The sequence below is a fragment of the Lottia gigantea genome, assembly GCF_000327385.1.
Source record: "Lottia gigantea unplaced genomic scaffold LOTGIsca_8, whole genome shotgun sequence".
In the NCBI taxonomy this organism is placed as follows: domain Eukaryota; kingdom Metazoa; phylum Mollusca; class Gastropoda; family Lottiidae; genus Lottia; species Lottia gigantea.
The window spans coordinates 4,141,149-4,213,237 of record NW_008710662.1 but is presented as its reverse complement, the minus strand read 5'-3'; the positions used below and the strand labels follow the sequence as shown (position 1 = coordinate 4,213,237).

At 31.1% G+C, this 72,089-nt stretch overlaps 4 protein-coding genes across 4 annotated transcripts; 1 reads left to right on the top strand and 3 right to left on the bottom strand.

Annotated features, from left to right (window-relative positions):
* Positions 1 to 28,151: 28,151 nt before the first annotated feature.
* LOTGIDRAFT_229680 (hypothetical protein) lies at positions 28,152 to 37,299 on the bottom strand (the record flags this gene model as incomplete). Its single annotated transcript, XM_009067095.1, has 8 exons — positions 28,152 to 29,527; positions 30,751 to 30,802; positions 31,254 to 31,303; positions 31,928 to 32,021; positions 32,239 to 35,703; positions 36,085 to 36,287; positions 36,677 to 36,779; positions 37,207 to 37,299. 7 exons carry the CDS (start codon positions 37,297 to 37,299, stop codon positions 30,758 to 30,760), a joined length of 4,053 nt encoding a protein of 1,350 aa, XP_009065343.1. The 3' UTR covers positions 28,152 to 29,527; positions 30,751 to 30,757.
* Positions 37,300 to 38,099: 800 nt separating this feature from the next.
* LOTGIDRAFT_184295 (hypothetical protein) lies at positions 38,100 to 45,183 on the bottom strand (the record flags this gene model as incomplete). Its single annotated transcript, XM_009067094.1, has 14 exons — positions 38,100 to 38,470; positions 39,872 to 39,925; positions 40,075 to 40,133; positions 40,433 to 40,521; positions 40,788 to 40,864; positions 41,173 to 41,270; positions 41,410 to 41,500; positions 41,599 to 41,671; positions 41,918 to 42,008; positions 42,172 to 42,232; positions 43,301 to 43,390; positions 43,679 to 43,746; positions 43,921 to 44,013; positions 45,120 to 45,183. The coding sequence occupies 14 exons, from the start codon at positions 45,181 to 45,183 to the stop codon at positions 38,384 to 38,386; spliced, it is 1,095 nt and encodes a 364-aa protein (XP_009065342.1). The 3' UTR covers positions 38,100 to 38,383.
* Positions 45,184 to 46,267: 1,084 nt separating this feature from the next.
* Positions 46,268 to 48,588, top strand: LOTGIDRAFT_155552 (hypothetical protein; the record flags this gene model as incomplete). The annotated part of the gene is made up of 5 exons (XM_009067093.1): positions 46,268 to 46,408; positions 46,788 to 46,943; positions 47,497 to 47,622; positions 48,215 to 48,256; positions 48,424 to 48,588. 5 exons carry the CDS (start codon positions 46,268 to 46,270, stop codon positions 48,586 to 48,588), a joined length of 630 nt encoding a protein of 209 aa, XP_009065341.1.
* Positions 48,589 to 50,787: 2,199 nt separating this feature from the next.
* On the bottom strand, positions 50,788 to 69,085 carry LOTGIDRAFT_108036 (hypothetical protein; the record flags this gene model as incomplete). Its single annotated transcript, XM_009067092.1, has 4 exons — positions 50,788 to 50,993; positions 51,514 to 51,812; positions 59,535 to 59,694; positions 68,239 to 69,085. 4 exons carry the CDS (start codon positions 69,083 to 69,085, stop codon positions 50,788 to 50,790), a joined length of 1,512 nt encoding a protein of 503 aa, XP_009065340.1.
* Between the last annotated feature and the right edge of the window lie 3,004 nt (positions 69,086 to 72,089).

Genomic DNA, 72,089 nt, shown 5'->3' with positions numbered 1-72,089 from the left:
AAGAAAATTGAAATTTAAAATCTTACCTCAAAGATCGCAGTTGACCACATCGAGATGCAATATGTATTGGTGTATTACCCTGCTTATCAACTTGTGGAGCTTTACCGGTTTTATACACCGCTTTCAATAACCCAATCTGACCCGTGGCTATTGCATTATAACTTGCTAGGGTTAAAAAATCTCGACTTAAACCACGATTGATATCATTTGGATTTAAAGGTACATCTTGTTTCATATCTTTCCTCGGTATTCTTGGTGATAGGAAATCTGTATAGTTCTGGTGACCAACTGTATTAACTCGAATTTCTTTCGGTTTTTCATTCTGCCCATTATTCTTCTTCTCCATTATGTTTTTTTCTTGAGAAATAGTTTCCATGCTGCCACGATATGATTGTAGCAGGTGTATGATAAAAATAAGTAATCTTTGTATCAAACATGGAGATGATCTGATATCATATCTAATATTATTATAAATATGGTAATACACCCGTACATCAGGAACACAACCTTCACTCGTCTAATCCAACGGATTATGAAGGATTAATTCAGTGTTAGCTTTCCACGTGTCCTATTATTCTCTATATCGAGGCACGTATTTACAATTCTCCCCAAATCAATGTGTCTTGTTTAAATTTCGTGTAAACAAACGGAGAAATGAAACATGTCAACGTTTCCTTTTATCCACCATTGATTTCTTCTTCTTTTTAATCCGTTTTTCCGTTCGTTTTTATACCACAAATTGAATTTTACAAATTGGAATAATTATAACTTAATTTCATAATACTGCATATCCACTAATCACCGTTTGATAATTTATTCTCAAAATGAAAATATTCTCTCACAATCTTTCAAGAGAAAAATTAAGTCCAAAAATGTATCGTTCTTGCGATTGAATTTGTCTTGAAATGGTGTTATGTATAACATCAATCTGGTAGTATTCAAGTTGATCTCTTTAAGAATAAACGACTGATTTAGATCTCAACCTTTGTACTCAAGTGAGCAGGGTGCAGAAAAAGTTGTCTGTACAGCTGCACACAGTTAAAAGTTACTCGAGAACTATCTTCAGGGTGGTTGAGCTTCCGTTATTCAGACAAGAACAAAAGTCTTAGGGGGAAACCGGATCTAAATAAAGAAAGTCACTGTCAGTAATAGGACTTCCGTTATTCTGACCAGAACATACTTTCAGATGGATTTCATTAACAAATATCAGGATGAAAGAATTTCGTTATGAAGACCAGACTTGCATCGTCAAAATGATAAGAGCTTTCGTTATTCACACCAGATCTAATGATCAGACTTTCATTTTCCCCATCAGAACAATCGCCCGGATGACTTTCGCTATTATGCTCAATACAAGCGTCAGAATCAACGGGACTCTCTTGTACTGCTGTTGTCGGAAATTACATCACTTGGTCAAGAACAACCATAATCTGTATGTTTATAGGATACCTTTACAACCCCATCTGTTAGTCCCAATACCCACAGCGACCACTTTTTGCCATGATACAAATTATGAAGAACAATGGTCATTGCAAACTATTTTTATGTCTATTATTGACAAAATGAAGATCCAAATATATCCTGTATGATTTTATTAAGCAAAGAGAATTGACAAAAACAGTTGTATGATGTAGTGAAAAAAACTGACTGATAAAGCCAAAACTAGTCTAGAAACTGTAGAAGCTATCAAACCATTGAACAGGAGTGATTTTAAATAAAGCCAGCAGGCACAAAAATAGCATTTGATAATCTAGAAATGAAAAAGTTTTTTTTATTAAATATACAAAAATAATTTCCTATTATCTAGCGTCTGGAACTCTTTCTATTTACATCTTTCTTTTATAATATCACAATTCTTATAGCAAATTATGTCAAATATAGAAAATAACCATTATAGAACTGACAATTGGGAAGCTCAAACCTCTATACCAAATGATAGAAACAATTTTTTGAAAAAACAATATTTTATACATTGTGAAATAGGTGTTTTTTACATTTTGCACCGTGACCAACATTTTCTTTAAGAAATAAAAACTGTTAAAAAAGTGAAGAAGAATTGTGATTTTTTAACAAAGTGTAACTACTAAGCAATGCAGTGAAATATCTTACTATCTAGCTAATATCTCAATAATTAACCAAAACATCTACCACCAATAACCATGTGAAACTGGCAAGAAATTATTTATTACTTCTACCATCTCACTATGTTATATCTTTACTTTTAATCTCACTAAATAGATTTTATTCTTTTCTAAATCAAATTGAACAATATGCAACTATTCTATATGATGTATATATATTCAAATAATCTTTAGTTATACTGTTGAAAAATGCCAATAAATTGAAACTTACTTTCAAATGTTCATTGATTGAAGAAATGGAATAATATTGTGTATGTCAATAAAATTTTTAGTAAATAAAGCCTGGTATTATTACATTTTAAGTTTATATAAAATAAACAAATACCCTAAAACTACAATGCCAAATAAATGCAAGTTGATGGTATACATGTATATTTCAATGTCACCTTTGTATATCAATGAGAATGTATGAGTTTAGTTTGAACCACAATTAAATGATATATTGATTATAATATTACTGGTTGAACACCACCAAAATCAGTTTAGTTTTTAAGATATACAGTAAGATAAATGAAAGGAAATTAAACTCTTCTACAAAGATATGTATAATTAAAGCCATAGTAAAACTAAGCATAATAATAATTTTAATACCATCACATAAAGTGATTTACTTGTCATGAATAATGAAAGAAATAATAATAATAATAATAGCACATAGGTAAATATAACGATATATAATGCAATATAAAATATAAACAACTATATAAGAATGTTATAGTAGAGATATATTCTAGATAATTGCTCTCTAATTGGTTATAATTAACATAAAGAAATTAATAACTAGGTTTCAGCGGTGTCATTTTTATCATCTTCATCACCATCAATACTATCATCTAATATTTTAGATGTTATTGTTGTTCTAGTAGTAGTTCTAGTTGTACCACCTGGTCCCCTATATCAACAATAGTATAGATTAAATAACAAATCTTTACAGTTTATCACAAGAACAAAACATAATTGTTATGAGAGCTCATGGAGATATAGTCAAGCAAAGCTATTCATACACATAGGAGATGATTGAAAATATACACAATATTGGGTAATTTATAAGTAGTATTGAACATAATTTATGACTTAGAGCACTCTTGTTCATGTTTTGAATGTATGTGTGCACAAAAATATCTTTCCTCAATTACAGTACAGTAAAAGGAAAATCTAAACCATGTAATGTTTTGTAAAAATAGTTAAAGTCCTTAAATACTTTTTACCTACCTAAGTTTTCTTAAAGAAGTAATCTCTCTTGAATGTGTTTCATTTTGTTCAACTTGGTCATCTAATTCTCTCTGTAACTTTCTCTTATTAGCAGTTAATCTGGCAATTTCTTCTTCAGCCTCATCTATATTACGTTTTAATGCCTTCACTCTATTATTAGCTTTCTCAACCTGTAATATTTCAAGTAGCAATTTAACCTAACCAGGTATTTGGACTAAATGCATTGGTGAGAAATTCTAAATAATAAACTATAGACCAATGTAACTTTTTTTTTTTTTTTTTTTTTATCAATATATGGTATCAATTGCCCTAAAAATAATGTATACTCTTCTAATATATGTTCTGATGGTAACTAAATGCTATAAATGACTTCCCATTAATAAATCTAAAAAAAAAAAATTACACATGATCCTTTATTCTTAAACTGCAATTATCATGTTAATAATGAAGTACCTGTTCTTTATATTGATCAGCATGTCTTCTCTCATCTTCACCTTGTAATATCAACTCTTTAATGCGTTTCTCTAGTTTACGATTATTACGAGATAATGTAGCTCGATCCCTGAAAAATATTAGAGTTAAGCCTATAGATCATTCAAAAGATTATCATGTTTGTTGAATAGTAAAAAATATGGATAAAGTATAGCAGTAAAATAACTGAAATTTCTGAAAATTAAATGAAAATTAAGAAAAAACTCATAAATCATTAAGTTGATTTATACAAAATATAAAAGATAAAACTATACCCTTACAGACAAAATAAACATACTATTATAAACTTTACTAATCTAACAACTTACTTGGCTTCCAAATCTAATTGTTCTTCTAGATTGAGTACTTTACTTTCTAGAGCAGCTATTGTTGCCTTAATTCTAGCTCTATTCTGTCCTTCCAATTCCTGTAGTTTCTCTCTCATTTCTTTATTCTGTCTCTCTAACTGCATTCTTTGATTTTCTAATTTTTGAGACACTGATCTTTCTGATGTTAGATCAGTCATAATTTGATCAACCTACAAACAACAATAAATAATTTCTAATTGGATTATAAACTAAATTTTCTAAGTAATAATATACTCTTGATTCAGTAAAAGAGTGCCCAATGTTTTGTTTTTTAAATGATCAATACAAGCCAAACCATTAGTCATCAAGACATAAACCAGATATTCTACAATGTCTCCCATATGATACCACAATACAGATGCATACAGACTTTATAAAAAAACAGTCGGACTTTATCCTTGACAAAATATCACATTTATATATCACATATTTCAGCCTTCTTTACAATTCTGACATCTCCTCACCTGTAACTGAGCTTTCCTGGCCTTTTCAGCCATTAATTCACAATTATTTCTTTCATCATCAACGTCATCTTCCAATTCACTTATTCTAGCCTCTAGTCTTCTCTTTTCATCTAACAGAGAATTCCTGTAGAGAAAAAAAAAGATACTGTTAATGTTATACACTCTTCAGTTAGCTCCCTTAATTTCTAATTCTTAAAATAACTATTTATCACCATGAACAACTTATTCAACATTAAAATTATGTGCTTGTTGGGTTCTGAATCTAAAAACCTCCTGCTAGATTTTACCAAACGTCAAATGATTTAAAACGATTTAAAAAACTAATGGTAATTGTTTCATATTTTTAATTAGATACAAGAAAGTGAAACCCTTACTTAGATGTTGCTGATCCACCAATTTCTTCTTGTAGTTCATCTCTCTCAGACTCAGCATTTCTTCTAGCTCTCTCACTAGCAGCTAAATCTTCACTTAATCTTAATACTTCAGCTTCTAATGTCTTCACTCTCTTTTCATTATCTTTCTGAGCTTGAGACATCTCATCTCTAGATATTCTAATCTCATCTACTTCTCGTGTTACCTCTTTCATCTGAGTTACCATTCTCTTATACTGTTTAACAGCATCATCTTTCACTTTATTAGCCATCTGTACTTGTTGTTCATAATCATTCAAATCACCTTGTAGTTTATTTCTAGCATTTACAGCAGCTCCTCTCTGTTTTCTTTCTTCTTCTAGTTCAGCTTCCATTTCTCTCAACTAAAAATGACAAGTAATATCCTGGTTCAGTCAGAGGTCTTCTACTTAATCATTCTTTTATTGCATGATACAAGTGATTGAAAATAATGATATACTAAATATATAAATATAAATAAAAAGTTGGTGTGATAACATTACTGTATATAGTACAATGGAAGCTTATGTCCAGTTCCCAGATCAGTATTTTTGGTTAATGGTTATATTTCTGTAAATGTATGTTCTTTACCCAGTATAATTTGTGGTCTGATTCTCCTACAGTTAATATCAAGATTAGAGACAAAATATATCTTATTTACAACCAAAACTCAGATTTACAAAAGTGCAACCAATTATGTCTCTGAAAATAAAATAGAACTTCTACATTGTTCACTTACCTGTCTCAATAATGATTTCTTTCCTTCTTCAACTTGATCTTCTTTACCTTGAATATCTCTTTCATATTGGGCTTTTAATGCTTGCATGTTAACTTCAAGTCTTAATTTAGCATCTTCAGCTAACTGTAATTCATCCTCTAATTCCTCTATTTGTTGTCTTTGTTCTTCAACTTGTTGTTGGAATGTTCTCTTAGCTTTCTCCAGTTCATGTACCTAAATCGGAAAATACCAATTTTAGAACTTTCCTTGGAATTCTAATCTTATTTATTTAATGTAATAGAAAGGAAGTAACATATGTAGCAAATTATTTTGGAATGAAATAAACAGAATTCTGTAAGACAGGCCGTTAAATATACCTATAGCTATAACTACCACTACTTTTATTTTTTTTCAATGGCACTGCAAATCTGGACTGTTTCTTATCATTCTTTTAATGACACTTTTATACTAAACAAGTGACCTGACATAAACAGAACTAAATTAATACCTACATTTTTACCAACATCATCCTTTGAAGAGACTAAATCATCAAGTTCTCTTTGTTGTTGTTGTTTAATACGTTCTAACCCATCATATCTCTCTTGTAAATCATCTAATTCTCTAGTAAGATTTAATATCTTAGTTTCTTTCTCACGACTTTCTCTCTCTACATTATCACGTTCAATAGCCAATCTACAAAATATCAATATTATAATGAATAGCCAATCTACAAAATATCAATATTATAATCAATAGCCAATCTACAAAATGTCAATGTTATAATCAATAGCCAATCTACAAAATGTCAATGTTATAATCAATAGCATATCTACAAAATATCAATATTATAATCAATAGCCAATCTACAAAATATCAATATTATAATCAATAGCCTATCTACAAAATATCAATATTATAATCAATAGACAATCTACAAAATAACATGTTATAATCAATAGACAATCTACAAAATGTCAATGTTATAATCAATAGCCTATCTACAAAATATCAATATTATAATCAATAGACAATCTACAAAATATCAATATCATAATCAATAGACAATCTACAAAATATCAATATTATAATCAATAGCCTATCTACAAAATATCAATATTATAATCAATAGCCTATCTACAAAATATCAATATTATAATCAATAGACAATCTACAAAATATCAATATCATAATCAATAGACAATCTACAAAATGTCAATGTTATAATCAATAGCATATCTACAAAATATCAATATCATAATCAATAGCCTATCTACAAAATATCAATATTATAATCAATAGCCTATCTACAAAATATCAATATTATAATCAATAGCCTAGCCAATCTACAAAATATCAATATTATAATCAATAGACAATCTACAAAATATCAATATTATAATCAATAGACAATCTACAAAATATCAATATTATAATCAATAGACAATCTACAAAATATAATATTAGTCTGCTGTTCTAGTCAACACATGTTGTTTCATGCGAATAGTTATATTCTGTAACAGTTTAATTTTCTATATTAAAGAGAAAAACTTTACCTTTCAGCATTAGCCTTTTCTTCAGCAAGTAGGGCATCAAATTTACGCGATTTCTTCTCAAAGGCAGTGGAAGCCGATCTCTGATTTTCTAATTCCATGGTTAAATCTTCAACTTCAGCTTGTAATTTACGTCTTGATTTGTCTAGTCTATCAGCCTGCATCTTACTTTCTTCAACTTCTCTCTGATAATTATCAGCATCTCTAGCTGCTTTCTTCTTAAATTCTTCCAATGCTTCATTATTCACAGCATCTTCTTCTGCTTTCTTCTTGACTTCAACAATCTAGAGAGTACAGTACAGTAATAACAAGAAATTCTTACTGTATAAAACAATGATAAGTCACTTTCTATTTAAAATTTTGTCCTCTCATTCATAGACCAAATGTCAGACAGCATTTTGGACATGAATATTCACAATAGATTCCAAGTTTTATGTAACAAGTCTCGGGGCATTCCAAATAATTGTAAAAGAGTATCATCTTTATGATCATATTCAATTTATGTTCCACCAAAAATACTATACATATAACAAACTTTATTTCAAGATATATTGAACTATGGGGGCCCAGAAGACTGAAATGTTAGATCTAATTAGAAGATCATAATCATACACAGTGTCCTACCTTCTGTTGTAGATCATTACATTGTTTCTGTAATTGTTTTTTGACCTCTTCCTCCTCCTCTAATCTTTCTAGTAAACTCTCTTTCTCATCTAAAGCTTGTCGTAGTTTAGACTGAGCTGCTAGTTTCTGTCTAGTTTCCTCTTGACACATATCCTGTAACGATTTCATTTAATCAACTATAACATTCATTACAGAGTTTTGACAAAGTAATGGACATGATAAAAGTATATAAAATACTGACCTAAATATTTGTCTAAGTAAAAATATAATACAAAATTATTCCTAATTGTATCTATCTATCTTATTATTTACTATTTACAGCAGTGAGTAAGGCTCTCTTTTTATCATCCATCATTTCAAAAATTTTGTAGTCTTTTTACTTTTTTTTTTTTTACCCACAGCACTGGAAATAGCAACACTGTTTATAAGAATTCAAAGGCCCATTCTAGTTCAGAAAGAATCTTACTAAATTAACCAGCTGATCCTTGTGTATGAAAAGTAACAAGTCATATTTTACCTGAGAATCAGCTAATTGAGCCTCTAAAGCACTAGCTTTTTGAGTCATCTGTAGAAATTTAGTATCAGATTGTTCTAGTTGAGATGAAACAGATTCTAATTCACTCTGTAATCAAACACATAATATTAATACATATATCCACATTACATTGTTATTTGTTCCTATGATGACAATGGAAATAGTTGAAATGTTGTGTACAATAAAAGATATACCATAAATTTTATTTAATATAGTTCTTTGTTTCAGAAATTCAACAATGCCACTTTTCATCTGAAAAATTTTCCCCACTTTTTTTTTATCAGAATTAAATTTTTTTTTACCTGTAATTTGGTTGACTTTTCAGACACTTCACCCTTGTTTCTCTCTAACTCTTGTAATTTTATCACAGCCTCCTGCAGCTGACTGTCAAGTTGTTTACGTTTACGTTCTGATTCTTGTTTAGCTTGTTGTACTTGTTTTAAATCATTAGCTAAGTCTTGGTTCTCAGCTTCTAATGTCTGTTTTACTTTCTCTACACTACCCTTAGTCTGGAAAAAAATCATCAGAACATTCATTTTAATTTCAAATTTCAGATTCTAGAAGCATTATGAGCTAGGTCCATTCTCCACCATTCCACATGTTGGTCAAAGCCTTACATAACAATGTGTCTACATGGTCTTAACTGAATTGATCAGAAAAATTAAATTGAAATAAAATCTATTATAAACCAACCTTTCTAGTATTTTCAATTTCTTCACTCAGAGCTTCAATTTGAGCAGAATATTTATTACGCATATCTTGAATTTGGTTTTCATGTTGTTTCTGTGTAGCTTCAACTACTTTTTTCATTTCAGACACTTCATGTTCTCGTTTTTGTCGAACATCTTGAACAGCAGCTGTGGTATCTAGAGAGTCTTCAAGTTCAGTTTTCAGAGCTTCTAATTCCTGGAAGAGAAAACGTGTTTTCATGAGATTATTTTGCTTCATACAAATATTATCACTGAGAAACACAGGTGCCCAAAATTTGAAATCTTACAGAAACAAGCAAAACCAAAAAGAATATAAGGCAACCAAAATTTGTGAAGTAATGATGTCACAGTTGTAATGTCATTGTAACTAATTTTATCTATACCAACCTCATTTAAGTCACGCTTTTGTTTCTCAGCTTTATTCCTTGATTCTTTCTCAGTTTCTAAATCTTCCTGTAGTTCTTGTATCTGATTTTGTAATTCTCTCATTTGTTTCTGTAGAATAGATCTTTGACCTGCCTCCTCATCAGTCCTAGAATGGATACAAATATAGTAAGATAGTATTCAGTCTCACCTATGAAGTTCTAAATGAAGGAAAACATTACGGTGTTGGATGCTGAAAATGTAGTTAAAATATATTGACTTACTTTTGAAGAGACATTTGAACTTCTTCTTCGCGTCTCAATAACTGTTGTTGTAATTCTTCAACTTGATCACGTTTTTCATTCAATTGATCACGTAAATCATTTAATTCAGTTTCTAGTCTTCTACGAATCTTTTCCAATTCTTGGCGAGCCTAAAATAACATGATTTTACATTATCAGCTATAATAACACTGTTTATGACACGCAATCGGTTGCATGAATCTTATTATTAAGATTAAAATATCCACATTTCATAAAATTTACTTATAAACATTCTTGTCATCACCTGACCATTGATTGCAAACAATTTTTACCTGCTGTTCCTTTCTCAATCTCTCCTCCAAATCAGCAATAATAGCTTCATATTTATTCTTTAATTTGCCTAGTTGTTTGGCTTTCTCTTCCTCCTCTACAGCTTGTAATGATATATCAGCTAGTCTTTCTTCTAGATTCTTCTTTTCTTTATTTAATTTCTGATTCTGATCATCTAATAAGGCCAAATCCTCTTCATATTTCTTCAGTTTACTTTCATGTGAAACCCGTTCTAATTGTAGTTTTTGACGAGCCTGTTCTTCCTCCTCTAGTCTATAATAGACAACAGATAGTAAGTTGAAAATGAAATCGACTAATTTACTAATCAAGAAAGCATAAGGGAAGTTTTCTCTTTATGTGTATTCAGGGCACTGAAGGTATCAATTTGCACCGACAAAATTTTCAGTCAAAAGTTTTTTGTCATCACATTAGCAAAAGCTTCTAGCAAATAAAAGCCCTGATACACAAAACAGATAAAAAAAACTTTTTTTTAATATATCGAAGTCAAGGCTAATTTATCTAAAGATTAAAATATTCAAAATGTTGCTGCATATATCCATTAATTAAGCTAAATGACATACCCTTTTTTCATTGACCTAGTGAAAGGGTTATATGTAAAGAACAGTGTATTAAAATATATCTGGATAAAAAAATTTTAAAAACAAAAAGTACTGCTTACTGTTCTTCTAAGTCTTTTAAAGTCTGTTGGTAATTTTTCTTTTCTTCCAAAACTTGATTATATCTCTCTTCTTCTTCTTCAACACGTAATTCCATATCATGCATAACATCTTCCAGTTCTTGTTTACGAGCTGCTAAACGTGCTCTAGCCTAGAATGAACAAAAATATTATCACAATATCAATTGACTGCATATTTACACCTAATTATCACAATATATCAAATAATGTTATTTATTCACTTTCTATAATTAATAGATACAGGATACACTATGATTTTTGATAAAAGATATTATGACTGAGCAAACCCAGGATTGTATTCTTTGAAACAATGACAATATACAGGGATTAGGTTGTCTAAATATTTGCTTTCTCAGCTAAAAAAATTTAAGTATGAGCTATCCATACTCTTCACAATCAAATTCAACTTTAAGTTTTGTTACCATTTAATATCCGTAAAATTTTCGCAATTGCAGGGGAAAGGGATGTATAATAGGAAATGTGTTAAGTGCTTCAGATAACACAAAACTAGTATTTAGACGACCAGATCCCTTTGATTGCAAGAAAAAGGGGCACAAATTTTCAAGTTCTAAGAAATATTATAATACCTCTTCAGCTTCAGCACATAACTCTGTTTCAGCTTGTAATTGTTCAGCCAGTATATTCTTCTCTTCTATAACTTGACTAAATCTCTTCTCAAACTCTAACAGATCCTGTTGTTGTTTCTCTAAAGATTCTTTCATTCTCTTAGTCTCTTCTTCTTTCTTGACCATTTGTTCTTCTTGTCCAGTAACAGACAACAGTGGTTTTACCTGAAATATGTATCAAGCATATTATATTCATATAAAATCTGATCAGAAAAAAGTTATTGTAAAGTCTTAGAAGTTGTACCTTTTTTAAAAATATTTGGTATATCTTTAAGAAGAAAATTTGACATAAATGCCATATTGAAGATTTAAAAATTAACAAAATTCCAATGAGAAAAACCACTTCAGTATAAACAAAATTTTAACAATAATGTTACCTTAGTAAATAATCTCCACCATTGCCAGTTTCTTAACTTTAGATAAGCAGCACAGTTTCTTTGGATGACACGAATAGCGTTTAGTTGTTGAAGACGTTTCTGGTAATTTCTGTCAAAACAAAGTATTTTTTTATGAGTATTTAATTCTTAAAGTCAAACAATCTATCTTCACAATTGTCTGGACAAGTGAAGATATTGATCTGTCAACAGATTGTTTTTCTATGTTTCTGAATTGCAGAAATTACACATTTTTCTTGCAACAAAATAAGTAGCTCACCTTCTAGCTAAGAGACCTCTAGCTAAAGCTTGGAATTGAACTATAATATCAGTTAATTTCAGATCTCTTTCTTCTTCTAGATGTGCTAATACACCAGCACGGAAAAATATCTTACTCTGTCCAATACGATATAAATTTTTATCTAATTCTAAGGCTTGTATCTGAAACCAAACAAATTCAATAGTTACATCATAAACAAAAAAAAACAAAATTCTAAAAATTCAGATCACTCAATATTGGGATGTGAATGTAATTACAAGAATTAGGGATTACACAAAATTCACTGAAATCTAGGATTCCACATTGGGTATTTTGAATAACTTGGGGATAAGATGGTTACAACCTTATGCCATGTTGTTGACTTAGGATGGCATGCTTTGATGTGTCAAAGGCGTGGCTTTAATTCAAGTTTGTTTACAGTAGTCTGTGTCTTTGTGTTGTTGTTCAAAAAATCGCTTTAAAATTTCTTTTTGGAATGTGAAAAATGCACAAAGATGGAGACGACTAGACCTGATGTATGATACTTTACTTACCATTTTCTCAACAGCCTTTTTACCATCCATAAAACCTCTTGGTATAGCATTTGGTGTCAGGATTTCATATCTTTGTCTAAATTCTTGGAATATAATTCTATTAGGGAAACCTTGACGACAAATTCTAATACCTTCTAATACACCATTACATCTCAACTGATCTAATACTAATGTTGAATTGATTTTACCAGCCTAGAAAATGTACAGATAGTGGTATTATGGTAATTTTCAATTTTGGTAGGAGTCATGAATATTTGCAAAGAGAGATCAAAATGCCTTGCAACAGCAGTCTAACTAATAAGTCCTGAACAATAAGAAGTAGAGGATAGGGCTGGGCGATATTGGTTCAAGTTGATATCACAATATCAAGCATTAATATATCACGTCAGGGTATATATCGCGATATTTTTTAAGTTTGGTTTTTACTGGCTTTTGAAAGAGAATTATGATATAGAAATTTTAAATGTAACATAAAACAATAAATATTTCTAAAAACACCCCAGTCTTGAATATTGAACTATTGATTCAAATAATCTTGTATCCTTAAACTGATGTGAACTTGACTATTTTATGTAGCTGATAAATTGCTACAGAAGTCAATTTCTCAACATTAGCTAAGAAAACCAATTTATATTCCATTCTTACCTTCTTTTCATGATTAGGTATAATACATCGAACAAAGTTAGGATTAGTATTACGTAGTGTAGACATGAGTTTAGATAGTTGTTCTTTATACAGTTGACTAACAGTACGGAACATTCCTTTTCTAGTTCTAGAACCAAACATAGTATCAACAGCAGCTGCAGCACCCATACCAACAATCTCAGCTAAAAATATACAGTGGATTCTTCATGTTTTACAATAAAAGGTTACAAGAATATCTCAACAACTATTCTGAAAGTTCATAATCATTTTCGGGAATTGATTCCCTTCAAACGTACAAGAATTCCACTTTCTTTTTAATAATGTCTTATTATATAAGCTGACATATATATATATATTTATGGCATAGAAAAGGCAAATTGTCATTTTAACTTTAAAATGGGGATAATTCTGTACATAAACAGATTTGAAAGCACTAAAAGACATGTATATGCTAGTGTATTTTGAAAGAAATTTGATGCTTTGAAAGAAACTTTTTGTTTAACATTTCAAAATTGCTTTGTGATCTCTCTGATGACGATAGTAGCCAAACTTTTTAGTCAAGAAAATGTGTACAGTACATACCATCTTTCCATAAGTTAGCCATAAATGTATCAGAAGCTTGTTGCATAATAGATACAATATTTTCATTGAGGGGATCCATGTTTTTAACTAACCATCTTTCAGCTTGATAGGGAACCTACAACATAAGATATTTATTAGGTTAAGCAGTTCATTTCTCATATTCTAAACATCAAATTAGCACTTTCATTATCAAAATATTTGAAATCATGTCATAAGTTTAGATCAGTGCTCCAAAGAAGTAAAAACTGATGAAATATAAATAAAAAAAATATAAAATACTTACATTACCAGCATAATGTACTAAACTAAAATCACAATCAGCTCGGAAATCTTTCTTGATAAATTTAGGGTGTGTGGTATGTTGTTTATGTAATTTTTCAACAAATGTTTTATCAGTAGCTTTAGGAAACCAACATTCTTCATCTAATAAGGCAAGTATACCCATAGGCTGAAATAGATCCATAGACTCACTCAAATTTAAAATTCAATAAAAAAAAAAATGTACTAAATGCAGTCTAATTAAAATCAGACCAAACTTCCATTCCATTTTTTTTCTCACTTCAGTAAGGGTCTAAAGACAGGCCTCAACAATAACCTGTTGACTTATCCTGACAACTCTGCTTTGATTTCTTCCCTCTCCAGCGCTGGAATTTTGTGAGAGTGAAGGAATTTGATTCATCAGACGAAAGCTTGAAAATTACAGTCCAACAAATTATTTTACATAAAAGAAAAGTGAAGTTCAAATTATGTTTTGACCCATCAGATTATTATATTATCTTTGACTATGATTGTTATTAGCTGTATCTCTGATTGAAAGCTTAAGTCAATCTATCTTAAGTCTTATGTTCTGTTTGATAGTTCTGTGATTCAAAATCCTGCTTCAAACTAGACTGTCATGTTTCTTTTCTGAATCTATTTTCTTACCTTTTCCAACAAGTCAATAGTAGGTTGAAGATCCAAACCAAAATCAATGAATTTCCATTCGATTCCTTCTTTTTGATATTCCTCTTGTTCCAAAACAAACATAGTATGATTAAATAACTGTTGAAGTTTCTCATTGGTATAATTAATACACAACTGTTCAAATGAATTCATCTGAAATAAACCAAAATAAGAATTACTGAATAGAATAACTTGTTTTAACTGAGACAAATAGATAATTCTAGGTTATCAACAGTGATAAGAACATAGTTCATTTTCCCTCAATATCAACATCTGCTGCAAAACTCATAAAACACTGCTGATCTTCAAAGCTCTTAGATTTAGGTCCACCATTTTCAAAAACTTCAAGAATATCAGGCTGACAAAGTTTAAATCCTAATATCTCTGTTTATTGATATAAGCTTCCTATTTATTTTTTACCATGGCTCAAATGAATTTGGATTGTTCTTAATCTTTTTTTCAATACATAATAAATTGTTCATGCAGGAACAAAATATTAATAAAACAACTGAAAGCAATGACTACCACTGGGTGATTAATTTAACATACTAAATTGTCACACCACTGTCATGCAGCCTTTTAGAATTAAATTTTCGCAACAACAATAGGAAAACACTTTTTTTTTAAACAGAATCAAAAAAAAAAAAATATCTAAATTATCAACTATTTCATGCAAATTCAATGATTTTTTTTTAAAGTTTTTAACAGCAAATTGAAATGAATTTTACTTTTCTTTTGCCATTGGCCAAGCCATAGCCCTATAATAAAGAATGTTAATACTAAAATATATTTAGTACTAGTTTACGGTATTCTAACAATATATTAGTCACTCATGTGTATAGTGATTTTATCTTCACACACTACTTTTTACCTTTTCTGAAGGCTGAAATTTTAATCAGAACTGCATATATAAAGTGTAATAATGAAAGCACCTTGATAAAATGACAAAGTCTTTACTTTGAGGACTTTTGGGGATATTGACATTTAGCATAGGTCCAGAGTCTTTTCAAAAATAAAACATAAAAGTAAAAGTACTAAACTACCAACTACTGAAATAATAGTCAAATGTTCCTAGAAAATAATAAATCTGTAACAGTTGTCAACTACTCAATGGATTAAGTTAAAGGAATACTACCTCTTGAACAAAAACTTTAAATTGTCTATCTTCATCAGTGAACTTACCTTGTGTTATAAGTATACAACAGAGTCTCTCTGTTTAAGAAGAGATTTTATACTGTGATACTGTTGTATAGTGATACGAGATTAAGACCAAACATGAATATATACTCTTACTTTCCAAGTTTGAAACTTGAAATTGTATGTTTAAGAGGTATTTGTTAAACCAAAAATTTTGATATTAATGTGCAGACAAAAGTGAAATAAGTGCAGTTGATAATACAATACTATTAATATAAAACCACAATATACCTTGAAGATTTCAAAACCAGCAATATCTAGAATACCAATAAAACTAGCACCTTGCCTTTTGGTTTTATCCAATGATTTATTAATACGGGATACAATCCATTTAAACATACGTTCATATAAAGCTTTAGATATAGCTTCTACAGCAAACTCAACCTATTTCATTAAACAAAAATTCATGTTTTAACTGGTTTTCAAGTATATGTTTATGGCTCCTTGTTGAGTTGCATTATTTATCATCATTTACTTAATTTTATCTCAACAAAAAAGTGAAGAGATCTGCTATTTCAAATTGTCTAAGGGTCGACAGTCTCAATTCTAATTAAGCCACCTCCATCTGACAGCACTTAATATTTTTGTCTTAAAATATCAAGTGTTTAAATTACCTCCCTTGGAAGAATTTTGAGTGTATTCTTTATTCAAAACCAAACAAGCTAGGGGTTTTCTCCAACTGAAAAACTTATTTCTATGTACCGGTATGCTACAAATAAGATTTAACTATACCAAATTTCTCATACCTGCTCTTTGGTTTGAGCTTTAGTTACAGAATCTCTACCAACTTTAATTTTAGGTTTTAAGAAAGCCTGAGTGACAGCTGTAACAGGGAGACCTAGGAGATGACAAGCTTTCTGAGCTACAGTATTATCTGGTAGTGTTGCTTGATCTGAACTTCTCTCTTGTTTAAACTGCATATTACCCAATAAGAGCACTGCTGATACAATTCTCAATATAGCTACAAAAAACAAAGAATGTCAGATCAAAATTAAAGTTAACATTCTTTTTTTTTGTGCTTGTGCAAAATACACAATGAGATATGACATACGGATCCGAAAAGTCTCTTGGACCTAGAAAAGATCTTAACAGTCACTGATAGTGCATCTGATGTTGCACAAAAGTTAGATCCACAGGACTAGGCTTTTGCAGCCAAATATTGGAGGCAGAAACATAAGTTACCTGATTGATCATCAGTTGATATTCCCATAATTCCCATGGATTCTGCTAAACTTTGGAAGTCAGCAGAATCATCAACTCCTGGAACCGGTACATTTCCATAGGAAAGATATCTATAATTGCTCATATCTTCCAATAAGAATTCCTCTGTAACATAACAAATAATAAATAAGTTCACAATTCACTTTACATGGCAATTAACTTAACATTACAAATAACTCAAGTTCTTTCATCAAATATATTCATTTTGTGATCTAACAGAATGAACAATGAAGATCAGGAATTTAAAATAAAAATTTAGTTATATATACCCAAATCATGCTTAAATATTAAAAAAAAAATCTCACTTCTCTGGGCTGGGGTGGCGCCATTTAAAAATTGATAGAAGACATGAAAACTTCTTTCTGATTCTGCCTGACGTACGGCACGAGATTTCTCCAATAAATCTTAAATGTTAGTTAAGAATTATAATTTATAACTTTATCAGAATAGCCAAATGTTCTAGGTAACCAACCCATATTAATAACATTTGCCTTGAAAAAACAAACAATATCATTGCATACATCTAACATTACAATAATTAATGAAGTTTAAAAGGATACAGGATTCAATATTAGCACCAGATATATAACCTGATAAATCAAAATTGATTCGGATGAATTTACCCTGAAAAAAATAAATACAGTTTTTTAAGTTGATGAGTAAGGTGAGGCAAGAACATTTAGGGAGCCAAGTATAATAATATCATAATTTAGCCCTTTTAGCATATTGAATCATTCCTAAATATCCATTAATATCTTTGGTCCATTTCATGAATTTCAAAACATACTTAATGCAGGTTTGATTTTATTTCCAAATCGCCCCACAATTAGTAAGCGCTATAATAGCACTATTTCAAATTATTTTGTCATATTGTAGATCAATACATGTGTAAATATACATATGAATCTATGTTTACAACACTATATCAATAGCGAAAATTAGAATATATACTTACAAATCGAGAAGAGTTGTCATTTTTGATGGTTTTAGCATTTCCAAATGATTCCAAGATCGGATTGGCTTGTAATAACTGATTTTCTAGCTCTCCCTGTAATAATATCATAAATATATCAAAACTATGATTTATTTATACTTCCTACTTACCTGTACCATAATTGCAATGTACCATTATTTTTTTTTTATAGTTATAAAATAACTGTCAATCTACATCATTTCTTATAAACAATCCCTTAAGCTTCTTTCAAGTAACTCCTTACTATGTTTTTTATATATCTAACATTATTTGGAATAAATAAATAAAATATATTTGACTGACATTTGAATATCATCCAAAATTTCAAAAATAACTTTTGTGTTTGATAAGGAAAACTGAGACAGTTTGGATACTTATTTTAAGAAAAAGAAAAAAATATAAAACAAAAGAAGTCCTCTCTTTTTTAAACATGTTATATCAAATAATAATAATAATTTTTAAAAAACTTTAAGTGTTAACCTATGTTACTGCCATTGTATGACTCATGAAATTAATATTATCTTACTCTGACACTTTTTGTCACTACAGGACTTTTGAAAGTTTGTCAGCATAATATTTTCCAAAATGTTTTTTTCAACTGTGCGAACTTTCCTCTAGAGAGAACAGTACATTTATCAGTAAAATGTAAATTCAATTTTGTTGGTAGTCATAAATTCAAGTTTAGATTAACTAATGTTAAGGAACAGTAAAGAAAAGAACATGAAAGGGACATCCACATTTAAGAAGCTTAAAAATTTTAGCAAGCGTTGGCATTATCTTTATCAATTAGAAGTCATCTGTTTCACAAATTTTTCTTCTCAACATATTTAGCCTATTGGTTTGTATTTTTGTGAAATTGCGTTTGATGTTTGATTCAGCATATAAAGCATTAATTAGATATGCATAGCTCAACAAAGACACCTATTTTAAGAGTTAAAAGAATTTACAATATATAAAATGTTTTTAAGGATAAAAAAATATTTCAGAAATATAAAGTCAGATTTATTTAGTGTTTTTAAAAGTCACTAAATTATGTTCACAGACCCACTGGCAACAAATGACATTTGACGCCAAAAAATTAATTATAAAGTCATATTTTGTCTACTCATGCAGAAGGGCAATAAAAGACATGTATAAGCTTACACATATAAAGACAAGATAAGGTTACAATAACTTTTTAACTCACTAGTAATGGGGACACTGATAGCACTGATTTCTACCATTCCAATTTTCAGTCCGATGTCTGTGGTTCTAGTAATTCCACTGAAACTAAGCTTTTTATGACGCAAAATTATATCATCCCATGTCATGACTAAGTCATAAAGTGCTTACTTTTTATGGAATTACAACATCCACAGTCTTCTGTCTAAAAATTGCAATGGTGTTGTGTTCCGGACAACATAAAGAGTTAAGAAAACTCCTTTAATCTCTTTGAAAAGATCTTTTCCAAAATATGAATTAATGTTAATTTGTTTGCATTTAGTTACCTCCTTGATAAGGGGGCAGAAAATAAAACTTGTCTTGTCTTTAATAAAATTGGAAAAAAAATAAAAATAAAAACTAAACTAAAAGTAAATTACTTACAAGGCTCAACTCCTTGTTCTATTGATGTCACAACAGAAAAATAGAAATAATTTAATCATGCATCACAATATTCATGCAAACACTAAATTGAGCACATTTCATTTTACATTTCATTACTAAAGTGCTTTTAATACTAGCAATATAATAACTAAAGAACTATTCTATGATATAATTAACTTATAGTTGTACTTGAATGTTAAAATAATTGTAATAAGGTTGAAAATTAAAGAATGTCTTGATTTTGTATGGTTAGAAAACATAAAATTTATTATTAATAAATAAATAATAAAGATGTCCTGTCATGCTAAAAATAATGTAGTGCATCAATTGCTTAGAATAATAGGTAAACATGTCAAGCTTATAATTTTCTGCAAGAACATAAGAAATATAAGGACATGAGTATAAATGTAAACGCCAGTTTTCAACTCAATGAAAATTCTTTAAATGTTTTTGAGCTTATTGAAGCGTGAGGGAAAATAGGATGGCCATATTTGTACATATAAATCTCATGCTGTATGGTTAAAATACTGTACACAATCTGTGATGCTTTAAGTAATATTTCAATATGCTTCAATGCATGTTTCATAACATCTGAGGGATGGTGGAAATGAGGTACTGGTAATCTAATGAAAATGTCCCCCACCATGAAGACTGGTAATGATAGTTCTGATAGTTCTTATCAGTTGAAAATATTTCAATTTAGATTGAATAAGAACATTTCAAGCCTAACACCAAGAATGTAATATTGTAAGCTAGTTGACTTTACACCAATTTTTTGTTATGAATCATTTTAAAATACCATACCCACTTTGATTAAAATAGATTAATATTAAAACAATGAAGTGTTTTGTATAAAAAAAAGTCAATATGAAATAGCTGAAATAAGTGACATAGTTGAGTTGAGTGTAATACTAATATATCCAAAGTAATTTGATCATGCTGTGGTGATTTTACGGGTCAAAACAACTTATAAGAATGAGTACATGCTTATATAGGGATAAAGTATAACTTGAATGGACATGGTTGGTAATTTGAATTCAGTTTACACTATGGTGGTGATTAAAAACAGTTACGATCAAAAAAGGTGAATTTTTATTGCCTTAATTCTTTTCTATAGAACATGCACTGACAATTTTAAAACACTTTTTGGTGATTGGTTGCTTGGAAGTATGTAAGTGAACAGGCCTAAATAACAAAACCGAAATTAGGGATTACACTTTGCAAAGTACTGAACTTTGTCTTTTAGTCTGAATAATCAGAACATACAATGCATACAATTTAGATGACTCTTGCCTCTACAGCACAATACAAATATTTAAGTTGTGACCAATAAGGACGGGCGCCTTACTATTATAATAAAGCATGACCTTTAGTTGGTGATTCGACAAGGAAGGTAACTATGAACTAAGAATGAGACAAAGGTCAATTTAATCTAGTAATTAATAAAATTAATCTCTCAGTGATAGGGAATATATCAATCATATTTAACCAGTATATTCATGTCTAGTGAAGTCAAGAGATTGCCTACAGCCTACAGATATCAAGTTGTTTACTTAATAAAACATCAATCTTCACACTGAGATGACCTGATCTCTAGGGTCTCTACATTTATCAGCATAGCAACCTTTTGACTGGGATATTTACAAAATAGGCGAATCGTCCTAATCTTATCAAAATATTTCTCTTAATATTTCATTTTTTGAAAAGTAGGGTTGAGAGTCCACATTAGGCTTAGGAAGAACATTAATGTATCTAATTCATTTCAGTCAAAGTTAAATTTCAAATATTTAAAACATGTCTCAGATTATGAAATATAGAGGGGTAACGATCCAGTATAATTGCTGAATACAAATGAGATTTACAATAGACCTAGTATTTTTGCTATGTATTCAGAGAAATGAGATGTAATTATTTGAATATGACTCATATTGAGAGAATCAATAGTTTAATCATTTCATTATAATTCTCACCAGTAACAATATATACCTGTACTACCTATTTAAATATTGTCAATATATACTTGTGGTATAGACTTGACTTTAAACCAGTTTAAGTCTATGTTAATAATGACAGTGTGTAGTTGAAGATGTTCTGGTTCAGTGGTTGAGAACAAGGTTATTTTACCCTACAGCTACATTTACTGGTCTTTGTAGCATATAATAATCTTTAAATTGTGGTCACATAATGAGAAAAGGAAACAATAATAAGTAAGGGACATGTTATTGACACTGACAAATACTTCTATCTTCTTAAAATTCTTTCCTACTCCATTAAACACACAAAATATCGCGTCTGATAGATTAATATAGACATTATTGCTGACCTGGCACAATTATCACCATTCAAGTATATTGACGGTCTTAGCATTCAACAACAAATATAACCCATAACCATAAGGTCTAACCATGCAAGTATATATCATAAGCTACAAAATAACATGCGGTGAAGGTGTAACAGTCTCCAATATAAGAAATAAAACATGCATCTTACCGTAGAATGAGAAACATTAGAGACTGAGGATCTGGTTGATCTTGATGAGGCAGCAACATAAGCTAAATACTGAATTACTTTTTTAGTATTTTCAGTTTTACCAGCTCCTGATTCACCACTATAAAAGGTTGATAAAATTCAAGGTGATCAGTTTCATTATTGATAAGATTAGTGGTGGAAGGAATTGATAATGACAATAGAAGTCACTAGTTGGGGCTTTACAAACATTTCTCCCAAGAGAAAATTCAAATAGCTTTTAAGGCTACAGACCTTAAACCATACAGGGAAATATTAAGACATCTGCAATCTTCAAGATCACATCAAATTTAAAGATAAATCAAGATATCTATTGAAATCCTGTGATAAGACACAATGTGTTTGTTTTTGTTATCAGATTACATAATATAATAAACTTACGTGCAAAGAATAGACTGATCTTCCCTATCTAAAAAAAAACCACAATATAATTTGATTAATTTAACATTTGTAACCAACTACATATTAAGGGACTTTTTATGAAAAAAATTCATATCATTAGCTTATATTTCAGGTTTACTAAAATGTCATTACATTGAATTTAACAAAGTTGGACCTATACATCTCTTAAAGTCTGCTTGTCAACTGGACAAAGAGTAAATTCCTCTTAATAACAATTAAATCCTCTTAATATCACCTTTATCTTGATAGTTGTCAGTAGAAAATTCTTTGTCAGATTATCATATTGGTTCCAGTCTTATCATTAGAAAATAAATGAGTGAGTCAGAATTATCTAGAGTTTCTAGAAATAGTTTAAAGAATAGTACTGTACTGATCATAAGAGGTTTTGAGAATAAGAATAATGTTTTAATCAATTGAAAGCAGATGTAGCTGTTAAAAACCTGGCAGTCTATGAGTAAAATGAATGAGTAGGTCAACTTTTTGATGCTAAAGAAAGAAGCAGTACTACACAAGGATCGTGACAGAGTAAATCAGTAACAGATATTTTTAGTCAATGATTGGAACAACATGATAGAGAGTAAGGTCTGAGAGTCTCTAGACAATAATAACAGGTGGTGGTCTTAATACTGACTGATTTACAGTATCCGAGTATCAGTATTCATGTAAATGGCTGCAGGGCAGAGAAAGTTGAACATTAACACTTAGTCCTTTGTGTCTCGGGTGTACAACATTAATAATATCCTCTCTTAAGACCAGGAAGATAGATGAAATGAGGAAATGTGCTAGATTTTGACATGAAAGACTTCATAGTTGCATTTTAAAGCCAGGGACTGTAATACTCTTGATTCAGATCTTGGTCATTGGAAAGCCAAATCAGTATCAGACATCAGTGGATTCTAGTGTTGAAAATGATTAAAATGTTGTACCGGTATTGAAAACTTAATACAACAGTCTCATAGCTATTTTAACTTAACATAATATACCAAGAATTACCAAGTGCATAATTTGAACACTAAATCATTGCCAAAAATATTGTATAAAATATCACCTTTATGAACCAAGTAAGTATGGGAATTTTTCAAATTATAATTATTGTAAAGAATTTCCTGTCAGTGGTGCAATATATTCATAAAGTAGTTTAAGAGGGAAAGGAAGTCAAGTAGCTAGATGATAAGAATTTAATATTACAACAATAAAGTAATAAAATCTAGATTGTTTATTTGCCATGAAATAGTTAAATGTAAATGTATATAACGTAATACATTTATTTGGGTATTCAACCATACATAATTTATTACTATGGGCAAAGTTCAACCTGTATTCAGAACTATTATTTTATGTATAGATTAATGACCCTTAACTGTCAAGATCAGCATGACCCCATTTACACCTTTACTAATAAAGCGACTTTTCAGACCCACAACAGTTACTGGCACTAAAACCATGTCCATAACATAGAATGCTTATGAACAAAAGTTGTGTAGTGTAGAACATTCCTTCGATAGGAAATGTAAGTCTTCCTTAATGTTCTGTCAGAGGTGCATTGATTGCATGAGAAAAAAATATTCAAAAACATCTGGTGAATGTTTATTATACCAGTCGAGACTAGACTTGATAATTAGAGAGGATTACATGGTGAAAATATCTTTACCAGATAGTTACACTACACATACAACCTTACTGATTAAAATACTTTCACATAACATACTTAGTCATGAATGAAATAACATCCACAACCAGGTGTAAAACATCACTCTATATTTCTTCAGAGTTTGGTACCAGTATTGGATAAGATTTAGTATTGGTTAAAATTGGTAGCAAAATCCTTGTCCTTTTTTAGTGCAATTTTATTTACAATAGTCATAAAGTTCAATTGAGGCCACCAATCCCTTGTAGCACCCAAAACCTTGTTAAGGGATTGTTATAAGTTTGCACAAAACAAAACTGAGTCTATGCTGCAACCCCCCAAAATTATGAATTACTTAAAGGGTTGTGAACTCCTAAATTGCAGAAATGGTCAATTTGAAAAGCAAGCTCATAAGCCAAATCTGCTGTTTAAGCTGAGAAGTAAAAAAAAAAGTATTGATAAGGTTGTATTTTTGACCTTTTATAAGATATTTATGATGTAAATGGTAGTTGATAGTAGTTAGTCTTGTCAACTGTCAACTATAGAGAAGAATACAATAGAGAATGTGACATGGTCTTGCTAAAGTCTGGTTTAAGTCAATAGAAAGGTCATTAACAAAGTATTGTAGTTTACTGCTTCAATGATCTCTTCAACTGGTGTAACAGGCTTTCTATCAAAATAGATTGTACTTTCTAAAAGATCGCAAGCCTACATAAAAATTTATTATTTCTGTTAGATCTATAATATTTTGTTTATAAATGTTGATCATTTTTAACATCAAACACAACCTACCTTGCAACATAGATCTGTAAGCAGTATCAGCAATGGCATAAACATGTGGAGGAACTTCATGACGTTTTTTCCCCTTATACAGTTCAATAACTTTTTCTTGGTAAATTGGCAATCTTTTATAGGGGTTGATGACAACACAGAATAAGCCAGAATAGGTCTGTAAAGAAAGGAAAAGCAATAGTAGGATTAACTAAATAACTCCTAAAGTAACTTTAATATGATAACCAATATCTAGAGATAAAGTTTAAAAATACAATCTTAAACTGCAAAACTTTGGCAACTTTGAGAGTTAGACTTTCTCTTTAAACAAATAAATTTATAGATATTATAAGTCAGAAAATTTGAAGTTTTCATCTTGTCAATGATACAATTTCCCAACTTCAAATTTTCTGATACATCCTCAAACAACTTGTACAACTACAGAAAACAATACAGATATATATTCCTAACCCAAGATACTCCTCCTTAATTAGTTCATCAACGATCACTTTTACAGGTAACAAACGATCTAAAACTTCAATCTTAATTATAAGAATTATCATAAAGTTACGGCTAAACTACTGTATGATACTGATATTTTCCTAATCCAATTTAGAACTTAATTGCTAAAGAAAGATTTTTTTTTTTAATTTCAGACAGACTACGAAACTAGGACAAGCAACTGAACATATTGAATGTATTCCCATTTCCCAAGCCCAAATTTATAAAAGTCATCACCAAAACTTTTGCTATTGCTTCTTGACCAGGCAAGTGCTGTTTTAAGTGAAGTTTTGAGGCTTTATGACCATGACACAGCCACCCCACAATATAGAGGCCTATCTTATATCCATGAATCATTACAGATATGGTTTTTCTTCCACTCGTCTTCACATTCTGGCTAGGCCAAATAAAGTTAACTATCTTTTAGAAGCAAAAGGCAGCAGACAGTAATCAATGGGCAAAGACCAGGCCTTAGGTAATCCTAATCTGCAAAGGACTGCAATGTCGACAGTGTCAGTGCAGTGTGCCATGACACAAGTCAAACAAAAAATTAATTTTTCAAATTGTTACCAGGTGAGTATTTCTCACTTACATAAATTAATCCTGAATAATATCTGTCTTTTAAATTATGTAAAACTGAAGCTTCATTCAAACAAGTCAATTCAGCCATATCCTCTACTTTGCTAAACTTTGGAGGGTTCATTTTTTGGACATCATCTCGGTGGACTGTCCTCTTTTGACCAGTTTCATCCACGATAACTTCCAGTTGATCTCCTCGCTCCCCTTTGATGCTGGCCATAACAAATCCATTTTGCTCGTCTGGCACCCAAATCAATTTCCTTCCCGCCCATTCCGCTTGAACTGAAGGGTCGTTCACTAGGCTTCTATCTACAGTAAGATATCTTAATTCTTGGGCAGATAGCCCCACTAAATGATCTTCCGCCATTTTGGTTTTAAAGGTAAAACCGGCCCGCGAAAATCTACAATAGTCTATGTATATTCACTCAAAAAATAATAATTCACAACATCTAAGAAACTTAAAACTCTCTAGACACTTTCTGGAACCGATGAGGATAGCATTATAACTCGATCATACACTTTAAATCACTTGTTTATAAGTTATTGTGTTGACAGCATGCAGTTTATTCACTGTCCTCAATATTACACACAGAGCCAACTGATAATTGGTTGATTCGATCACGTGACATTTTGGAGCCAAATGGCACGCCCTATTCATTCTCAAATACTTTCTAATCGGAACTAACTTGTGGGCTTATTTGATAATAAATTTGGGTCAATAATTTTTGGTAATAAATTCATTGAAATAATGCTGCTCAAATCATACGAAAAAATTAACATGTCAATGATTCATAATCGACTAAGGAATGCGCAAGGATGAACTTAAGAATGACGTCATTATAGGTGAGCCAGGGTTTCCTGTTGATTTGTCTAGATTTCCCTATAATTATATTCCTTATATGGATGTATTGCGTCTTATGAGATGATAGAGTTATCTTTCTAACTCTGGCGCGTACAATAGAAATACATTTTTTTTTATTTTATTTGGATTATTTTCTGTTAACTTTTTATAACTGCTAGACCAAAGGCACATGCATCTTCTATGGCATAGTATAGATGTCCGTTAAAATAGGTCTAGGGCACAGGCTACACTGATCAGCTTAGGCATAGTGCAGTGGTACTTAGCAATCGATATATTAGCCATAGGTCTAGGCGTTGGGTGGGCATTGTGGTTTGCCTGAAAATTTTAAAGGCTTGAGATCTCAGGCGAAGCACGACTGCGAGAGCATCACCCGAAAATAGGCGTATACTACTTCTATGCCCGAGGATTTTTCGGTCGCTGCCCGATTGAATGTACTTTCATATAGGCACAGCTAGTGTTTTATAGACAGTGATTTAGGCACACCTTCAATTTATCACATATTCATTAAGGCATACACTTTTTAGGCACAATAATATTCGGCAAAAGGCTTTCAGGCACAGTGTTTTAGGCACATTCAGACGAGGGGCATTTTTCACACAGATGGTTTACTTTCCGAAATAGATGGGATCGCAAAAGATATTGTGAGTGAATGAATTATAATATTTGAAACAACATTTTCCAATATAAGCTTACACAGCAAGAAATCGTTCATTAATTTAAATTGAAGATATGATTAATTTATATAAAACAATCATCTTCCACATTTCAAACATCTGACTATCCAATTTAATCATGGAAGCCCATAACAAGGTGATTCGACGATTGGGGATAATCGATTTTGAATTGGATGTTGACAATATACGCTGATCAGGGTAATAAATTTCAATTTGATGAACAAATTTCACGAAATATGCGCAAGCAAAATTACTTGGGCAAATCGATCAAGAAAAGTGGTCATCAAAGATCCACTTATTGTTAATGGGAGGTAACTTTGATATTACTCTGTACAGACAACAGTTACCTTTTAAAGCCATGCTTTTAGCAGCGTATAAGCCATTCTTCCGTACACATGCTTTATGTTATTTCATTCTTTCATTGAATCCTTTTGCAATTTCCTGCTTGCATTAGGACTTTAGCATCATGATATAACTGAATTCCATGTGAGAACTCATTTGATTTTAGGGCATACAGAGACAGTGATATCAATAGTTCTTGAAGGGAGGGAACTGAAAGAAAGCAAAGTTAGCAAAGTATTCAGCTGCATGTAAATTTTCATCAAAAGATTTATTCTGCCGAATATAAAATTGTATAACTGCTAATTTAAAGTTTAAAACAGATTCAAACTAGAACAAGCACATTAACAAAGTGAAACTTTAATTCCACACATATTTCAACAGAAATGTTAGAATCTGTATAAAAACTATTGGTGTTGAATTGTATTTTCACAAACAATCAAATATTGAAACTAACGTTAAATTAATAGAGAATACAATAGACTAATTCTTTATCTTTACAACTAATTGGGAGAGTTTTAAGTCTTAAAATAAGCAGCACAATGTTTTTAGAAGTCTTCACATTTTGCTTTAATGTTAAAAAGTTGAAAAGACACGCCTTAAGTTGTAAAAATATAGTATTAATCCAGATAACCAATAATAAAGTACACAAATTGCCATGTTTATAGTGGTTTATAGTGTTTGATTGAAAATGCATCACCATTTGCCTTTCATCGATCGAAAATATTAATTCCATTAGTAAGAAGAACAATCAAGAAATCATAACAATAAAGATTGTTTGATACAGCCGATATATGGCACTGGATTATCCGAAATATAAGAAAATCGTGTCTGCATCATATCTGAAGCTGTTCAACATGTATTCACTTTGCTATTTTCTTTTTTATTGTTAATCCCACACCATACACAACACAAGACATTGTCTCTATTAATTGTACTTACAGGGATTGTAAGGAGATCTTCTCAATTTTTTATGTGTATCGACACTGATAGCATCAATTTGCACCATACCTATTTTCAAACAGGTATTTGTGGTTAATAATCACGAAGGGCCTAATGTGATAAGGCACATTTTGTGATTAATGACATCATCAAAAAATTTGTGGAATTGCACAAACCACATATGTCTGTCTTAAAATTGGAATGATTAAATTTTATGCTATCAGTGCCTCCAATAGAAAACACCTTTACAATCCCTTTAATTTAACTTTAAAGTATGTTAGTGTTGTTTATTATCATCATATGAATTCAGTATATGTGGTAAAACATCAGTTTAAAATAACATGTGATGTACTTGGTTCACCAATAATGTTGTTAGAAAACTGTAAACTGAATACAAACTAAAAAAAAGTTATGTTTCAATTAACAATTATGAATTCCAAACTCTTCTACCAACATTTAGTACTCTCTACACCACAGACTTCAAGCACATGAAATAACTTTCTCTTCCATGTCTAAAACAGATAAAACAATTTTTTTTTAGCTATGTTGTAAATGTGTCACACTTTAACAATTTAACAACATTGAAACTTTTAACAGAAATTTCAAGTTTTGCACTTTCTGGCATAAAATTCAAATTCAAGGTGGATCATGAGCAAAGACTGAATATTTACCAAAGAATATGATATTGCCCAAAAGTCATTATAAACTCATAAACTTCAATAATGTTTGTTATGTCTATATATATATACAGTCAAGTAACCTAATTTCGTGGATTTCCGGAAACGATTAATAATTTACATGAGCGACCTTGCGCGACCTCCGCATTAGTTTGTTTTGATAAACATGGGTTTTCTCTACAATATCAGATAGTAGAATGAATCCAGTAGCTTCAAGCAATGTAAAATGTATTAATGTATACTTTGACAAATACAAAATGGCGGATTTCACTTATTACCAAACGTCACAATTTTTTGTCGGCCGAATTTCCTTATAATCCCAAGCGGTAATCGGAATTCCAAGTGTCATCTGCTAGAATGTAGTCCAACGAATGAAGTCACGTGATCAACTAGCGGATTCCGTGTCAGCAGAAAATTTCTATGGAACACAAAGAGGACCATATTCTTATGTTGTTTCAGTGACTTTTAGCAATAAATCACGCTACGTATCTTATTTTGTCAGTCACTATTTTTTTCTTAAATCGTGGTTCTTTGAAGGAATTGTCACTAGTTATAATGAATTGATATTAAAGATAAATACTAAGAAAAGTTAATTATACCACCCGGTATCCATATAACGTGTTTTTCTAGACTTATTTATAGTTCAAACATTGTACACGAAAATAGGTGACGCATTCTGCCGCCGTTGCCGAGTTGGTTGCTCATGAAATATGGGTCAAAGTGAAGAATTCATAAAGAAAATCGAAACAAACCAATTTTAATTATTTTGTAGAATATCTGAGGAAACATCTAAGACATAAAAATTTTTTTTTAGTTTTTTTTAACTTTGACGAAATTTGGTGTTGAATCCTTACATCCACGAAAATAGGTTACACCACTGTACAGTTTATTTTTATTTTTTTCGAATTTATGTCTGTATCTAAGGAACTTCTGGTATCATCTGAAAATTGGTCACAAGTTATATTGTTATAAAACTAATTTGCCTGTGACCATATTTCCTGTGATAACACATCCAAGGAGATTAGAGAAATTTAGTGTAGATGTCTTACATTACTTACCTTACTGTCAGGTTTTACTTTTAGAACTATCTAAATCTTTCTTTCTTTTACCCTTAAAATAATATATTCCTTTTTATTGTGTTTAAACGTAATAATAATAATAATAATATCATCTTTAAAGTACAAAATTGAATCCAAAATAAATTACTGAGAACATTAACCTTGCTCATAAATAGTAAAAGTGATGTCAGACATAACTGGCAAAACACCAGTAAAAAAATACAGTGATGGGTGGGTTTTAAATCCCGACCGCCACAACAGTTAATATAAATTTGCGCTAATCAGTTTTGTTTATTTTAGAGATCACAGATTTCATACAACGAAACTAAACATTTTAATTTTTGGCGGAATTTTTGGTGACATCAATATTATGGAATCATAGATTTTTTAAAAATGAAAATGATAGTTTTGAGCTGATGATAAATTTAGTATCTTTGACTGAGGTAGTATATCTAATTTTCAATCATACATAACAATTATATAACATACAAATATTGACCTACCTTGTGTTGAACACATAATAAAGAAAAATTATCTTCATCTAAGTAACATTCTGGAAATAAAATGACTAAATGAAAGCCTGAAACAAACTAAACACAAGACTTGAAATTTTCAAATACCAGGCCCTGCTAATTGTTTCCTTTAAATTAACCAGTTTGATACCGGTAGTAACTCTATTATTGTGAACCCCCTAAAAAAATTTCAAATATACACAGCTTATCATTTAAAAGATAGCTTGCCAGGCAAAGTAATATACGTCCACTGGTAGCTTTGATTTTGAATAAAAATATTTGGGAGTACAGTAAAATTCCAGTGTGAAATTATCAACCTTCAGTTATACATTTCTTTTGAACTCTTTGGGGCAATACTGAATAATAAAACCAAGTTTTGTCAAAATCCTGGAAGAATCATGTCTTTTAATGTTTAAGAGCTAAAATTGGAAAGCGTTTTCAAGAATGAGGTGACGGCAATATACGCCCCACATTTCATTTCATTTTTCAAAAAACCTTTTAATTCACTGTTAAAATCAATGCTCATGCCCTTAGACGATAGTGTGAATGAACAAACTGTAATGGGTGTCAAGAATAAATGTTGAGAAATGGTATGGTGATAACAAAATCAGATCTGGAGGCTCCTGAAACAAGTACAAATATTTTTGTAATCAATTTCAACTTACTTGATTCAGCAGCACACATAAAGTGAAATTTCTGTTCACAACCCTTGTGTAAACAACCAATCATGGCACCATTTTCTTTACATATGGAACATACCTACATAAACAAAGGATATAATAAGGCAAATGTACATGACAGGAAAGATGTATGAAAACTAACAAAAACATTACTCCTTTTTTTCGAAATGCATAACAGACTACTAACTGTAATCATCTTTAAACAAGCAATCAAACTGAGTTTTATCAAAATCAGATAAAAACTCGAATTTTTATCAATAAGTTATAAACATTAGAGGCATCAATACTCAACTTACGGAAGATGATGCTACTTTGATTGCTTCTTCCAGACCATAGATTTTTGATCCAACAAGAAATACTCCATCAGACCACAAGGTACAATTTTCATGCACCCACACTTCATTAGGTTTAGTATCAGAGTCTAAAGAATGTCTGTCTTTAGATTTTCGACGTTTTCTCTCAGGAACAATTTTTGGTATTTTAGCTTTATTATCGCCTTCTACTTGTTTTTTCACTAATGGAATATGACAGTCAATGTAATAAGGTCCAAATAAATCACCTAGAAACTTATAACTACTACGTTTACCACACAATGCACAAACCCAATTGCCTTCATTTATAGTTTGTGAATGGGGTAACATAATGGACTTATCTGAAGGCAAATTAGATATTTGAATAGTTGAAGAAACAGGACCTTTATTTTTCTTCTGTTTCATATCTTCCTCTTCATTAGGGTGTACGTTATATACAGTTACAGAAAAAGGTTCACTCTTACTACCTACAAGTCTAACAAATGGACTAACATTCTGACTGTGTTCACTTTTCTTCTTATTTTTCAAAAGACTTAATGTTTTCCCAAAATTCATGTCTTTAAAATGTTCCTTGCTGTCTGGAGTTGGGTTTTTCTTTTTATGATTCTTTCCTGACTTTTTACATTTACTGTTTCTAAAAGAGTTTGTCATTGATTTAGACTTGTTTGTTTTTTTATTTGAAGAGCTTGTAATTGGCTCAGACTTCAGAATTAATGAAATGTCAGAATTTTTAATAGGAGAGTTGGATTTTTTAATTTGATGTTTTAAAGTTGGTGTAGAGGTTGAAGGAAGTTTTAAATCTATTAAAGGTTTTTCATCATCACTTGAATCAGTAATTTCAACCACTTCTGGTTCACTTTCACTATCTACTTTTGGTTTCTTTACAGTTATAATACTTTCAGCAGAATTTCGCTTCCTTTTAAAGTTTTCATCTTTAACAATCAAAGGTGTAGAACTTTGCGAAGGAACTCCTTCACGTTTTAAAATAGGTGGTGTATTTCGTGGGTTTTGCTTGCCATTTCGATTGGGTGATAACACTTTACTTACTGAATCCAAATCTGAAGGAACATTACTCTCAGTTTTGAATTCAGTTTTCATTCCAACTTTAGATTGAGTTTCTACAGTGGACTGTGAAAAAGCATTAAGTTTATTACGTAATTCATTAATATCTTCTTCATCATTCAATAAGTCATCTTCTTCCAGATGGTAATTCTCCTCAACCTCTGAATGAACTTCAGATGATCCTTCACTTTCCTCTTCTTCAATAGTGAAACTAAAATCTTCATCGTCACTATCATCACAAACAATCTTAGCATTCTCATTGTTTTCATTATCAGAATTATTTCTCATTTTCTCTACACTACTACTTGAGGTGGTTAATCTAACACGAGAATATGTGTTCACAGTATCTTTACGCACATGTAACTCTTCTTCACTTTCTTCACTCTTAGTATCAACAGGTGATTTAACAGGGTTGGTTACTTTTTGATCATTTACAATTGATTCACTATCAGATTGTTTCACACTAGAATTATTTTCTAGTAATTTTGAAGCACCATCTACTGAAGGTCCTCCACAAAGATCATTTTTGGAATCGGATGGTACATTACTATCTAACACATTACTATCTAACTTATCTACAGAAGGCTCCATTGAGCATTCCAATTCAGAATCTGTTGTCACTTTATTTAGTTTATCTCCTGACAAAGTTTTTACTGAACTGTCTGCAGATGGATCAGAGGGCTTTTGATTGCCAACCTCATCTACAGGTGATTCTATTGAACTTTTTACTATACAGTCCCCTATCACTTTGTCATCTAATTTATGAGCTGAAGTTTCCAGAACAGTTGAATTTGTTGTCAAAAGATCATGAGGGCAGTTTGTTTTTGCACTTGTTTCATGGTCAGATTGTTTCGGTATTATTTTGTCACAACTAGAATTGTCTTTAATATTCTGATCTTGTTTATCAATAATTTTACTGTCTTCAAAATCATTAACTTTTTCCTCTACCTTATCCTGTAATGACTCGTTATAAGCATTCAGCAACATTTTCTTTGGTGGGGACAATTTTTGTTTGGTTTCTATTGATGTTTTTAAATGATCCTCTGCAACACCATTTGGAAGTGTGTTTGGAGTGTTCTTCCTAACAATTATTGTTTTATCAGCAGTTTTTGATTCTAACATTGTTCCTTCATTAACTGGAGAAACATTTTCAGACACAATGTCACTGTTCTTTGTCTCATCACAATTTTTACCATTTAAACAAGAACTTAATGGGCGGGTTTCTGCTGGACTGCTTTGATTAGTGCTTCCCGCAGAACAGCTGCAATCCTTATTAAGCCATTCTGCAGAGCTATCACAGTTTTTTGAATTGTCATTAACTTGGGGCGAAGACGAACAAGCATCATTCACAACACTCTTCGGATCAACAACCCGACTTTCAGGAAGCATGACGAGTTTTTGTAAAGATTGAAGAGGGTTGACAGGATCAGATTGAGAATATGAGACCTTGTCTTTAGTTGATTCAGTATTAATATAGGATACAGGTGGTGCTGGTGGTGCAGGTGGACTATAGTGGTTTGTCGGACTCTGAACTCCTATATTAGGTGTGTGATAAGGAGAAGTTGTATGACTACTCCCATGGTTTGGTGAGTAATGAGTTTGTACTGGTGACCTCATGTTAGACATCCTCTGAGGCGATGAATTGACTGGCTGTTGCTGCTGAGAATGATGACCATGGCCATGGCTAGGTGACCTCATTGGTTGATGTGGAGAAGCCATTGGTTGAACACCACATGGTGACCTCATTCCACCACCAGGTGATTGAGCTGGTGATCTCAATGGACTATGAATTGATGACGGACTAGGTACACTCTGACTGCTATGATGAGATACTGGACTCTGTAATGGCATAGGACTGATAGGAGATGTTCGAGTAGCCTGCTGTTGAGGACCAGCATTCATGGCATTTGAATAAATTCTTTGTTGGTTCATGGACATCATATTCTGACTGGTTTGATTTGGTATGTTGTAGTTATGTGAAGGTTGTGGAACATGATATGGAGCTGCTCTATTTTTATTCAAAGGGACCTGAACTGTTTGACTTGAAGGGTAAGATGAAGCCATTTGTAAAATGTTATCAGCAACTGCTTGTGGATTAACATTGTGAATCATTTGTTGTCTGCTGAAATGATGCTGCTGTTGCTGCTGCTGTTGTTGCTGTTGCTGCTGTTGTTGCTGTTGATGATGTTGTGGATTGGCAGAGTTATAGTAAGCACTATTTGGCTGATTGGAAGAGAAATATTGTTGATTTCCATACTGTTGATGAATGTAATTAGAACCAGGTGGGAACATTTGTTGCTGTTGGTGATGCTGCTGTTGCTGCATTGCCATTGCTTGGTTTTGTTCTGAATACCTGCCATAACCTCTTCTAGTCATGTCAGACTGTGGCTGGAATGAGAGTTAAAAAGGACATCATACTCCTGTGTAGTCATCAAAGTCTATACTATACAATAAGAGGTAGACAAAGTTCTCTTTACGCTATATATTAAATAATTATATAAATAATATATGTAAGCTTATTCATTGTAGAATATCAATCTTGACAGCGTTTTTAGCCTATGATATTATTATCATAAAATATGAAACAAGTATCTTATCTTCAATATTTTGAAAATCAGTTCAAAAATAGCACAGCATTTCCAATAATCCAGGTTAAAATTTAAGGAGATGTGGCCAGATGGCAGATAGATTTAATGAGGAATTTTACACGCAATAATAAATCTGGTTGAAACCACAAAAGCTCTGATTGAATGCAACAATGACAATTACCTCTTCATACTGTTTTGGATATACTGAATTTGGATTATTCTGGTTACTATTTGAGCCATAAGTGTAATCATCTTGCAATGCAGGGTTTGGTCCATGTGATTGTGGATAATTTGTAGTCATGGCTACAGATCTTAAAGCACTGCTTGCAGGATTTACAGGATTATCACCATAACTTTGATTAGTTGAATGCTTTGCTACTCCAACTAGAAAAAAAAGAAAACATTGTTATTAATTTTATGATTGTAACAGGAATGAAATCTCGCAATGAAATAAAATGGGGTTTTATATCCTACATTTCTGCTTCGGATTTTATCTCTGATATCAATCTACATTAAGCAATTATTATTCAAATGTAAATGTGACACAACCATAAGCATGACATAAGAATGTGGGAAACATCACATAACATTATTATGTATGTAACAATTATGTATAATTCAAAAACTAACCACACCAATGTATCTGCTTATTCAAAAAATATCTATCATTATCAGTTGCAAGGTGGAACCGGGGTAATTTGATACTCCATGTCCAAATAGAAAGATGTGATTGTGGGCTTCTATATCTATGATCTGTAACATTATGCTTTTACCTGACATGGTTTGTCGTAGAACACACACATTTTCTAAAATAAGGTCACAATGATTTTGAGCTACACCCATAGCTTGTAGTTGGTGTGGTTGAAGTTGACATACCTGTAAGTAGAAAATGATAAAAATACAATTTGTCCAGTAAAATCATAATGATAACATTTATTGTCTTCAAACCTATGGTCCAAACAAGTGTAAAGGTATTGTTCAATTATTTCAAATTGATGCTTCACAGACAACAAATCTATGATGTAGCTTACAACTTATTTTTTTTTCAATGCAAAGACATTTTTCGATTTCTCTGACAAACATTGAAATAATACCATACCCATACTAATATACAGTCAATAGATTAGTAAGTTCGATTTCACAGATGAAGGTGCATAGAAATTATATAATCTGCGTAAGGAGGTTTAAAATAATCACTGTATATTTAGGTATTTTATTAATTTCGAAATAACATTCGGGCAGAAATGCCCCGGATTTCCCCTTTATAGTTTTTACTAATAATACGACTCAGAAGCTTACTCACCGATTGTAGAGTTTTGAACCCGAATGAATCAAAAACGTTGGCATAATGTTTGCACATAAATGTTTCTAGCCATCTTTCGACTGGTCCGGACATTTTAAGCACGTAAATAGTGTCAACAATTGAAAGAAATTAGGAGAAAAGGTCCAAAATAAATTTTTCATTCTCCGCCATGCAAACCATCATGGCCGCCAATCACGTGATTTGAATGCATTTATATAATCCGAAAAACTCCCTCTACAGTGGTGATAATATAATTCTTCCATTTAAATCAAAAATTGAACGAGTCTTTTGAAAACATTAATTAGAATAATTATTTCTGGTACTTCAGAAGCACCGACGGTCTGGCAGATGGTTCGATAATGATGACTTTAAAGATGTAGCCTAATAGTGAACAGTAGGGTAGGGAAAAATGGGTTTGTTCAGCAACATGGAACTTATTGCTGAATTTTCATCTTCCATTTCAAAAATCTGCAAACAAAATTTTCAACTGTATGCCATTTCTCAGTTTTCTCTTAAAAAAAATCTTCAGGCACATGGAAATATAAGTTTTGTCGATTTTATATTTGAAATAATCTTACTTCCCCCTCTGAAAGGTTAGAGTCACATTTAAATAGATGGTTGAATATTAGACTTCCTCAACAGTTATCACTTAAATACAAGTCGCAAGGATAAAAGTGTCAAATCTGGTTGTGCTACAAACTATTCACTAAAAAAGGCTAAGAAACTGAACTGGACACATTTCCATCATGGCACAATGCAAGGCAATGTCTTTTCTTTGTCAGAGCAAAAAGGTCATAAAAGGGCATAAAACAACAATAACATTCGTAACATTCACTAATAAAACTCGAAATCCAAAGTATAACATTGTTTAAATACATAGCAAATTAAAAATAGAAAATGGATGAATTTTATTTTTCAAGAAAACAATAGAAATCATTTTAATTTGTATAGTAAGACAATATCTGTATCTGGCATTATTTTTTCATTCAGGTGAGGGTATAGCTAAAACCAAGTAGAACATAACATCTTTTGCTTCATTTTAATAAAAAAAAGTTTTAGTTAAACGTATTTTTTTAATGATACATGTTTCATTTGAAAAGAACAGGAACTACAATTCACTTAGGATAGTCTTTAGTCTTTATGTTTTGCGTATAAGTTGAGGAAAGTACTAAGCACTCTATTTTTTGAATATCTGTAAAACATCTTCATCATGCATCTTATGATGTAAGCCACAATGTTGAGGATTGTATTTAACACTTGTTCCCTGAAAAAACACAAATATGTGGGCTTAATATAGAGTTGGCAATATTATTGAACAAAAATGGTATGAGAAAAATAAAAGGACAATACAATAAGGCTTTTTTCCTATACCGGTATACCGTTGTTATGTTATTGTGAAGATATTTCCTGATACCAGATGTAAAAAAGACGATATCAATAGATTTAAGCAGAGCTTAACCTCATCAATTTATTCTTAAATTCAGTCGGTTATTTTATGCCGATCAGTTTCAAAACACTTTAGGGATTATATTTCATAAAATAAACCAAAATCACTGTTTAGAAACTAAAGATAGCTTGCCAGGCAAGGTAACATACGCCCACTGGCAGCTGTCAGAAATGATTAAACAGTCTTTAGTGAATTATCCGATCATCACGAATATCAATAGGGATCATCTTCATAACAACATTGACATACAAAATAAAAATCAAAAGAATCCATAAAGAACTGTAGCCTGTAGAGTGAGCACGAGCCAAATGTGAACGGACGGACGGACGGACGGACGGACGGACATTACAAAATACGCCCATCTTACGTGTGGGCGTATAAAAATATGTAACATAGCTCCTTAGAGGCTTGCCATAAGACAATTACTTTCTATGACGCTGGGCTATTTAGTTACAATTGAATTGCAAATAAGCCTTTAGCAATTTGGTGAACCTCACTAGGGCACGTTTGTGACATTTTGTGAAGGTTGGTATTCAACCTCTTTCAGCCCATAAATCTCCTTCCTACAATGTATTGGTTCTTCGAGTGCATGTTGTGTTCTTTTCGTGTTACAGCACACTCTTGCGTTTTTTCGTTGAATTTAATAAGGGAATGATATCACAATGTGCATTATATGCATAACAACAGGAAAACAACACTAGGTACTCTTCAGTTTGATAGACAAAAATATAATCGTGTCTGATTTAGAATAACCCATCCTCATCAGCTTCCTGGCCAAATTGCTTGGGTTACTTAGTCATGTCAATATCAAAATTTGACATTGTGTCCTAGATCTTGGACCTCATGCGCCAGTTTTCAAATATTTATAAGCAGAAACAATAAACGGGATACTTTATAACATTACAAAGAGTTTATTTCTAGAAATTTTGAACATATCGTGATAAAAAATTGTCTATATCGCTATACACAAAAAATCTCATATCGCCCAACTCTACCTTAATATAGCATTAGAGTCCAAAATTGGTAAAACGATTCATATTTAATATCACAATTTTGTATCATTAGAATATCTGGAATTCAAACAATGTGCAAATAAGTTGATCAAAAAAGCACCCCAATTGATAATCTGGGCAATTTCTACTCAAAAGTTATCATTGTTCCTGGCCAAATGATACTTGTTGAGATGTTACATACAAATTAACTTTATTATATACTAACCCATACTAATGCAACTTTAAATCGTTCAACTAATGATCTGTGAATAGAGTGAACCTGAAAAAGATTAAATTGATTATATTTCAATTACCTTATTTTACTATTCTAAACTTAACTTGTAATTGGTTAACAGTACCGAATCAGAATTTCAGTTTCAGAACTTGGAGCAGCCAAGAAAGAATATAATAATTAATACTCATACATACTACATGCTCTACTGTGCAATTTCTTCTCATAATCAAACCATCTTCAAAGTCAGGAGCCTCTATAATTTGATAAAATATTTTGAATGTTAAATGCAGTTTCAAACTCACAAACTTATTGGTGACACATCTAGGTAATAATTGCAATACATTATGCAATCTGTAGAATGATTCAAATGTCAGCTGACGCCCCTTGCAGCAGCTGCAAAATCAATCTTAACATTTGTCTCTACAAATACGACAACTAAACAATATCACATTTTAATTACCTACCTAGAGTATATAACATGGAAGCAATTTCACTTTTTCCCAAAGTTTTCCTTTTGACAACCATCAATTGTTAAGACAATTCACAACTTACCACTACGTTTTTTGGTAAATATTCGAATGAGATCTAAATGTTCCCATACCATTTCTAATAAATAATCCAGATTTAATTTCATGTTACAACTGAAATAAGAATGATTTAATATATTTCTATATTGCCATACATCAAATCATAAAATACCTTTGCATCATTTTGAAATACAAAGAACAAAACATAAACCATGTTCATGTCTGATGTTGACGACATTCAACATTAAGTTAAATTCCCCTTCATAAAAACACCTGGAATGGTATAGTTATAACAATCTTGGTTTATATGTGGCGATTGTTTGTCAAGTAGTTCTAGCGTTCAAAACAAGAGTGCAATTTTATGCAGATAAAATATTCACCTGACTACAACAGAATGGGGTTGATGAGCTAATCTATCTACTTCCTCTATTGATATCTGATCTATTTTATTATATACCTAGAAAAATAAAGTCCTTTAGCTTTATTTCATTTTTTTAAAAGGAGAGTTGTCTGATAAGCTGATAGAGCTCAGTTTCAGCCATTCAGAAATAAGTGACTGTTTAAAATAAGGCACTGAATGCACTGGAAACACTGCCTATAGGGGAACGAAGAAAGGTGTTCTTGGCTCTTTATTCTCCATGTAGCACTTGCTTTTTTTTTAGATAGAAATTTTTGAAATTGGTTTAAAAAATGATTATATTATTATTAGAATAGTAGCTGTAAGACTGTCATGAATGTGGTGGAATTACATTACATTTCACTTACATATAAACAGGGTAGATACACTCTACTACCTAATAATACATCAACAAATTCTTCTGTAGTACAATCATCTCGAAATAATATTTCAGCATTGAATATTTCTTAAAAAGTTGTTAAGGCTAATTTTTTTGTGTATTAATATAATAGATTTATTTCAGACTTCAGTGTGTATGGCAGTAGTGCATTAGACATCTGTATACCTATATTGGCTGTAACGTAAAAAGTGTCATTAAAGGATACTAGCATCATGTAGAATAAGTTGTACCATTCTTTCATTACACTTAGTTAATGGTACTGTTGAATTGAAAGAAATTCCTCCTCCTTTCTTTTGCTGAAATAAGACATAAGTCAAATTTTGCATAATAATGGTATAATTTGAATTATTTTTTACACTATATAGCAAAAACAAATCGAATACTGATCACATACCTTGAAATATATATTTGGTCTTTTACTATTCAATCTTATACCAACAGCTTCTAATTCTTTTTCTAATAATTGTCTAAAATTATCAAAAAATAAAATAAATTCTGTGATAACAGTAGAAAAACCATCTGTTATTTTAGTTGACACAAGATAATCATTCTGATCACAGAAAACTGTCACTGTAACAAGAACAATCTGCTCACTATTGGACATTATCATTTTGTATGGTGAAAGAAACTATCTATTTCAATTAACATGCATATTTTATGCTTTTTATCTGAGCAGACAGCAAAGGGAAAGAATGACAATGAAAACTATGTACCTTTGTACATCTTTTTTAGTTGCATCTAACATAATAATGACTAAATCAGCAGTTCTAGCTACAGCAATAACTTGTCGTCCTCTTCCTTTACCTATAATAAATATTGAAATAAATATTCCAAAAGGTTAAAGAAAACCAATGCTAAATTCTGAGAATAATCATCCTTTGATGCATAAACCACTTGATATACTTGTTATAAGTTCGTAACTGTGAACACTAACATATAATGTACGTATTTGAAGCAAATATCATACCTTGTGCAGCTCCTTCTATAATGCCAGGTAAATCTAACAACTGTATATTGGCACCTTTATACTAAATAATAGAAAGATAGCTTGCCAGGCAAGATAACATACGCCCACTGGCAGCTGTCAGAAATGATTAAACAGTCTTTAGTGACTACAGGGTTGCACAATATAGCTAATAGAGTGAAACGTCAAGTCAGACACGATATTTCGGTGAAATATTATCCGATCATCGCGAAAATCGATAGGGATCATCTTCATAATGACATTGACATACAAAATAAAAATCAAAAGAATCTGTAAACAATTGTAGCCTGTAGAGTGAGCACGAGTTGCACAATATAGCTAATAGAGTAAAACGTCAGGTCAGACACGATATTTCGGTGAAAAATTATCAGATCATCATGAAAATCGATAGATCATCATGAAAATCAATAGGGATCATGTTCATAACGACATAGACATACAAAATAAAAATCAAAAGAAACTGTAAAAAATTGTAGCCTGTAGAGTGAGCACGAGTTGCACAATATAGCTAATAGAGAAAAACGTCAAGTCAGACACGATATTTCGGTGAAAAATTATCCGATCATCACGAAAATCATATGGGATCATCTTCATAATGACATTGACACACAAAATAAAAATCAAAAGAATCTGTAAAAAATTGTAGCCTGTAGAGTGAGCACGAGTTGCACAATATAGCTAATAGAGAAAAAAGTCAGACACGATATTTCGGTGAAAAATTATCCGATCATCACGAAAATCAATAGGGATCATCTTCATAACAACATTGACATACAAAATAAAAATCAAAAAATCCATAAAGAACTGTAGCCTGTAGAGTGAGCACGAGCCAAATGTGAACGGACGGACGGACGGACCGACGGACGGGGGGATTACAATATACGCCCATCTTACGTGTGGGCGTATAAAAATAGAATCATAAAATGTAATTTTAAATGCAAATATTACTTTTATAAAACACTGAAAGAGAAGTAGCTAGGTATTGAGAGTAAAATTGAATGTGTGTAAATCCAAAGACATTGGAGATCAACTAATTCTTAAATCAGATCACTTGAATGGTCTGAGTTAAGACTTTCAAAATATTAATAAGACACTTAAAGTAACAACATACCTCTATTACACCAGGAATACATGTTAAAGTCGTAAATTCATAAGAAGCACATTCACTATGAGTATCTGTTAATGTATTCAGTAATGTGGACTGAAAAAAAAGCCATTTTTAGAACAGTTAATAGCTAGTACATACCTTGAAATCTTCATATTCCAATGTACTGGTATTCATTTTCATCATTATGAAAAGTCTGTAAGCAATGGTCATATTCTTACTAAATGCTGGGGTTTTGAATCCTTCTCATGGTAAGGATAAATCTTATGCCAGTGCCAATGTTTCACAGAATCTGCCTGTTGTCAGCTTTCACCCCCTAATATTTAAGTCATAGTAAAAAAAGTATCTGTATCATTCCTCTATGTAAGAAATTAACCATCATACCTTGCCAACTGAAGGAAATCCTATAAGAGCTACCCGAGCATCACCTGACTTCATAACATCAAATCCTTCTCCCTTGAAAACAAATTTATACTATCATTTATAAAACCTTATTGATTCAATCAATTGCTTAATGTCACAATATCAATTCATTACCGATCATGCAACATCAATAATACCGTTAATCCGTTAATCAAAATAAGCCTTTTGTACAATATCACCTTAATTAAAAATAATTTGAAAACTTGCCTTAGCAGAAGATTTTGATGATGGCTCAAGTAATTGTTGACGATATCTGGCTAATTTAGCTTTCAATAATCCCAGATGGTATTCGGTAGCTAAATAAAAAGACCAAATTAGAAATACAGCCATTGATATCTGTTCTATCAAAACTTTGCAGGTAAGTTGGTGGTCACAAACAGAAGATTACACATATATGCAGAAGGTACGCTGACACAAGATCAAAGTAAATTGTCAAGTTATTCAGATCATTTAAATGGGGTCTTCCTATGAAACAAACATGACCATATATCACTCAAGCACCAGTTCACTTATTTGGAAATAAGCCAAAGTTCAGCATGTTGTTCAGAAACATTTTGGATTTGCTAACCAGTACAATGGTCCACCTTTACTAATCAATTATTATATATATCATGATGTTCTATTGGTTCACATGCAGATTATATATTGTAATATTTTGTGTATCAGAGGGTAAATGATGCCATGATGATTAGTGCTGGTACAATATATTGGTAAAATCGATATATAGTGAATCGTGATACATGTTCTAATACATGTATTGTATCACGTGGTATGTATCAATGCTTGAAATTACCAGTGATACCAGACAAACATGTATACATAAGCTTATATAAGAAAAAGTCATCAAAAATGCATAAAAAGTTCAATTTGTGAATGTGAAGGTGGCAACACTGAGCCTATTGACATTAAATTACTAGTAATATTATACCCAATTTCCAAATATACAGCAGTGAAAAACTTATTGAAAGTTTGAAGATAAATTTTTACATTAAATCTATTAGCCCATATCGTACTGCAACTCTTATATTGTGATACATAGTGTATCAGGACATAATTGGCAATAGGCTACCCAGCACTAATGATAAGTTATTGATATCAAATCGTGACTCTACCAAAACATCTGTTTTTTTTATTCCAGCCTCTGATAATCATTCGGACAGATTACAGGGATTCTGTTGAAACTTTATGACACCAGGTAAGCTAACTGATGAATATATACTCATATTGACCTTTTCGAGAACTTCAATTTTATATTCATTCCAAGATGTAGTATCACTTTAACAGGGCCTATATTTTCACCAGTTATGATTTAGACCCTAAAATCATTTGAAATTTTAAGATATTACATTTTGTCATGTATGATGTAAAGTCAAAGAAAATGAGGATGTGGCACATACCATACCTTTATTTTTTTGAGTCCTACCAATCTCCCTTTCTATTTCGGCAATTTTTTCTAATATACCCATTTTGTGTTTTTGTGTATTTTATAGATCTGTTGTCTTATTACTACTCAATCCCAAATATTGTTGTACTAAACTGCTAAAATGTCAAAGGAAAATGACACGAGAGAATTGCGACCTGTTGATGGTTGTTGGTTATTGTTTACGCTTAAAGAATATGTACAACCTAAATTTGGTTCTAAAATAGATAACAAACGTTTTATAAATTGGTATTCATGTCTAATGCTGATAATCAAAGAGTTGTACAGTGTAATTCAAAGAAAAATACGCAGGGAATAAGCTTGAATACTGATGTCGTAAAAAACATAGGTCAAGGTCGATTATGTGACATTTTGTTATGAAAGTATCTCTTCGTTAGTTTATGTTTGATTCAAAGGTAGGCAGGTAGGCGAATGTCCAATTGTTGACTGTATGTAACAAAACTGTGTTTGCATTTGTTAAAATGTATGAAGAACAGTTTTCTTTTGATAATATAGACCGAAATTGAGAACTTTTAGTCCTGATTCTTTCTGAGTGACTACATCATGAAATCCATGCATGTATGCCATGGTCATGGATGGTAGTCCCTATTGACTATATTGTTGGTATTGGTATGGATCCTAGAGCCAAATCAATCCAATGGTTTCTTCGAGACCGGTCAATCGCTACCATCTAAACATTCATAACCATCTGCTACAGGTTTTGCAGACCCACCCCAATCAATCTATTCAATCAATGCTATGCAATCCTTATCACATTTGAAATGAGTTAATAAGTGGCCCCATAATAAGGCATGAGGGTTAGGCCTATGATTGATGAAGGTACACAAATTTGTTGTGCTCAGGGTTAATAACTCAGGATTGTCAGATCTTTGAATAGCATAATGTCAATCGACTCAATCCATATTAATGCTGATTTTACTTTTCTATTTATTCAGATGTATTTATTGAGTGGTTTCAAATTATTATCACACAGATCTGTGATAACTGGAAATTTACTGACATCTGTGTTACGATGTCAAGGGAAGCAAATTCACCACTTGAGAAAGGGCAGCGAAACATTATTTAGATCTAAGCTGTTCAACTGTGTCCGAATTGACAGATTAACTATAATGAGAAATATTCAGAATAGTAATAGTGGACAATCTAACAAAAAAGATACTCAATCTGTACTATTGTATATGTCATCTCTGGGCATAGTTATGTTGGGTGTAGCATACGCTGGTGTTCCACTTTACAGAATATTTTGTCAGGTAAGTAAATGTATCTCCTGATCATCCTTCATAAATAAACTAGTGATGTATTATTTGTGTACTTGTCCAGTACTTGTCCACTACTCTTGATGGTTGCTGATAATTTAGTAAATAATAGTTCTGAAGAGGTCACAAAGCAAGCTAAAAAAACAAAAAGGAGTTACCTCAACTTTCTTTCTTACATGCCAATAATCAGAATGGAAATATGTTTTATAAAAAATGTTTTCACCAGCGAAAAACTGCTTTCCAGCCAGTGTTTATAAGCTTACCTTAATTCATATTATACAGACAGAAAATTAGTCAAAGTTTTTATTCTTTAGTTGGAAGAATTTTGGATAATACCTTCTCTAAGCTTTTAATTTTTATTTTATGTGAAAAGCAAATGGGACTAGGTGGTGTATATGTACAAGAAATTAATGAGAAGAAAGTTGCTACAATGAAACCTGTAGAAGATCGAGTCATTAAAGTTAGATTTGAAGCTGATGCATCCAGTAGGTTACAATGGAATTTCAGACCACTACAAGCTGAAGTAAATGTAAGTTAAATAATTGTAAGACATGCCTTCATCATTATTTGTTTCTAAGAATGGTATCTATTTGCACATTTTGCAGCACAAAAGATTTGTGTACATCGCCAGTTGTTGTTTATGATAAGTCGAGGACGATATTTGGTGGTGACGTGCATTCTGTGACTCATATGATCCACATTCATGCATATATACTTTAGAAACGTACCAGGGGAAATCCATATTGTGCAGAGCAGTAGGGCAACAGTCAGGGACAAAGTTAGATTTGGCTTTTGTCGTAGCAAATATTCTGAAAGCTACCAATCAATAATGGATTAATAATCGAAATATTTCAATTGAGAACCTGGTAAATACGTACCGGTAATTAAAAGATTATAAATTCCTAACTATGATATCGATTATTTCAATTATTTTACCCAGCCCTAAAAGCAACATTAAACAAGGCAATATTACATCTGTTTATCACATCTGAAGATGGGTGCAGAGAAAAAAAAATATGTTATTTATGTTACAGAGTTATCTACCTTGATACAGTGATAACTTATTAATTATATTTTGACAGGTAAAACCGGGAGAAACAGCCCTTGCTTTTTTCACAGCCAGAAACTCTACTGATAAACCTGTTGTTGGCATATCAACGTATAATATCATACCTTATGAAGCTGGACCATATTTTAATAAAATTCAGGTAAATGGTTTAATTCTGTGATTTTCATCGTATTTGTGTCTCAAAAATGGTACTCCAAACACTGATAGAATTTACAGTAAATGTCAGCAACATTTGTATTTCCTTTGAAAACTACGCTCTTTCAATGTAAATTAGAACATTGTTTCACTTTTCTACTCCTCATTTATACATGGTGTTTTATGATTTTAAATACACTGAATAGTAAATATCTCAAGTAAAATCATTGGTATAAAGTGTACCTCAACATTCTAAACGATGAATCTGTTCTTATGCTCTCTCAAACTATAGTTGATAATCCAAACCATTTTCTCAGAATTCAATTTACTACGTTCAGGACAACGTTATCTAGTACCAAAACTCAGTACAGATAGAGCAAAATATTCCTTTATTCCATTTAATTTATTTAACAAACGCCAAATCAATCTGTGATATTTCTTCTAGTCTCACTTTAGTATTGTATATTGTTTGATTGATATGTTCGGCATGTCCAAACTATGTATTACATGTTCCTTTTATTTTGTCAGCCCGGCGATACACAAGAATTCCCAAAAGGGTAATAAAGGTCTTATCAACATCTTTTCCTGTATTTCAGTGCTTCTGTTTTGAAGATCAATTACTGAATCCAAAAGAACAGGTAAATATTATCTTTTATATCTACGGTGTAATTAAGCTTTATACAAACATTGTTTGACTATTTGAATAGGGTAGATGTTAAACTGAACGGATTGACTTTTGAGAATATGATTCTATGTGTCTTACAAATAGTATATGATTTAAATCAATTTTGAACTTTATTTTTAGGTTGATTTACCAGTATTTTTCTATATTGATCCAGAGATGGCTGATGATCCCAGTTTAGAAAATGTGGATGAAATTTTACTTTCCTATATATTCTATCCTTCCAAGCAAGGATTTCAAGTGCCCGCACCAAACTTTCTTCAACCTAAAAATGCTACAGTGACATGATAAAGTTAATCGCTGAAACAGAACTAATGTCATAGATTTTCAATTTGCGTTGCAATTACATTGCCTGACATTTTACGATCTGATGTTTAAGATGCTGTGCGTATTCAACATTTTTTGATTTAGTAATAAAAAGGCTGACAATATCAACAAAATGGAGTTTCACCAGTTACATCAAAGGACTAATTATGATAGCATATTAATTGTTTTGATATTTGAGAGTATGGATTCTTTAAGGACTTCACACCATAGCAATCACCAGTTGCGTAGGGTTGCGAAGAGAATAGCCTCATTTGTTGCGAACGTAACTCACAGTTGTTACATGCATTCGGTATTCATGACCTTTCATTATTCACAACCATATGCATCTGGTAATTACTATAGTGTGAGGGCATTTTTATGATAGTATGCTGATAGTGTGAATAGGTACTATTGTGCACTAAGGGAGACAATTTGATTGTTTGAATAGTTTCAATAATAGTAAGAGATAGTTTTACAAAGATTTATTGACAAATAGCCAAATAAATATAAGAATATATCTGATAAGGCATGCTATTTATACTTGAATAGAAAACTTATCTACCATCGACCATAGGCAAAGCATACAATATTAAATAACTATACGTATGAAATGGAATTGTGAGAACACAAAGTATCTGTATCAAAGTAAATTAAAGGTTTATTTTTTGAAACTAAGTAATTTTTGTTCATATAGCCCAAGGAGTGAAAAGTTTCATTACCTAAATATACTGCCTGATATTTCTGCAAATTTCTGTGGCTAAATTGGTTGATTCTTTGAAAGTATTTACAGGTTTCATATTCGATACATATCAAAACTCCGTAACATGCAATATAATCCATACAGCAAGGTAAAAAGCAATTTAGTAAGTATTTACATAGAAACAGTATTCATGAATTTCATGTGAAATACAGAATTTCAAATATGAAATGTCAAAAGAGAAATAATTTTTGCCGTTGATATATTCATATTGCTAATTAAATGACTTCGAAATTGATAAAGCATCATGCTAGCTACCAATATATATCTTATAATTAACTAGTCATAACATCAGTAATAAGTATATATGTCTAATAATATAAATTAGTATCAAAAGTACCATGAAATAAGTAGTGTATAAGTTTAATATATAATAAAAGCTTGGGTTGATATTGATCAAGTACAAAATGACTATAAAATAATGAAACTAATGATCCAGCTAGTATGAAAGGAATGCATAATTTAAATGAATTATTGAGTCTTGTCTGAAAGGCTACAAACACTACATATTATCAAACAAGTATCTGTAAAAAATCAATTCTTAAACCAGGGAGATTTTGGATGTGAATATGCACTTTAGATCATTATTAAACATGCTCACATTTCTAACATGTCCTAATGCCTAACTAGATTTCCTGATGATCAATCAAAACATGTATGACAGCATACTTCCAGCTCATCTCAATTAGAAATAAATCTCTACAACCCCATTTTCATAATAAAATTACTAAGCTTAGTATTTCCCTCAACTACAGCCTGGTTTCACTATTGTGCATGTCCTAGGTTAATAGTGTCATGTACTACAATTGACTTCCTTTCCAATCTAAATGATTCTTGAATATCATATAATATGTGTCGAGTGTTTGACAGTTTAAGCTTTGAAATAATGATATAAAAGTTACTGTGAGGAAATGCCTCATTCAAAGTTAGAATACTAGTTATATTACATGATTTGTTAATATTATCTACTACCGCTATCATCAGATCATAACTCATTCGTTGTTCCTACTTGTTAATAAATTAGGTTATGTACAATAGATTATGTAAGAAGGGTCTTGTGACACAGTATTTTCTGATTTAAAAAATAAAATTATCACGAACAGAATCCTTAACAAAACAAACAACATAATAGATTAAGTCAAAATATTTCCTTTGAAAAGCTGGAATTGTAATGTGATAGTGATATCAGGTTAAATCAACTAATAAAACTGAAAGATACACAATACAAGATACAAAATTTATATGAAATTACCAGCAATTTGGTCCATCCAACAAAAAGCACTGACATAAAAAATAGGTTATAAATCATAAACATGTATGCTTAAAGTTATTGAGCTTTGTGTTTCTTCATTCTAGCAGAGATATGTACAGTACATATAAATAGCTGGTTCATTGTGTGTGAAATTAACACTATAGATAATATTCTAATATTCCCACAAACTTCCTGCTTCTATTTCATCACCACGAGCTCTAAATAGTCCATTTTGTTCACCTTTCAAATATTTTCCATTAGGAGCTTTAATGCTGATTTGGGATTGTTTTCGGAATTCTAACAGAAAATTTACAGGCTTTTCTTGTTCAGCCATTACAAAACTCTCAGCATTTAATCCCCAATATTTACCATTAGGGCCTGAAATATACAAAAAAATGATATATTTAATCAGTATGATTTGTATAGAGAATATGTAGAATTAATATTTGCATTACTTAACAATAGCATCCTAACACAAGACAGAAATAGAATTTTGATGTATAGTTCTGCCAAGATTTAATTCTATTTAGTACTACAGATAGTTGAAATATAGCTGGCTCTTTAAACATATTTATAACATTTTATGCCTTTAATTGGAACTTGCAGAAATGATTGACATAAACTATTTCAGTCTAGAGCTGAAGTTGATCATATGCACATTACCAAAGATTCTGGTACAATTGTTGAAATAAAGAAGAATTCTGAAGATAAGATCTGCTCCATATTTTCAACTAGAATTAGGTATGATCTAACAATTTCATCAATTTATGTGCTAAAGAAAATAGGCCATCTGAATGGAAAATGATATGAAATTAAATAATACTTCGAATGCAGAGATAAGAAGGCTTCTATGCACTTTCTAATGAGTAGCGGGTATAATATCATACAATATATTTACCTTTAAAACCATAGAAACCATTTTCTTGTGGTTCTAAACATATATTTTCATAACCTGTTTTATTACAGATATATTCTGGTTTTGATTCGGACTTGATTCCAACAAAACCAAAATCAGAACGTAGTATAATCTTTGGTCGGTTCACCATCTTGATTTTAAACCTTTCTTTCTCTGTAGCTGTTTCACTCAAGGCGAAGAGACATCCAGTTGGTTTATTAAAGATATAACAATTATTACAAGCTTTAATAGTTACAGTACCATCACCTTGCCATTCTACATTAAATAATGTATTCTTACATCTGAAAATATATAATTCAATTATTGCAGGGCAGTTACAATTAAGAGAAACAGTTTCCTAGGAGAGAATCTCAGAATGACATTATGAAAAGTGATACAAATAGCTGAAAATGAGCTTAGTAAAGCAAAAACAACTATATTTTTCAAGGATAACAACTTAAGTTCACAAATAATTTCTACCACCTAGTTTTGAACCAATGGGATATCTGTACCCATTTATAGCTGGGTCGACTGGAATTATGAGTGAAGATGACTTCTTCCAGGTCATTAGACTTTCTCACGCCGATTAGAACCCACAACAATTTGTTCATCATATCCAAACAAATGACACCATATAAAGAACAAACACTGTAACTGACTGTGCCTATAGAACTTCACATATGACCTATGTCCTCTCGTTATTAGAAATAAAACAAATTCGAAAAAAACCATTGCCGAACATAAGTACATCAAGAATAGATTTGGTAGGTTTTTATGCTCATAGCCCAGTTCTGCAAAAAAAATGTCATATGATTGCAGACAGTCCCACTTTAAATTTTATGTTTTATTAATATTTTTTTTGCTACTAAAATGTTAACTCTCTTTTTACCTTTTCTTAGGATTATGTTTTATTGTATATTAACATGCTGTTTTAATATTCAGAATAAAAACCTCATCACATAATGTTTTTATATTGCACAATATTCATTAACATTTCACATTACAACAGATCTAACATACTAGGGTACAGTGACCAGACAACCCATTGTTTTTATAGAAAAATGTTAATAAAGACAATAGTCTGGCTAGAAGTTACTAAGTATCAAAGTTAAGAGATTTTTGGCTGTAGACAGGGTTATTATTGATTAGAATAATATTGGTTTAACACCAATACATTGTTTACCTCACAGCTAAAACAATAAACAAAAACATCTCAATAACCCTTTCAACCAACTTACACAAATTCATACTATCATTGATAAGAATTTCACTGCCATTACAAGTGTCCAGAGACATTTCATGCCAACTGATGGTTGTGTCAAACATTGAACTTTCAACAGTATGAAATATGTCGATTTTGGCATGGCACACATTCATATCAAATCTGCCAAACTTCATCTATATTTTGACAACTAGCTCTATTTTCAAAGTTCTTATTATAGGGTCCAATCCCAACATCTACAAATTATTCAAACTGGTTTACCCTCATTATCAATGCATGGTGGAGGAAAGTTGTTAGGATGGAAACTCATTTTCCTGGCAAAATTTTCCTCATTGAACACTACATGGCATTGTCTGTTCTAATGAGCCCTATCAAGTACAGAGAAATAAGACAAAAATCATCATTTCATTTGAGAGAATTTCAGAAACACATGTGTTAGGTACAAACAATTTTTACAAGAATAATATTTCATTGAGAAAAGACAATATTTCCTATGTTCTAAATACCAGATTGACAAAATATTTAGAAACGTTCAACTGATGTTCAAGAATGATAATAACTTTCTGGAGTATTTTAGTAAACATTCTAAAAGAAGCTGAATGTCTTGCTAGATATACACCATATGGTGATCTACTAACCAGAAAATATTCTTTCAAATCTTGAACTTTTGAAATCTTGAATATTTTGTATAATTTTCTGATGTGGCCTTCTGATACTCAAAATTGATATTGATCACATGATGCAGAAAATGTATAGTTATCTAATTGACTCATTTCATGTTTCTCATATATGCTTCTAATTACAAAACTTTCATCAAGACAGTTATTTTTGGAAATGGAGTAAACTTTAACTAATAGCTCTACCAGTTAGACAGCAGAGCGTAATTTAAGCTATCTGTAGTCCTTCTCAGATTAAAAATCAGATGTATAGGTTACATACAATATACATGTTTCTACAATAATAATATCCACATTGAGTCATCTGAGCTATAAAAACTGAAAAGAATAAAGAAAATGTTTTCATACACCCTACCAGTCTCCAGATGAACTTGATTCTAAGAACATTTATAAAAGCAGAAAATGTTTTTGTTCTAAATATGTTCTTCACATGAATTAATAAGAAACAAAAGGAAATGATATATGATATAGTATAAAAACACTATCATTTAAATAGAGAACAGAAGTCAGTAATCTAATGATTAAATTTGATACGTCTAGTGATAAATAGATCTTATTATCATCTATAATACAACACCAATATCATGACTTTCTATACTTTCATCATCTCATTTCATTTATCTTTACACTGATGGTATAATGTGCTCAGTGTTTCAACACATGGCAAGTGATGTGCTGTTCATACACTAAAACAATCAAGATGAAATTTCCAAATGTATTATTATTTTCAACCTGAGGCAGTGTGTTTTGGAAATTCCCCCCTCCCCTTTCACTAGATCAAATGTCATTTCTGAAGCTTTTTATTTGCTATGAATGGAAAAGTGGAAAAGATCAGAAGTCTATAGTTCACAAAGATGATAAAATAATAACATAAAACATACTTTTTTCCTGATGTAATGTGCAAGTCATTACATGATTCTGCTACAGATACACCAAAGCATGTTCTCAATTTTCTTTTAAATAATAAATCTTAACCTTAACTGTCTTAGATATTTCAATATTATTTATTACAATTGTTTTGTGCAAGGTCTAGTCTCATTGCATTCCAATTACCAAAATAACACCATTCATTTAAACTACAAGTTTTTATATTTTTAAAATTACAAGCTATTTTATATTAATAGTGAAGTTTATTACTCAAACTTGTCATGTTTTAATGCAAATTGGTTTTAACAAAGGTGAAATAACACGTAAAAACTTCTCACTGTACTTGATACATTACATATCTTATAAGATTTATTTCAATGTTATATAATATAAGAATTTCCATCAATGTAGAAAGTCTGAAATAAAGACCTAAAAATTAAAGATCAAGAAATCTTATTGATGATTGAATGTAAACCAATTCGATTTCAAGAATTTCATGATTCCAAATTTATCAACATACGAAAAGCCTGCACCAGCACTAGATCTCAAAATATAATTCAGATCAGAAATAGAATAATTATGCTATGTTATGTTAACATTTCTATATTTCTCTGAAAAATTTACTCAAAAGAATAGTTGAATAAAGCAGAAGAATAATTCTCATGTATCTGATACAATAACATTTATTTTTTTGAAACATCAACATTACCCACCAGAAAACTGGTTTTTTTTTCTGAAACTGCACTATTGTCTTGTCTTATTTTCTAAATGTCATTTCTTTCAAGATGTATTTTATAAAAGCCTATTGTCAATGTAAAAATGAAAACAATGAGTATTATTTGTTCTGAGGTAAAAGTTAAATAAAAACTATAGAAGTATTTATAAAAGAATATATTAAAGAAGTGATATTGACAACTAGCCAATAAACTTGACATGATCAAGATTGATGGCAAGTCAAAATCACCCCTGTCTTGTTTTTTTTACTCTGCTAATGTTGGTCACATTCTTACTACAGGAAACAGTGACCAAGCCCTTGAAGTGTTATGTACTTTTAGTTGCATTGGTCTGTTACCAGTTTAAATATTCCTGTCTTACAATATTGTAATTATGAAAATTTACTATGAAAGTAAGCTAATAGTTAAAAAAAAAACTAAATATTAAATTTTTAATAACATAATATTACCAGGCTACCACATTGAATGTTTGACATGACACACATGTTGCTTCATGTGAAATATATCACAAATTTATACAAATATATCACCCTATAATACAACTGTACAGAAATATTCAAGTATCTTTACAAATGAGACAAGATATTCAAATTAAATTATATTTTATTATATTATATACATAAAAATATTATTATTATTGTGTTGATCAAAGATTAGTAACTAAGAGATTAATAACAGGAAATAGTACTATTATATGATAAACAATTGTCAACAAGTTAAAATCCTGTAAACATTTCAACTCTGACCCTCATTTATCATCATTAACATAATTATAAATGTCATCAACATCACATTACTTTCTTATTTTTTACTGCTTACAAATTAGTTAAATATCTACTATTAAACCATCAAGTTCAACTCAAAGACATTTTTGTTTTTTCAACGTAAGCCCTATATAATTTAAGAATGCACACTTAAAAACTCAATTTGAACCTCACACATCAAAGACAAGAAGCCTGCAAGATCGATATAAAATTCAACCCAATGATCAAATTGAACTACAGTCACATGCTTCAGAGAGTCATGGCCACTTAATTCTATTCAATCATAGGCAGAAACTACTATTTGTAGCTTAAAGTTGCATAAATGACTAATGGAAATACAACTGACCACATATTCTCAATCATTTATGAAAACCAAATAAATTGACACAACAAAACCCTGCAATAAAATATAAAAACCTTTCAGCATTTGAGGCTGACTTCAAAATGAGTTTGACTGTCATTTAGGAGGTATAATACACAATATTGTGTTCTCTGTCTACCTATTCTCTACAAAAGCCAGCATCCAACCTGCAATTCTTTAAACTGAGTGAAAATAATTAACAAGATAATTTTTTTGTTAGACATATGGAATGCATGACACTTTAAGATTTTATATCTTTTCAGTTACCATAGCAACTGCTTGTCACAAGGTATCTATTTACTTATAGCTTCATGTCTATGCTAGAATTATACTAGAATTTGCCTTAAAGAAAAGGGGCTAAATGGTAACCTTTTTTCAAACATTTTAACATTTAGAAGCAGTTTGACAGTCAACAAATCTTGTTGGTAAATGTGTTAGTAAATTGGAGAATGTTGACAAAAAGCACACACTGAAAACCCAGTGTTCACAGATTAAAATAAAACTCAAGTAAATCAGTGTAAAGTCAAAAAGAAGGAAAGAATGGATTTAAATGTTTCTATTTTCTTTGGGCGTTTGTAAAGTGATCTGATGTCAAAGTGTGAAATGTTTTCCAGACGAAATATCAAACAGATTTCCTTTAAAATACTTGGTAATTACAATTAACCTCTATTTTCCAAATTTCCAAATATATGTGTCCAACAATGTGAACTTTGGAAAGTTAATGTTGCTCAAAAAAATTAATAGAAAACAAAATTAAAAATTTTGACCATCAGACCCTACATGTCTAACATCTTAATTAGAAATCCTACAGTTTTAAATGAAGACATTTGTAAGGATTAGAAAGTTATCTTCAATCTATAGATAAACAATAGTTTTAATTTGATTCTACCATCACAGGTTCTCAGGATTACATATACCATGTTATATTCTACTTAAATCTATTTCTAAATCAAAAGTCAACATAACCTTTCTGACTATTACTTTTCAATTTAGATTCAATCCCATTATTTTCATGCTTTATCAAGCTGTGGGGAAATAATTGCTCATTTATTTTTCTCTTGAGATAATTAGCAAAACATAAAGGCATATTCAAATGAATTTCTGGAAAATTAGTGCAAATGAGTATAATAATAATTTTAGTAGTCAAGCATGACTGCAGAATTTGGCTACAATTTGTTAGTCAATCCTATTATATCATAAATATATGTGTGAGTCAGTTACTATCCTTGTCCCAGAGTATAATACGACCTCCGAAAATTAAGAACAGAAAATCTATAGTCAGGTTTCCCTGTATTGATTTTCAGTATAATTTGGCAGGAGATGGTGTAGATCTGTGTAGTGTTCAAGTTAACTACTATATATAATAGTCTATTGAAATAGGTTATGAATATAATTTCTTAGCAGTCCCGACAGCCTGGGATTCATAAAGAATGATGAATGTTGCAGTCATGTTTCCTAAGTTTCTAATTAAAGCCAACTAATATTCCATCCCATGGGAATTTCATTTAATCAAATAGAATAGGAAACTGGATCCCCAATCCTCTCATTTGTCAGCAGAGAGATTTGTTGTGTCAAATGCAGAAAATGAACTTTCCTCTACTTCCTTGTTACTTATATTCAGTAATTCACCAAAAAAAGCCTGAAATATCATTGTTTATTTTAATATCATATGAATATTAATGAGAAACTTGATTAATCAAAATGATGTAGCATGCTATCATATAGTTTAGAACACTTCTAGTGAATGAAATGTTTGGGTAGCTAGTAAAGACCAATTCTTCATAATTTATCTAATGGCATTACAACACAAAAATAATTTCTATAGATCATTGAAACCTTATTTTTTGTTCAATTACAGACCAAATATTACATAACAAGTGTTCTGATAAATATGGCAGAATTCTTCCACTTGATTACTCCAGAGAAATAAGATCAATATAAATTGCACCATCTTCTTCCAAGACTAGCTGCAAGGATGAGATAGAATCTCCATGAGGTACATTATTGATGAAACTGACAACTGGGAATGAAAGAACTAGTTTTAATTTGAGAAAGACTAATCCCAATCATGATAATCATTGTAATTGTGTGCATTACAGATAATTATAATATAATAAACATTGATATTAAAGTTATTAATGTTTGCTTGAATAACTCTCTATAATTGGAGGTTAATAAAGTCAAATATCAAGCAAACAAGTTGAAAATAAATGGTCAACTATTTCTAACCATAAGTTCAATTGATGGTTTGTGATTTAAATGTTTTACTAATTGGAGCAAGCATATTATTTGAAACAAGTATCAAAGTCAGTGTCCAACTGACTGGAAAATGTCATGGCTTGGTGCATATTTTACAAACCATACATAATACATCTATGATAAGTAGGCCTAACTTCCTTATTAATTTTATTACTTTTTTATTTTATGTTTATTTTTATGTGAATATGAATATTAGCTACAAAATAGTGAAGATATTCTTTGTTATTGCCATCAGGGGTACATGATTTTGAAATTTTTGACAGTAGCTGCTTTCAGAAGTCAGGATCTTTTTCTCATAATATAATTTAGAAAAGAAAAATTAAACTTGAATCCCTTTCTTAATTGAAATGTCAAATTCCTTCCTTGAAACATAACTGAAGTATGTTCATTACAAATGCTTATAGATCGATACATTTAATTCTACAATTTGACAGAAATATTTCTCATTGTGTAAAAAAAAAGCTCCCGCACCCACAAAATTTACTTTGCAATATATCATACACATCATATACCAATAATTAATAACTCAATCTAGGCACATATTACACATAACAATATATGTATTAAAAACCAGTCAGATGAGTCATGTATCATATCATTATTAGTCTAGAAGTAATCAGTATTATGTATACTGTATCATGGTAATAGTGATAAATTGATGTTTGTCTGGACATTTATAATATATTTATCACTTTTTATATTTCTAAATGATGTAACTTGCCCTACTAATTAATTACTTTCAGCAATTGACTCCTGCACAATTAAATATTTATTCAAATCAGGAAGTTCAGTTTTTCTTTACATATATACATTATCTACAAAAATCTCCTCAAAACCATTACAACTGACATGAGTGAAACGTTGGTATTGAAGAATTTACTACTAGATGCATTGAACTAGATGATGGCAAAGTTGGAAAGTCAAACATAGCAACTGGCTACAGTCAAGTTGACTAAATCCAATTATTGATCCTCATTGCTGACAGGGACAAACAGCCAAACACAGGTTAAAAGTTCCAAGTTCATAACTCAACCTATGCCAGGAACAAACCCTTTTCCTTTAGGTTAGCATGCAAGTGTCTAACTAGCTTAAGTAAAACCGCAAGATATTTTTGATGATAACAAGACAAACTTTACTTACATTTCCTTTCCTACATTCATAATACCACCACTAGATTCTAGAGACCAATATTTATTAGAACAGGTTCTAAATGCCCATAATTCAGTATGTTCATCATATTCCATCTGAAATATCTCAGTTTCATCTTCTTCTTCTTCTTGATTAGCAGAAACATCTTGTCCTGCAACAACAAATACAATATAACTTAACAATATAACTTTACAATATAACTTTACAAAATTTGTGAAAATTTGATCAGGAAGGGTCGCTCCTGCCCAAAAACATGAACAAAGACTTTCATTCATAAATGGATTTCATTTCATTGATTTCATTGATGGTAATGGTGTTGAAACAGGGTGTGCTAGTACTTTCCAAGCACCTACTGATTTTGTGTAATTGAGTTAGTAATCTCAGTAATCGAATTCTAAATAGGCGATATCTACTTAAAAACGCATAAACCTGAAAAATTTGGCTTTTGGCCTTAAACAGTTCAACTATTATCAAGTCAAAATTTTCAGACCAAACAAAACGTCCACCAGTAAATCTCTATCTTTTCAGACTTATTAGATAAATAAGAAATATTTGCTGTGGAAATCATGGCATGCATGTCTAGACACACTTTAAATTCTGTTTTCTTTTTCATTTCAAAACAAGAAATCTTAATTTAGTAAGATGATCACATAAATTGAGAAGTGTATTTCCTCTGCATTTAGTTTGCAAGCAAACAAGGTTATTTATAGAATCTCTTTCTTTCATTTAATTTATTCTGGGCTTCAGATAAAAATAAGTATTTGGCAGACATCTCATATTTTATCTTTCTGACTCTCTAGGCGAGAGATAGGTCTACAAAATGAATTCCAGTGCAAATACATAATGTTAAATAGAAATTAATTCTTCAAGTGTCTTTTTGATTAGTCATCAAATTGTAAGAAAAAAATTTTGTAGGCTAATCTTAAAATGTAAATAAAATTTAAATAACACAAAATTACTCACTTAAAACCAAAGTAGTGAAAATTGTGTTTTATACAGAAAATCAGATCTTAATGTCTCTTCTTGTCATCGGACAAAAATCTTTCTTTATTGTTTTCTGTCCAAATAATGTCAAAAGTGTCATTAAATAAGTTAGCATATTTAAAGCTGTGTTAAATGTAAGTTGAAAATGCGAGTCAATACTTTGCAATGAATATCAATACTGAGTATTTCAATTATTCACAACATGTGTTGTAAAATAATTTTGTTGTAAATGGCAAATGGAGTTATCCATAGATAAAACAGGAAACAAAGCATTTACATCTGCATAATCAAATTAGATCAGTTATAGTACTTAATAATATCTAGTAAAGACATATTCAATTCCAATTATTTATCTAGAATTCTTATTGACTTCAACAAGGACGCACGTTCTAGTTTGAGTGCATATTGCTATTGTTCTATAACAAAACAATGTTAGGCAATAAGCATCTCTTTCAAATGCATTTAACATTTTGTGGGTTAGCAGACAAAGAACAAGTCTAGTTGATTATAAACACAGATGTGATGTGTTGGGTACCATATGGTTTAAGATTGATGTAGATTAGGTACAATATTTATAAACAGATAGTCTAAGATGATTGAAATAATAACCATTTAACATAATTTAACACATTCAAACTGTCTTGCTGTCTATCATCCCTATAAACTGTTCTTAAATCTGATACAATATTTTCTATCAATTTAAAGCACTAAACAATTAGACAATAATAGGCTGTATTCAGTAGTGTACAATCCAATTACTACATTAACCCCTTTTACATTACAAAATTTAACCGTTCTAAAAACGGTTCTCAGAACGCAACAGATGTGTAATGTAAACCGTTGAGCAGTCCAATTCTGGCCCACCTGGGTGAGGGTGTCTCGGAACAGTTCTCAGAATGGACTTGATAAATTGGTGTAATGTAAATGGTTACCATTCAGAGAACGGCGTGCATGCCTTACAAGCGACCTTCACCTTTTTCAGTGGAATTTTGTCATTATTCAGTGAAATTGTTAATTACATATAGATGCCTTCAATTACATCACGGTGACTACAAGGATTAATTTTAACTTCTTCAAGAAGAATTCCATATATCACCTTTCCAAGAATGCTTTTTATTTACAGTATGACTGAACGCTTTATAGTTACCTGGTGTAAAAGGGGATATTTACAAACTTGTTATTTATGAAAGGTGACCATAGCAAGGTATTAGATGCAGTTCAAAATGGTGCCTAGTCAACTCGTAATAACTTGATATTGTTAAGATGCCTGCATCACTGATGAGATACAAGTTTGAAAAATCAGAAAGACAAATGATGGGATTAACACAACAAATATTACGCTGGTGGTCTATTTTAAAACACTGATCTACTCAGAGTGAAGTAAATATCTAATTAACTTTATTCCATCATTAATAATTCACTTCTGAATTTCTAAATAAGATTTATATTGATCTATGTACCTGTACCTCTAGAAACATGTACATGTACTTATATCTGGCCTAATGAAACCTTTTCATTATAAAGGCAGTAAGCATCACTTACAAACAGGAAAGCTGTTCAAAAGGTATCATTAAGTTTAGTGATCATCTACTTTATTGAGCCACCTCTTCTCTTCTCCCTTTAAAATAAAGAGAATTTTTAATGATGGTTCTAATATATTTAGACATTAGACAATGATTTTAAACATCAATAGGAATTGTGAATATTTTAAGCCCTTGGCCACCATTAGTCAGAATGATTGATGGTCAATCTATCATCAAACATTCATCCTGGTTCAACTCCAACCACATAAAGAGAAATATAACACCCCGACAAGTGGATGTCATAATTTTATATAACAACAATGTAACCAGCATTGTGTCACTTTATAAATAATAAAATCAGACAGGGAAAATGTCAGCCACAGCAGGCATCACACTAGTCTTAATTAAGTCTAATGACTACCCTGTAGAGAAGAATAATAAACACATATTACATTGTCCTTTTTAATCAGCTGGTGTATTTCATCAACTCCCTATTAACCATTTTATTAATAAACCAGATCCAACCCACAACACTGGCAATTATTGATCTGTAATATTCAGAGCCTTCAACAAAACAGGAAAAGAGTAACTTCTCTGAGGTGTACTGACACATTTTTACAAACTGACTCTTTGACTTGTCATGAATATTATTGGCTTTAAGAATTGTGGTGTTTCCACTTCTGATTCCCCTCTGGTTCAAGACTGATGCTTTGATTGCCATTTTACAGTACCATGATTTTGTCTTATTTTCTTAACAATACAAATCTTTCTGTTTAGTCCTCCATCAACACTGTTGATTCAACAGTATAACCCAAAAGGCATTTACAAAAAGACTATGTATATATGGGACGTAGTCAACTTATACAACTTTATACATATAAAAAAAATCTTCACCAAAAATTTTCAATAAATATCAATCATGGCACTGGTGGCAAGAAATAGTTATAAACTAGCACTAAAAGATTAGTATATTACAGAGATTTTATTTGTTGAAACAACCTGAATCTCAATTGAACTAAATACAATGTTTACTCTTGTTGATTGTACCCAGTTTGATTTTCTTCACCACTGACATGTTTAAAATTCAACGCTATTACAAAATAAAACTTTGTTGAACTTGGCACAAACTTTAATTCATATGGAAATTTCAGAGGAAATATTTCTTAAATTGAATTTTTAACAAGAAAGTAATAATTTATGTTATGAATAAATCACTACAGTTGATCATTCTACATGCATATAGGAATAAAAAATGGTTCTAGCTAGTTTAGTATCAGCATCCTTATATTAGCCATTCTAAACCATTTTAAACATCCTAAGTACAAATAAAACTCAAACCAAAATCAGGTATGTGTACCAATCCCTAGAAGTATTAAGTATTTCAAATCAATTCACATTTGATCCTTAGAAGAAATAAAAATTAGCATATTATACAAAATACGATCTAAAAGAAACATAACATCTGCATAAACTAACAAGTTGAAGAATATTTGAGACAAAATCCATAGAAAATCTATAAAAATATGATAGCTTTGTTAAAGAAAAATCTAGAATTGAACAGTATCGTTAAAGAAAAATCTACAAATCAAAATATAACACAAAATTTAGTCATCATCCAAATGCTCACTTTAAACTATCTATTTCAATCTCTTTGAAATATATAAACAATTGATTTTAAAAATAACTTTCACACTTGTCTATTATGCTATAAATCAAATTCTTCAATTGGATGGTTGAACAATTTCTGTATCAGAACACTCTGTTCACTTACACTAAATATTAAGTAATCTTAAATATACCAGATTTTATATGAAAAACTGAAAGTCTCATAATTTTTTCACAATAATTTATATAGATTGATAGTAGACAAGAAAATAATATAAAGCTTTGAAGTTTTTGTATGAGGTGTTTATTTGATGTTCTATTGTTTACACCATGCTGGTGATAGATTAATGTCTGAAAGTTATGGTTTCTGGATAATAAGAGAGGGACTCTTATGTTCTGAAAAAGTGTCAAGTTTGCATTTTGAGAAAATTATCAGTCTTTTTTTTGAAAAAGGGTGATCATTCTTTATTTTCAGAATGTGATCTGTCTGTCTTTATTTTTAGAAGGAGAAAGTTATGGTTTCTGGATAATAAGAGAGGGACTCTTATGTTCTGAAAAAGTGTCAAGTTTGCATTTTGAGAAAATTATCAGTCTTTTTTTTGAAAAAGGGTGATCATTCTTTATTTTCAGAATGTGATCTGTCTGTCTTTATTTTTAGAAGGAGAACCTCCACGTTTTGTAGACATCTATATTGCCAGTGTCTGTCCAATCTGTCCAGCAGAGACTGTTGGTATATTGGTTGTACACAAGTTAAAATTAAATGTACAGAGTAAACACAATGCAAATATATAGTTTACCTTGTAATCGAATTGTGTACTGACCATTTTTTAAGAGAAAATACACAGGGTATGGATGAGAAAGTGGTATGAGATTGTAAAATATATCTCACTCTCACAGACTCTGTATTCTCATATTGACAAACTCATTAACTTAATTCATTAAACTCATTAAATTAGACATGTTTTCTCAGTACTTCAATCATTAACTTTTAGTCTTCAACTATTTCATTATTCTTAAATCTTTATTTTCAAATGATAATGTCAAAGGCACAGACACAGACAGGAAATGATTCACCATAGTTTTCTAAGCATAGAAGTGGCATCATAGTTTGAAGTAGAATGTCAGTTAGCTGCGAACAGGGATGTCCAAGATATCTTGGATGTAAACAACCATACCTCTCTGTTTGTTGCCTATTCTGTGCATACGAAACTATGGTGAACATAGTTTTAAATTTTGTTTTATACCAATCGTTTGATTATTTCAATGACAGCAACAGACACATTTTAACTAGCACCCTCATTAGGTTCTTGACGTGCTAACACCTTGCATAACTGAGCAAATATTTTATAAGTTTCTGAAGACCCCAGTTGTAACATTTCCTCTTTTTCATGTTTTGTTGGCAGCAATAAAGAACATTTAAGATAATAAATAAAAACATATTTTCCATAAAATAAAGCACAACATTTTTTCTCAAAATGTAGGAACCCTACAGGAATTTAATTATGTAACATTTAACATTCCACCTTTACTGTTGTTCATCCTAGAATATAACCTTTAGTCACTCTCAATCAAGCGTTTGCTCTTAAGTTTTACAAAGTTATACCATAGAGCTGTAATGCGGTTTAATACTAAAAGATTTTCCTCGTTTTTATCAACATACAAACCATATAGATAAAGCTGAACTCTAAATAAAAGATGACATTTGCATTTTTTTAATGAAAAATAATCATTTCAATCTCACGATTATGGAAACTAAAAGAAAACAAGTATCAAGTATTGAGGAAGTTGTTATTCAAAAAATGAGAGGAAAACCTGGATTTGAAGGAAGTTAATTATGATTTGTGAAGTGGTGCAGTAAAAACTATTAAACTTAAATTATGATTTTCTTACACCTCTGAATAATAAGGTGTCCACATGATCGATCATTTTTCCTTCACTTAAAACTAGCAATATCTACTCAAACAGTAAATGTGGACCATGTGGATCAAATTATATCCTAATCTAGTCTATGATAAATAGATCCAAAGCATATATATTTATCACTATCCCTAAACAAAGACAAAACCTAATAAGTAATACATACATACACATGTAAGTTACTTTGTTCTGTAAAATGAACTGTTCCCACCAAAATCATTTCAAGGTCAAAATTCAAGGTCATCTGTAAAATGGAACTACATGTAAATGGTTTGTATAGCAATCATATCCACAGTTATAACTTGGGATGTTCAAGCAGAGACTGTGGATCTGACTGAGAACATGTACTAATATTTCAAGGTTACGAGATAATAAACAAATATACACACAGATTATGACCCTATCTTGGATTGTTTTCTGTCAATAATCGTGAGCGGTATTTATTACGAGTAGAAAGGAAGGACAAACAACAACAGCATTATCATTGGACTGGCAGCCTCCGCGAGATAGAATGAAATTTAAGAAATGTTTCATCCTTACGTAAATTGAAACTGTCGAGATAAGGAGGGTGCCGCAGATATGTTTAAGCAGTAACGTAACTAGAATATAATTTAACTTGTCAGTTAAAACTCGACCCAGACTTGGAACTCTTCACTATCAAATTACGTGAACTGATGGTTTCACGTGACTCATGTTTCTCAAATTTTCGCAAGACAGCTGTTGAATCCATTCTCAAAGTTTCGTGAAAACATTTAGATCAACAAAGGAACGGTTCTGTTCTGTGGATATTCAGCATGATATGCTTATTCTAAGAGATTGAGTTCACTTTGCCTGATCAGGGCCCGTCAGTGGCTCGACTAGATGAGTGTGCTGCAGGGGGTTGGGGTATTTTTAAACATATGCTCTCCTGTGTCATTTTCTGAGGGTGGGCCTCCCCTTAAGACTGAGGGAAGTGGGGAGGGGGGTGGGTGGGCGAGTGAGCATCTGTGGTACTTGAGCCATTGTTTTTCATGTAACAGTGTCCCATCTTGTGACCAACTTGTTCAAGTTAAAGGAGTCATGGAAAAAAATTTTTGGAAAAGCTTTGTGAAGGAATTGAGCAAATCGTCAGTCTCAAAAACTGGCACCCAAGTAGGATATATTTTGCCAAATGATGGAATTTTGTGTGAAAGATGGCCACAGAAATGCAATACAGAATAGATATGATGAACTTATCGAACAGCTTGATTCAGACGTTTCGTTGCATTCTGACGTTCATGGTCAGAACCTGTCACTCCTTTGAACATTTCTTTAATATTTCAGATCCTTTCTAAACATCTTTGAGGATGTTATTTAAGAACAGTAGAGAGAAACTGTCGTCTGTCTTGTTATGAATCACGATTGTGTCACTTCGACCCATTTTAATCCACAAACAATGTGTCAATCGTTCAAAGCTCCTTTTTGGCACAAAAGGTCGCGCCTAATCTGTTGGATTAGAAGAATTTTTAAAACCAGATTGTTACTCATTAACAATTTCTCTCATGTTTCATTGCATGGTATTTATTTATTATGAACAAATATGTAGCCCCAATTGTCAACGGTTAACTTTCTTTCAACTAACATGTGGTGTCTTTGTTGAATCATTTTTAATTAAATGTACACCAGGATTTCAGAATATGTTAGTGTTTTATTGATTAGATCAAGCCCAGGAATAGATATTCAATGGGTACATTATTTAAAGCAGAGACAGACCATCCGAAAAGGGAAATCAATAATTTTGTATAGAGTGAAATGAGAAAAAGAAATATGAATGTTACACCAACTATAAAGGTTCGTCTGCTCAATATCGATTTTTGATACGATGAATACAACAACACCTGAGACGCCTCAACACCACAAAGACTGTCAACTGGTGTCGACAATAGTACTATTACACAATACCCTTACTTTGAATAAAGAAATCTGACAAATGATACGGTCGTTATTTAATCCTATAGATCTTTTAAGTGAACTGATGTGTAAGAAATGAAAGTAGACAAGGTTGTGTTTCGTACATAGGTTGTGAAATTGTATGGTAGTTTCTTAATGAGTGTTTTTTCTTGAGCTAATTGGACCAATCATGACATTCCATATAATTATTAAACACAAACTTAATTGGAATAATAACCATCTTATATGTATTTTTCTCTTTGTTAATTATATGTTGGAGAAAATTTCATAGTGACTACATTCACTTTGAAATATATCCATTGTGTGACTCATAGCTCAATACAACAGATGACAGATCCTATAGCCATTCAACCGTGTTCAATTTGCACGTGCGTTTAAATAGCTTTAAAAGTACTGAATTTTTACTTCCATGTCATAGTTTGTACATTTTTTGTACATTTTGCAGAAAATATGTAGATCAATTATTGAAGCCTATTATAGTGCAGATTAACGTTTGTTTGGATATAGGCTATATTATGTTTTTGTGAGTTGTTTTCTTCAATTTCAATTATAACTTTTATGCTGTGGTCGATATTAGAGTTACCAAAATATACAACATGTATTTTATATATTATAGGGGACGGAAAATAAACTGTTTATGACAAAAATATGCCTTAGAAAATCACACCCAGGCTATAATGCATAGAGTAGGAAAAGCCTCACGACCCCGCTTTGAGAACTATGAAACAACATATTACCTTGTTTTATAGAGACTTTCTTTCCACTGTAAGCTTGAATGACAACTTGTGGCTTGGTGTCTTCTAAGGTAAATAATTCGTCTTTTCCAACTGACTTGTTTCTACCTTTCATTACAGCAGTAGCACCTACGGCTGTCAGGTACGTTCCAGCACTATCCCGGAACGCCAATCCACTGTTAGCTCCAGATCGAATTTCCAATGTAAATTTGGCATCATCTTCTAAGGTGTCAACAAGGTGACCATCTCGGTGTAAAAATCGATTGTCACAAGTTTTAAGGGCATATTTACCATCTTCAAAGTGAAGTATGATCAAAGATTCTTGTCCCCAGGGGATAACGGCTGTAACTTGAAGCTCATCATCACATAGTCTGGCATATCTCTTACGATTAACATTATGTAAATTAACTTGTGGGTGAATAGACAGTTGTCCTACCCAAAGTTCTTTGTCTGATATATTCTTAGAGAAACATTTCACATTGTCATCATCTCCAGATAGGTAATTTCCGTGCATTACATTTCGAATTGCCCATTTGCCGCTTCCATCTTTGGCATATTCAATGGCAAATTTCTGTGAAGGGTCTTCATCTTTTTCTTCAGCTTCGCATGTGACATTCCCATATTTATCTGCTGACATGTAACGATTAAGATGACTCTTTATGTACACAACTTCTTCTGTCAAATCTTGCTCTAACGTCCAAGTCTGCTTCTTTTTTAAGGCAGTACCAGACGCATTGATTTTAAACCCAAATGTCTCAGCCGTTAAATATTTCATTGAGGAATTTAACAATCCAACTTTCCATTGATGATAATTTACTCCACCATTTTTATGTCCATTTACTCCGTTCATATTCGACATTTTTGTTACTTCTGGGACTTGCTTCTTCCAAATAAACGTTAAAATTTGCAAAACACAGTGTTTAAGAGAAAGAGCGTCTATGTTAATACAATGGTGATGTGAATGCTCTCTCACTATAAAGCCTCGCTACAAGTCACGGTATGAACGATCTCTGATTGGCTAGAAACTCCACTCCTCATCACAATACTGTCTAATCTATACACTGAACACCAGTCAGAATATTAACAGTTTTCTTCTTGTCTACCAGCAATGTGACACATGCTAATGTCAACTAAATGATTTGTATTGACAAATATGAATGATACTAATCTCGATAATCAAAAATCAATCCAGAAAAAAATCAATTCCAATTTCCCGTTGCACCAACTCTTAAGTTTACATAGGACAATTTGTAATCAAATTTGCAAAAAAACTGTATCTAATAATGACTAATAAATTGTTTACATATTTGCTCAGAGGGTCCTTGTCTCATGATTAGCTTAATGCTTTTAAAGAATAGGCTATCCGCTAAGTTTCCTCTTTGTGCGAACATCAAAGTATCAAGGATAACATACATGTATTAGAATAACATATTTACAAAATACGAAACTCCTGTGACTGAAAATCTCAATCTCAAAATTTTAGATTCGAATAATTCAATTCCATATCCCATTAGCTTCCATACAAATGCTCAAGTACTGAATGGCCATAATGAACTTCCATACAGGGATTAATTCATAAGCGCACCAACACTCTTTTTCCCCCAAGATATGAAGGCTTACTTGATTAACTTTGATGGACCTAGTTAAATTCGTACAACGGTGATCTAATACGCAGTGAAAATCACGGGGTCCCTCTTATCTAGTTGGGCCACTGTTTTTTTTTTTGCATACAGCTGCTTTAAGTGCTACCCAAACTAGGCTATGCTGACATACAGATCATAAGTTTAACAATAAGGGTAACAGGTCGGATGTGGGCGTATTTAATGGAATGAAAAGAATTTGTAAATTGTTAGAAATGATGATCGATCTATATATTATAATAGATGTAAAATCATACAGAAATATTATGTCATAATGAAGATCAGTTATTATCTATCATACTTTATCAAACACCTGTTTTATTATGTAATAAACGACAATAGTCACTGCCCACTAGCTATTAGTTTTAAAATTGATAATAAGCAATCTAATCCTAACGTGATAACATATTATAGACTATACAGATTACTAGATATGCCAATATACCGGATTTATGAAGGATATTACACTTACAAGTTAATAAGGGACAGTAACTCAAGACCCTATTATTACAGTGGCTGTGTACGCTATTTTCAAAAGTATGATCTGTACAATATGCTGTATAATTCAATTATCAGGAACAACAGTATTTGATAACTGATACTTTGTTTATTTTATTAATGATATTCAAATATTTTTGTTTGTGGCTTTCCAATCACTTTTTATTTTTGGTGAATTAAGCATATAAATAACGACTCTTATTTTGTAGGATTTAAGTATTTAGGCTAGCTCCAATCTTCCATACTCAATCAAATCCACTTCAAGGGTGTATATCATACAGTCCCCTTCAACTAAGCCTACTTGGATGACCTCAACTGTCAGAACCCAAATTCTAGTTCAGCAATGCATCAAGATTTCAATATGGAAGATTGTTAACCTACCTTTATAATGTCAACCTTTCCTCCATATACATATCTTAAAATATATTTTAAAAAATCAGATAGAAATCTTGCCACATACTAGGAGTGTTTAAGTTGATTCCAAGAGGTGCCTCAGGGTGTCCAGAGTAACAATTTTGAAGTGCTCCATTTAGTGCAAAGATATTTATCAAGTTCAATGAAAAAAAGATGGCTGTTCAGTGGTCAAGGTAATGTGTTTGTATTTTTGTGGCTTGCCATAGTGTATATTTTGAGTTGTCTTTTACAATAACAGCAATCTTGAGGGGAGATAATTCATTGCAAGCTCCATTAGGAATGTCATTTCATACAATTACTCGATAATTATTCAGTGTTCTGAAATATGTGTAACAAAATGACATCCACAGGCACTTTTAAACGAATTCATGAATTAAGTTTTTCAAAGTGATCAATGTCCAATTGACAACACAATTTCAGTATTCTTCAGTCCTCTTTAGAATAAACTGCTCGTGTTTATGTGTTGAATCCCGACCTAAAATGTCGTTAGAATCTTTGAGGTGAGGTCTTTTGTCTAGATAAAAAGAAGAAAAACACTAAAATAAAATTTCAAACTTTATCACTTCAAGATAGTTTGGCGAAAAACTGAACAAGTGAAATATAACAATCAAAAACAAAGATTAATTAGGTAATTATTCACAATTAAGTTCTATATTTTAAAAAAGGTCTATTTACATCAAAGAAAGACATTTTTGAAGGGAAACATGAAATAAAATCCCTTATTATACTTTGAAAACAATAACATAAATCATAACTTTGTCTTATTATAACAAATTATTTTATATTTTCACAACAAATTTATTAACAACTCTCTGTATTTTTCCATATTTTACACTCTGTATTTTGCGCCTTTAAATAATATTCATCTAATCACATGTAACCAATATTAAGACATAAAATTATTTGAATACATTGGCTAAATTAAATTTGCATAAGCCACATTATCCAGTCTGTTTTAGAGTAACAAACCTTTTAGCTTTTATTTTCTATCTTGTTTCAGAATAAAGGCACTAATTATTAGATATATTTCAACATAAGATGGCATAACGTAACAAGTACAATTGTCTGTGAAAGGTTAGTAGTATATTATGGTTGGTTGAAGTCCTTAGTGATATTAATCGTAGTACTTTATAATCAATATATCTGTATAATAGTAAATTCTGTAAAATTATATCATATACATGATACGATTTAAACTCTTGACATCCTATAGTATCATGTAGTTCAAGAGATTATAAAGAGATTTTCTGAAATTTGTATGGGGGAGACTGATAGCATTAATTTGCACCAATCCAATTTTCA